Source organism: Natator depressus, chromosome 3 (assembly GCF_965152275.1).
Source record: "Natator depressus isolate rNatDep1 chromosome 3, rNatDep2.hap1, whole genome shotgun sequence".
NCBI lineage: Eukaryota > Metazoa > Chordata > Testudines > Cheloniidae > Natator > Natator depressus.
This window is the reverse complement of record NC_134236.1, coordinates 55,245,443-55,317,531: the sequence shown is the minus strand read 5'-3', so window position 1 is coordinate 55,317,531 and position 72,089 is coordinate 55,245,443.

Here is a 72,089-nt window from a genome sequence, read left to right as displayed (position 1 = left end):
TGGCCTGGAGCAGTAAAGTGTCCTACCATGGTGGATGGAATAAGGCTGCCCTCCCCAGAAACCTTTTGCAAAGGCTTTGGGAGTATATCCAGGAGAGCCGCGAATGCCAGGGCAAATTAATCGTTAAACATGTTTGCTTTTAAACCATGTATCGTATTTTAAAATGTACACTCACCAGAGGTCCCTTCTCCGCCTGGCGGGTCCGGGAGGCAGTCTTGGGTGGGTTTGGGGGGTACTGGCTCCAGGTCCAGGGTGAGAAACAGTTCCTGGCTGTCGGGAAAACCGGTTTCTCCGCTGGCTTGCTGTGAGCTATCTACAACCTCATCATCATCATCTTCCTCGTCCCCAAAACTTGCTTCCGTATTGCCTCCATCTCCATTGAAGGAGTCAAACAACATGGCTGGGGTAGTGGTGGCTGAACCTCCTAAAATGGCATGCAGCTCAACATAGAAGCAGCATGTTTTGGGCTCTGACCCGGAGTGGCTGTTTGCCTCTCTGCTTTTCTGGTAGGCTTGCCTCAGCTCCTTAAGTTTCATGTGGCACTGCTTCGAGTCCCTGTTATGGCCTCTGTCCTTCATGCCCTGGGAGATTTTGACAAATGTTTTGGCATTTTGAAAACTGGAACATAGTTCTCATAGCACGGATTCCTCTCCCCACAAAGCGATCAGATCCCATACCTCCCGTTGGGTCCATGCTGGAGCTCTTTTGCGATTCTGGGACTCCATTGTGGTCACCTCTGCTGATGAGCTCTGCATGGTCACCTGAAGCTTGCCACACTTGCCAAACAGGAAATTGAAATTCAAGAGTTCACGGGCCTTTTCCTGTCTAGCTGGCCAGTGCATCTGAGTTGAGAGTGCTGTCCAGAGCGGTCACAATGGAGCACTCTCGGATAGCTCCTGGAGGCTAATACCGTCTAATTGTGTCCACAATACCCCAAATTCGACCCAGCAAGGCCGATTTCAGTGCTAATCGCCTTGTCGGGGGTTGAGTAAAGAAATAGATTTTAAGAGCCCTTTAAGTCGAAAAAAAGGCTTCATCGTGTGGACGGGTGCAGGGTTAAATCGATTTAACGCTGCTAAATTCGACCTCAACTCCTAGTGTAGACCAGGGCTAAGAGTAATTTAGCTTAATCCACTTGAAAAATGGATTCAAACCCAACCTAAAATTCACACCCATATTCTGTGTTAATTTCCATGTATAGATAAACACTGAAACATAGCTTCCTGGGACTATACTATGGGCCTCAGCACTTCCCAGACTTTGTTGCAGCTCTTGTGCCGGGGCTTGTGAAGGGATCCTTGGAAATTAGCCTAATGGCTGTGAACTGCAATGCCTGCACTGGGAAAATCCTGCCAGGCATGAACCAGGGCTTTTAGTGTCACTTTATGCCACTCCGGCCTATTTATGTTGCAATCCCAGAATGGGATGAATATCTCACCCCAGATCTGTGCAAAACTGCACCTGTGACTGTATATGGAATCAATGCTTGTACACTGCCTAGCACAATGGGGTCCTGGTCCATGACTGGGGCTCCTCAGTGTTACTGAAATAATAATAAATATTAATAATAATAACAATAATACTTGCTAGTTAGCTGTCTAATCTGAACCTGCATGAGCATTTAATTAGCTTGCATCTGGAACTGCCATCTTGTTTGCACACTTGTAGATGCGTTTTTGTGTACATTGGGGACCATTTTCAAAAGTGTCTAAGTGATCAGAAACACAAGGCTCATTCACTTTCAATAGGAATTGTGTTCCAAAGTCATTAAGGTGCTACTTGTATACTTTTGCTTATGGCTCTGAAACCTCCATATTTTAAACTAATGTCCCAGTTCATTTTTTTTTCCAGAAGCACATAACTTTGCCTTAACTGAAGTCAATCTCACCATAGATTAAAACAACAACAACAACAACAAAAACAACAGGAGACATTTACATTACTTGTCCCTCAAATATACATAATATTGAATATCTTGATTTCTATATCAACACCTTTGAAACAACACATTTACAATATATAACTCAACACAAGTCACAGGAGCCCTGCCTCCCAACACAAGTCATTTTGAGTTGCACTGGGCCTAAGACTCCTTGTAGAGAGGAAGTTGCAGTTGCTTCCTATCACCATATCTTCCTTCGCTGACTGACTATTCTGCAAGGATTCTCTGCCAGAATAGAGGTCAGAGGAAGCCAGAATAAACCTGAAGAGAAATCTGGGCCCTTAATCTGTGAATTCATGCACCTGCACATAAGAACATAAGACCATAAGAATGGCCATACTGGGTCAGACCAAAGGTCCATCTAGCCTAGTATCCTGTCTTCTGGCAGTGGCCAATGCCAGGTGCCCCTGAGGGATTGAACAGAACAGGTAATCATCAAGTGATCCACCTACTGTCGCCCATTCTCAGCTTCTGACAAATAGAGGCTAGGGACACTATCCCTGCCCATCCTGGCTAATAGCCATTGATGGACCTATCCTCCATGAATTCATCTACTTCCTTTTTTGAACCCTGTTATAGTCTTGGCCTTCACAATATCTCTGGCAAAGAGTTCCACAGGTTGACTGTGCGTTGCGTGAAGCAATACTTCCTTTTGTTAGAGGTAAAATGATATTTTCTGTTTTATTATCTAGCCCTTTTTTAATGATGCCCAGCATTCTGTTCACTTTTTTGACTGCCACTGCACATTGAGTGGTTGTTTTCAGAGAAATATCCACAATCACTCCAAAATCTCTTTCTTGAGTGGAAACACATAATTTAGACCCCCATCATTTTATTATGTATAGTTGGGATTATGTTTTCCAATGTGCATTACTTTGCATTTATCAACATCTCCCTGAGCATTTCACAGTCACTATTACCATCCTGGTCAGGTGGTCGGTATATATCCCTACTGATATATTCTTATTATTAGAGTATGGAATTACTATCCATAGAGATTCTATGGTACAGTTTGGTTCATTTAAGATTTCACTTCATTTGATTCTATGCTTTCTTTCACTTATAGTGCCACTCCCCCACCAGCGTGACTTGTTCTGTCCTCCCGATATATTTTGTTCTTGGTATTACTGTGTCCCATTGATTATCCGCATTCCACCAAATTTCTGCGATGTCTATTATATCAATATCCTCATTTAATGTGAGGCATTATAGTTCACCCATTTTATTATTTAGACTTCTAGTACTGGTTTATAAGCACTTTAAAAACTTGTCACTTTTAGCTGCCTGCCATTACATGATGTAATTGAATGGGACTTTTTTTCATTTGACTGTTTCTCATCAGATCCTACCTGTATTTTATTATCTTCCCTTCCATCCTCTCCTCCTTACTAGGACACAGAGAATCTCCATTAAAAGATTCTTCCCGAGGAGATGTCTCTGTCCAAACCACATGCTCCTCTGCACCTGTCAGCTTTCCCCCAGCCCTTAGTTTAAAAACTGCTCAATGACCTTTTTAAGTGCAGCAGTCTGGTTCCATTTTGGTTTAGGTGGATCCCATCATTCCTGTATAGGCTCCCCCTTTCCCAAAAGTTTCCCCAGTTCCTAATAAATCTAAACCCCTCCTCCCTACACAATGGTCTCATCCACGCATTGAGACCCTTCAGTTCTGCCTGTCTCACTGGCCCTGTGCGTGGAACTGGAAGCATTTCAGAGAATGCTACCATGGAGGTCCTGGACTTCAATTTCTTACCTAGAAGCCTAAATTTGGCCTCCAGGGCCTCTCTCCTATCCTTCCCTATGTCATTGGTTCCTACATGTACGACGACCACCGGTTCTTCCCCAGCACTACACATAAGTCTATCTAGATGTCTTGAGGCATCCACAACCTTTGCACCAGGCAGGCAAGTCACCATGCCATTCTCTCGGTCATTGCAAACCCAGCTATCTATGTTTCTAATGATTGAATCGCCCCAAACTAATACCTGTCTCTTTCTAATAGCTGGAGTTTCCTCCCCCGGAGAGGTATCCTCAGTGCGAGAGGATACCACAACATCATCTAATAGGAGGTTTCCAACTATGGGATTGTTTCCCTCTGCTTCAGTTAGATGCTCACCTTCCCTGGGACTTTCATCCTGCTCAACAGCGCAAAGGCTGTCAGACCCAGGGTGGGACTGTTCTACTGTGTCCTGGAAAGTCTCATCCATGTGCTGCTCTGTGTCCCTCAGCTCCTCCAGTTCAGCCACTCTGGTCTCCAAAGCCTGAACATGGTCTCTGAGGGCCAGGAGCTCCTTGCACTGACTGCACACATACACCACCTGCCCATAAAGCAGGTAATCATACATGCTGCATTGGGTGCAATAACCTGGATAGTCCCCACTCTGTTATTGGACTTCTGCCTGCATTCTCTTTTTACTCCTGAAGCTTGTTCCTTTGTTGATGCTTTATTTTTATCAGGGAGTGTTTTGGGCTTTAAGTTTAAAGAATGTTAAGTTTATCTCCCCCCTCCCAGCCCTCCACCCCCCCACACTCCTCCCTGTAAACTCCTCCTTCACCTGGAGAACCCCCTCACAAAATTCCTCTGTTAGCCACTCCTGTTGCTAGCACCCCAGTACTCAATCAGTTTTGTAAGCTGAGCAAGGAAGAATTTTCTGGGCCACTCAAAACATATTGGCTATGCCACTGCCTTCTGCCTGTCTGATTCTAGGAACTGTTTCTTCACCATGTAACACTAATTCTCCAAGAATATGCAGCAGAATTTAAAGAAAAAAAAACTGCAGCAGGAAAAGCTATGTGTTTGGTATCAGTTAAAGAGACAAACAAATTGCCATAAGAACAAATAAGGTGAATAACACCTGAAGACTGGAAAAGCTAAAGTACCATTAGGCAGAATATATTACGGGAGGGTGAAATTCATAAAGTCATAGATTCTAAGGCCACAAAGGACCATTGTGATCATCTCTGGCTTCCAGTATAACACAGTCCATAGACAGTCCCCCCTTTTTAAGAGTCACACTTTCCCAAGATAGATTCCCCCGTCTTTTAACTATGACCTGCAGTCTTTGTTCCTGGATAGATATATTTGCGTTTGGCAGTTATTGGATTTGAGATCCAGTGAACTTATTCATGAACAATTTTTTTGGTTTAGCATCTTAATTTTATTGTGAAATAAACATGAGAGAAACAGGAAAAATAGAGATGTCTGTCAAAGGTCCCAGGGGTGTTCTTATTCTTTAATGGTAAATAAAAAGTCTCTAAAATTAACAGCTAACCACCACACCCAACTCTGGTCCTTCCGCCCTCCCAAATTAGAAATCCAATCTGCATGTTTTTCCTGACCATTAACTCCAAGAAATTCGAGGAATTCATAATGAACATATTGTACACGAATGAATGTATGTTTTAATAGGAGCATATTTAGATAACTAGTGAATTCATTGCTTCATTTGGTACTGTGTGGGAAATTCTGAATATTTATTTTTTCATTCTGTACTTCCCTTTTTTAGTTCATCGTAAGGAGAACCAGACACTGCTTTTGTATGGCATTCCAGACCAATCTGCTCATCGTTCTGACTTTTTTTTTTGCTTGACAGTTTCTCACCAATATTATTAAGAGTGTGTCTTTCTTGAAAGGATATGATAAAATACAAGAATTACCTTTTTATACCATTAGCCATAGGAGAAGTTTAAGGGGAAGGCAGTTTTCACCTGGTCTCCTTGTACTGAAATCATGAAAAGAACTACAGGTTGATTTCTGCTGTCTTAATGAGGAACATGCGGATCATTAAACTCCACTATCAATATAAAGGAAGTGAGAGTAGTCCTCTAAAGGCTAACATAAGGCCGAGGATAGAATGGTCCTAAGATAGAAACACTCAGGCAGCCAAGTCTAGAAATGGCTTATACTGGAGTTTGTTTAGTTTGAGTTACCTTACGTAATAAAGCCAAACGAATTTTAATACCAATTTTTAAAAAGGGCTCCAGAGGTGATCCCGGCAATTACAGGCTGGTAAACCTGACTTCAGTACCAGACAAACTGGTTGAAACTATAGTAAAGAACAAAATTGTCAGACACATAGATGAACATAATTTGTTGGGGAAGACTCAACATGTTTTTTGTAAAGGGAAATCATGTCTCAATAATCTACTAGAATTCTTTGAGGGGGTCAACAAGCATTTGGACAAGGGGGATCCAGTGGATATAGTGTACTCAGATTTTCAGAAAGCCTATGACATGGTCCCTCACCAGAGGCTCTTAAGCAAAGCAAGCTGTCATGGGATAAGAGGGAAGGTTCTCTAATGGCTTGGTAACTGGTTAAAAGATAGGAAACAAAGGGTGGGAATAAATGGTCAGTTTTCAGAATGGAGAGAGGTAAATAGTGGTGTCGCCCAGGGATCTGTACTGGGACCAGTCCTATTCAACATATTCATAAATGATCTGGAAAAAGGGGTAAACAGTGAGGTGGCAAAATTTGCAGATGATACAAAATTACTCATGATAGTTAAGTTCCAGGGAGACTGAAAAGAGCAACAAAAGGTTATCTCAAAACTAGGTGACTGGGCAACAAAATGGCAGATGAACTTCAATGACAACAAATGCAAAGTAATGCACATTGGACAGCATAAACCCAACTGTACATATAAAATGATGGGGTCTAAATTATCTGTTAACACTCAGAAGGAGATCTTGGAGTTATTGTGGATAGTTCTCTGAAAACATCTACTCAATGTGCAGTGGCAGTCAAAAAAGCGAACAGAATGTTGGGCATCATTAAGAAAGGAATAGATAATAAGACAGAAAATATCATATTATCTCTATATAAATCCATGGTATGCACACATCTTGAATAGTGAATGCAGATGTGGTTGCTCAAAAAAGATATATTGGAATTGGAAAAGATTCAGAAAAGGCAACAAAATGATTAGGGGTATGGAACTGCTTCCGTATGAGGAGAGAGTAATAAGACTGGGACTTTTCAGCTTGGAAAAGAGATGCCTAAGGGGGGATATGATTAAGGTCTATAAAATCATGACTGGTGTGGAGACAATAAATAAGGAAGTGTTATTTACTCCTTCTCATAACACAAAAACTAGGGGTCGCCTATTGAAATTAAGAGGCAGCAGGTTTAAAACAAACAAAAGAAAGTATTTCATCACAAAACTCACAGTCAACCTGGGAACTCTTTGCCAGAGGATGTTGTGAAGGCCAAGACTATACCAGGATTGAAAAAAAGAACCATAAATAAAACCACCGATAAATTCATGGTGGATAGGTCCATAAATGGCTATTAGCCAGGATGGGCAGTGGTGGTGTCCTCCAGAAGCTGGGAATGAGCGAGAGGGAATGGATCACTTGATGATTACCTGTTCTGTTCATCTCCTCAGGGGCACCTGTGTAATGATGCTGCCTTTGGTGGGACACAACTGCGAGTACCAATTCAGGACAAATTGCTTAGAGCAGGGCAGTCACAGCCCCAGACTGGTGGTTCTCCACCTCTAAGGGACACCAAACCAGCCAAACAGAGAGGACTTCGGTCTTACCCCACTGGCTAACCATGTCATACAAGCAATTCCCTTTGACACTCCAGTTTCCTAGTATCGCCACCAGTGCCACTCATTATGGGGACGAATGGTTATGAAAACAAATACCCCAGTAAAAGAAAAAACTTCTCCCGATCCCAAAGGACCAAGCCCCAGACCCAGGTCAATATATAAGTCAGATCTTACCCACAAATCATGCTGTTGCCAGTCCTTTAGAATCTAAAATCTAAAGGTTTATTCATAAAAAGAAAGAAATATAGATGAGAGCTAAAATTGGTTAAATTGAATCAATTACATACAGTAATGGCAAAGTTCTTGGTTCAAGCTTGTAGCAGTGATGGAATAAACTGCAGGTTCAAATCAAGTCTCTGGAGTACATCCACAGCTTGGATGGGTCATTCAGTCCTTTGTTCAGAGCTTCAGTTTGTAGCAAGGTTCCTCCAGAAGTAAGAAGCAGGATGTAAGACAAAATGGAGGGGTTTCCAGGGCCTTTTATATTCTATGACCTGTGGAAGGACACCCCTTTGTTCTTACTATGGAAAATCACAGCAGCAATATGGAGTTTGGAATCACATGGGCAAGTCACATGCATAGGTGCCGACTTCCCTGCTTTCCTCTGGGTGCTCAACCCCACCTTTACCCCCGCCCCACTTCACCCCTTCCATGTGGCCCCGCCCCTGCCCTGCTTCTTCTCATCCTTGCCCCAACCCCATTCCAACCCCTTCCCCAAAGTCCCCACCCCAACTCTTCCCACTCCCTGCCCCTATTCCAACCCCTTCCTCAAATCCCAATCCTGTACCTGCCTCTTCCCCACCTCCTCCCCTGAGCACGCCCCGTTCCCATTTCACCCTTCTTCCAGCACGCCACCAAACAGTTGTTTGGCTTGGCTGCCAGTGGGTGCAGAGAACCCACTAATTTTTCCACAGAGTCAGTCCCTATAGTCACATGTCCATGCATGACTCACTTTGCAGTGACTTTGTGAGCCATTGCTCACATGCTACCTTGAACATCCCAGGAAGACTTCTTATGTGGATTGGAGTCTTCCAATGTCCACTGTCAGTCAAGTTTCTTGATTGGGCACTTAATTTGCAAATTTCTTTCTCAAGAAGCTAACCAAATGCTTCACTAATGCTATTTAGAATCAAACACTTTGAGATACAAGTATATAGCCAATATTCATAACTTCAACTACAAAAATGGTACACACATACAAATAGCATATTCATAACCAGCAAATCATATCCTCTTCATAGACATCTCACACAACAACCTTTGTATAATATTTGATGCAAATATATAAGAGTGGTTGCAACAATGATTGATATGTTTATGCCAATAACATCACAACCTGGCATTGGCCACTGTCGGAAGACAGTATACTGGGATAGATGGACCTTACGTCTGACCCAGTATGGTCATTCTTATGTTCTTATGTAACCCTGGAACATGTTCAATTTAACTAGGCTTGATGGAAAATCAGAATATCTGTCCTATGGGAAATTCAGATTTTGGATGAAAAATCAAAATATCTAAACTTTTTCTGGAGCGAAATGATACAGAAAACATTTTTTTTGAAATTTTTGATCAAAAGAAAACTTTTTTACATTCCTAAATAAAAATGGTTAACTTTGGGCTGTCCAGCTGAATCAAAATATTTAATTTCAGATCAGTTAAACATTAAACTGCATTTTCTTTGGCTGCTGCAATGTTTCATGGGAGTTTTAGTGTGGCCGGGGAGCCCAGCCTACAGGGAAGAATGTGGGAAGGAGGCACCCAAAGTACATCTTATATGATTCACTGTGGTGTCTCAGACATAGAGAATACCACAGTGCATCATGGGAGATGAAGTCTGTCCATGGAGCCTGGCCCACAGGGGAGAATGGTGGCATGATACATTGGAACTCCAACTCCTACAAGTCACGGCGGCAGCTCAGACAGACACAGATTAATGTTTAACTCACTTGAAGCAAAACATTTTGATTCAGTTCAACAAACTGAAGTGATTCAATTCAGGTTGTCCTGACCCAAAACTAAATGTTTTGTTTAGATGTGTCCAATGGAAAACTGACAAATTTCAGCAATTTTTGCATGGAACATTTCAATTTTTTGTAAGCCACATTTTCTGTCTGAAACACTCTGACAGAAAGGTCTTGGCCATTTCTACTTTTAACCTTATAAAAAGTGTACTAAATCTTTTCTTGGAAGAGGAACCTTATAAAGAGTGTACTAAGTCTTTTGTGGGAAGAGGACCTCTAGTGGCACAGAGGGTCTGTGTTTCCCTTCAGTATTGCAAGAAGAGGATATTTCTGCAATGGTTCATATTAGCCAAGCTGGCCACTTTTTCTAAGTAGCAGCACTGTATTAGTAACTGAGCTACATATGTAACAAGACATCTCACAAAGATTCATGTAGCAAATCCAAATGTTTAAACTTGAATAAGATAATAAAGTCTTGAGACAATTTACACAAGAATTCTTTAACGTGCCCATATTTGTCTATGTTCACTTGAACAAAATACCAAACTTTCATATATAACCACCTAAAACAATGGAACAACTAATAATTTTAAAAAAGTAAATCAAATCAAACCCACCGGAATTTTCGCCAGAAACAGCAGATCTTCTTGATGATGGATTTTCATGTTCATCTTCTCTCATAACCAGTTACCCTAAACCCTCCACCCCAAATATTTACATTCCGAACCCCTTCATTCTATCTTATAAATTTGGAGGGGAAAAGAACTCAGCAACCAACATCCAGCATTGCCAAATCCAAACATTACAAAACCATGAGTCAAGCCCCTCTAAATCATGGGATTGGCTTAAAAATCATAAGATTTTTAAAAGGAAGAATATTTTTATTTGTCTTCTAGTTTGCAAGCCTTTGGGTTCACATTTTTGAGATTTTCTCTGCAACCATGAGGTATAGAAACTTTTTAAAAAAAATGAAAGCTGATATTCTCATGTATTCACATGACTCCAGGGGTTGGGGCTTTTAATAAAAACACCAACTATCACAAGACTCATGTTAAAGTCAAAAGTGTTGTGTGGCGAGGAGGTATGTCCCCTGCAGGCACAGAGGGAATGCCGCAGGCCGCCTGGTGAGAGGAGCCAAGAGGGCCATGCCCCACACGCTGGAAGCAGAGGGGTGGGACAGGAAGGGGAACTATAAAAGGCTGGCCCAGCTGCTCAGTTGAGAGGGAGCTGCTGGAGGTGATGGATGCTTCTTCCCCACTGCTGGAGGCGAGCACCAAGGAGAACCACTGTTGGCCCAGGGACAAGCAGAAGCTTCCAGGGAGCCCTGACACTCTCAACGCAGAAGAGCTGCTATTGCTACCCTTGGCAGTGTACCCGGAGGAGATTGAGGATGACTGCTGGATCCAGGTATACCCGAGGGGGAGAGAAGGAAGTAATCCAGGGGAACAAAGCAGTAGTCTGGTGGAGAGCAAACCTGAAACCAGGTCAGTGTGTTGTGGCGGATCCCCGCTGACCCAGTGGTGGACTACTCCACCACTGATAGGGCCCTGGGTCGGAACGTGGTGGAGTTGGGCAGGCCCGCATGCCCCCTGCCACCCCACCTCTTGAGTGGCAGTACTGCACCTCTGTAGGCCAGGAGGCCAGTGCTCCTCAGCTCCACTCCTTGCCTGAGCCCCGTAGACTGCATGCAGTGCCCCTCCCCCCCCCCCAAATCTGAGCCTCATAGACTGTATGGTGCCCATCCCCAAACCTAAGCCCCATAGACTGGACTGGGCTGCCTGAGTGTAGGCCAGAGCCCTAACTGTTGGCTGCCCCACCCAGCTTAAAGGCCAGGGAAATAGACTGCTACAGCTCTCCCTGATTGTAAGCCTGAGCCCAGACTGTGTACAGCCCTCCCTGCTTGAAGGACGGGTCCCCTTGTGAATTTCTAATTCCCCCACTCTTGTTCTGCTTTGAAAAGGCTTTATCAGGCCTAACTCACAAGGAGACATGGACCCCTTCAGACACAGACGCGGAGGGATGGCCCTGCCAGCCTACAAGCTGGCAACAGCAAAATCTGAAAAGTTCTCTTGACACTGGGAGAGCTTTATCTTGTTTTAAGAAATGTGGGGTAATGCACATTGTATGCCAGGTATCGGAAAACTCTGGCCCATGGCCCTCCAGGGTAAGCCCCCTGGCAGGCCAGGCCAGTTTGTTTACCTGCCACATCTGCAGGTTCGGCCGATCGCAGCTCCCACTGGCCATGGTTCACCGCCCCAGGCCAATGGGGGCTGCGGGAAGTGGCACTGGCCGAGGGATGTGCTTGCCACCGCTTCCCGCAGCCCCCATTGGCCTGGAGTGGCAAACTGCAGCCAGTGGGAGCTGTGATCGGCCGAACCTGTGGACGCAGCAGGTAAACAAACTGGCCTGGCCCGCCAGGGGGCTTACCCTGGCTGGCCGCATGCCAAAGGTTGCCGATCACCGTCGTATGGTATTGGTTCACTTACAATCTGTTTTGTTCAAAATCCAGGATGACTATGTTATTCTTCTATAAAAACTGATGCAAATAACTATCTGTACAATGTGAACAAAGAGGATTTTTCTCCAAGGGCTAATCAGGAAAGGGAGGGAGAGAATTGGATGAAATATGTGGAACAAATAATTCACTAAACCACTAAGCTAAAAAAAAAAATAATACAAAAGATCTTCAGTTCTCCCTTTTCAGTTTATTCTCAGAATCCAACCAGGCATAAATTTGTTCCTCTTGCTCAGTTTTCAAACATATCCATTTTATTTACCAGAGATTTATTCTCCTTAACCAAAGTAGTACAAAGCATGCCATGCCCAAAGGCAGTATTTTCTAAGCCAGTGATTCAGAATTCAACTCCCTGCAGTCTTTTAAAATCACTTCAACTTTATTATCTATCCCACAAAATAGCTCCTGGAAGCCAGCCAATCTCTTAGGCAGGAGATTTAGGGCCCAATCCTGCTCCCATTAATGTCAGTGGGAGTTTTGATATTGGTTTCAAATGAGAGGACCAGGTCCTTAATTCTGTGGTAATCATGGTTTTCAAGTCCTGCAAAATGGCTTTCCAGTGAGTGCTATGTATGCTGGTAGTTAGTGACTGAGAGGTAGCATGTGTATAATCATATGCTGCAGTTTTTGAAAGCTAACTTTTCAATATAACTTATTTGCTTGAGTACAGTGAGCTTTTTGCCATGACTTGGGCTAAGGAAATGTTACCTGACATAATAGGTTATCAATTCCGTCACCAGCTGAAGCCCGAAAATCCAAAAGTAGTACATTAAGAGTAACCAAAGTAACATGAGTCAGGGACAGAGCTAAAGTGGCTTTTATGCAAATATATGCCTATCTATTTTTAACCAACATAACAGTTGATAAATCAGATGAAAATAAACAAGTAAAAAGAATATTTTGGTATGAATTTTGCATTCAAATGCTACATTTTCAAACTGGCTTCTCTAAGTAGAACATGCAGCTATGCATGCCTTTGAATTCTACGTGCAATTTTTACACACAAATATTTCACATACAAAAAACCTGGATTCCCATTGGCAAACAGCCCTTTTATTTTGTTGTATTACATACAAGGGGTTTGAATGTGTTAATACTGCCTATTTGTACAATTCTGAGATTTTACATGAACAGAGTTCTGAGCAAATTACTTCTCATGCAGAATTGCAGGGGCATACTATGAGGTCATTCTAAAGCTCCTTTGAAAACTCACCCTAAAAGTGAATACTATTGTGGAATCAGCCATGGCACAGGCAGGCATGTGAAACTCAGACACGACAGTCAGTGCTCCTCAGTTGTGGTTAAAAACACCCAGGGTACTCCTAGTTTTGGGCCTCTATTTGAGCAGAAACTGCCCATCTGAAGCCAAATTTAGTGTTTCCTTTGTGCTATTGTGTTCTTTCTCTTGTTATTAAAACTCATTTTCAGAGACCTAATGACTGTTGCAGAGTGGGCTTTAAAATACAATTACAGTGAGAGCGGAGTAAATCTAGTTTCGGTTTACAGCCATTCGTGTAGTGTGTGGCTCTTTCAGTGCCAATGTAATTAAACTTGTGTCAAAGTTGACTTTGCCAATCCCTATTATCAGAGCTTTATAGTTACAGTCAAAATTGAAAACCACATAAAAGGTTCCACTCGATATGAATGGGAAATAGTCTTTTGGGGAAGCTGTGCTCCCAAAACACCGGGAGGGGGAGAGGGAGAGGAATTTGATCGTCAATATTTCATTATGCTGAAAAAGAGAATTTGGAATAAGGAAAAATCATTGAACACACCAGACAAGGGGTATGGAAGATGGTCTTGTGGCAAAGATACCAATTTGCAACCCAGAAGCTTGAGGTTCAGTTCCTGGATTAACCACAGATATCAAGGCTGACCTTTGGAAATTCACTTGCTCATACTCTGCCTCAGTCCCTATATGTGAATTGGGACTAATAATGTTTTCTTTGTTTGTCTGATCTATTTAGACTGTAAATGTTTCACAGCCTCTGTTTTACTGTGTGTTTGTATGGTGCTTAGCAAAATGGAATCCTCATTTATGCACTACTATAATACATAACATAAGAATGGCCCTATTGGGTCAGGCCAAAGGGTCCATCTAGCCCAGTATCCTGTCTTCCAACAGTGGCCAGTGCCAGGTGACCCAGAGGGAATGAACAGAACAGGTAACCATCAAGTGATCCATCCCCTGTCACTCATTCCCAGCTTCTGGCAAACAGAGGCTAGGGACACCATTCCTGCCCATCCTGGCTAATAGATATTGATGGACCGATCCTCCATGAATATATCTAGTTCTTTTTTGAACCCTGTTATGGTCTTGGCCTTCACAACATCCTCTGGCGAGGAGTTCCACAGGTTGACTATATGTTGTGTGAAGAAATACTTCCTTTTGTTTGTTTTAAATATGCTGCCTATGAATTTCTATTGATGACCCCTAGTTCTTGTCTTATGAGAAGTAGTAAACATCACTTCCTTGTCTACTTTCTCTACATCAGTCATGATTTTATGGACCTCAATCATATCCCTCCTTAGCTGTCTCTTTTCCAAGCTGAAAAGTCCTAGTCTTATTAATCTCTCCTCATACAGAAGCAGTTCCATACCACTAATAATTTTTGTTGCCCTTTCCTGACCTTTTCCAATTCCAATATATCTTTTTTGAGATGGGGTGACCACATCTGCACACAGTATTCAAGATGTGGGTGTACCATGCATTTATATAGAGGCAACATGATATTTTCTGCCCTACTATCTATCCCATTCTTAGTTATTCCCAGCACTCTGTTCGCTTTTTTGACTGCCGCTGCACGTTGAGTGGATGTTTTCAGAGAAGTATCCACAATGACCCCAAGATCTCTTTCTTGAGTGGTAACAGCTAATTTAGACCCCATCATTTTATATGTGTAGTTGGGATTATGCTTTCCAATGTGCATTACTTTGCATTTATCAACATTGAATTTCATCTGTCATTTTATTGCCCAGTCACCCAGTTTTGAGAGATCCTTTTGTAGCTCTTTTTAGTCTGCCTGGGACTTAACTATCGTGAGTAATTTTGTATCATCTACAAATTTTGCCACCTCACTGTTTACCCCTTTTTCCAGATCATTTATGAATATGTTGAATAGGACTGGTCCCAGTACAGATCCCTGGGCGACACCACTATTTACCTCTCTCCATTCTGAAAACTGACCATTTATTCCCACCCTTTGTTTCCTATCTTTTAACCAGTTACCAAGCCATTAGAGAACCTTCCCTCTTATCCCATGACAGCTTGCTTTGCTTAAGAGCCTTTGGTGAGGGACCATGTCATAGGCTTTCTGAAAATCTGAGTACACTATATCCACTGGATCCCCCTTGTCCACATGCTTGTTGACCGCCTCAAAGAATTCTAGTAGATTGGTGAGGCATGATTTCCCTTTACAAAAACCATGTTGCGTCTTCCCCAACAAATTATGTTCATCTATGTGTCTGACAATTTTGTTCTTTATTATAGTTTCAACCAGTTTGTCCGGTACTGAAGTCAGGCTTACTGGCCGGTAACTGCTGGGATCACATCTGAAGCCCTTTTTAAAAATTGGTGTCACATTAGCTATCCTCCAGTCATCTGGTACAGAAGCTGATTTTAAATGATAGGTTACAGACTAAAGTTAGTAGTTCTGCAATTTCACATTTGAGTTCCTTCAGAACTTTTGGGTGAATTCCATCTGGTCCTGGTGACTTATTGCTGTTTAATTTATCAGTTTGTTCAAAAACCTCCTCTAATGATACCTCAATCTGGGACAGTTCCTCAAATCTGTCACCTAAAAAGAATGGCACAGGTTTGGGAATCTCTCTTACATCCTCAGCCGTGAAGACCGATGCAAAGAATTCATTTAGTTTCTCCGCAATGGCCTTATTGTCCTTGAGTGCTCCTTTAACACCAGTGGTAGTTTAACAGGCTTCCTGCTTCTGATGTAGTTAAAAAAATAATTTGTTATTACTTTTTGAGTCTTTGGCTAACTGTTCCTCAAATTCTTTTTTGGCCTTCCTAATTGTATTTTTATACTTCATTTGCCCGTGTTTATGCTGTGTAAAAATACACATAACAATGAGACACTGAAGTCAGTGTAGTTATTCTGGTTTTAATGCAGTGTAAATGAAGCAGAGACTAGCCCTATGCTCTTTTCATTCTTTTTTTAGTGAGAAATTTTAAATTAGTACTCAATACATTTGCTACAGTATGTTTATTCAGTGTATTTAGTCAGGTTCAGAAATATTTTGGTTACAATTTATTTTAAGTGTCCTGTTATGAGGAATTCATATTGCATTCACTGCAAAAGCACTTATCTGACTGATATAATTTTGTATTCAAGTTGCTCCCACATGTCTCTTTTTAGATGTTCTGCTTTAATCAACCATTAATTAAGACTAGGTAGACACTATTTTTTTGATAATATACTATTTTGGGCTCCAGATATCATGGACCAAAATCATCCTTGGAGCCAACATGAGCCAGATGAATGACTCTGGTGGAGTTATAGCACAGATAAATTTGGCCTGCACTGTTATCATAATTTATATTACAGTAGCACTTAGAGACCAAACTGAGATTGGGGCCTGTCATGGGGTGTTCTACTCACTGCTGGAGTGTCTTCCTCTGGCTGCATCTAGGGATTAGCACTCATAGGGCCCCATTGTTCTGGGCTTCATCCAAACATACAGTAAAAGGCAATTCTTGCCCCCACCGAGTTTACAGAGTAAATAGGCAAAACAGACAAATTATGCAAGGGGAAAAGGAGGTGAAGTGACTTACCCAAGCTTTTCAGTTGGTTTGTAGTAAAGCCAAGAACAGAACCCAGCTCCTCCGAGCCTTAGTTCAGCATCTTAAACCATGGATGCTGCCGCTTTGATAGCTAGCCCCATGCACCTTAACTCTGACCTGTATATATAAATGCCTGAACTATACCATCACTGCAAGCCTTCATTTATACTTCAATGTTGTCTCTGTCTAGAAATGATAATTAACTACCTCTCCAGTGGCAGAGATTTTAAAATATAGTTGGTTTGGTTGATGAGATATAAACTCTCTTCAGACAGGGAAACAATATGCTATAGTCTGCATTCAAGAGAACATTAATATGCTGCTGGTGGGTAATTTGTGGCAGCCTGGTACAGCAGTAATTTACAGTCAGTCAATCAAGCATTTATTCCATCAATCAGCTGTGCATAGATAGCAAGATCATCTATAAACTGTATAGAAATAAAATTAATGAAATTTTAAAAATATTAAGAAAAGGCAATATTAATCATACCTTCTGCACTTAAGGTCAGATGCAAAGCATGCAGCTCCACCCCATCCTAGTTTCAACCAGACTCATGTCCCCTTCCAGAAAAGGTTAAACCACAGAGCTAGCCAATTCAGGCTGCCAGAGTCCAGCAAATCTAAGCCTCTCATCCCTGAATGAGGCCCTGGGCCAGCAATGCACTTTTCATAGATTTGTAGATTATAAAGCCAGAAGGGACCACAGTGATTATCAACTCTGATCTGCATAGCAAGCCATAGGACTTCACTGAATTAATTCTCATTTGAAATAGAGCATATGTTTTAGGGGAAAAAAAACCATGAAATTTTGATTTTAAAAAACTTGCCATTGATGGACAATCCATGTCCGTCCTTGGCAAAGTGTTCCAACTGTTAATTATCCTCACTATTAAAATATGATCCTTATTTCTAATGTGCATTTGTTCAGCTTCATTTTCCAGGGAACCCGGTCTCTTTAAGATGTCTCAATTTGAGCACCTAAAAATTTAGGCACCCCAAATCATTTTAATTACGTAAGCAATCACAGCTACATCGGGCTTAATATTTTCCTTATCGGCACACTGTTTGCGAATCAGAGGAGTATGCAATATGTAGACAGAAAGTCCTCACTGACATAAGAATTTTCAGGAACATTTGAAAAAAAAGATATTACAGATGGTTATTACATTTCCCTGTTGTGTTTGTTCCAATAACACGGCAGCATTGTGCTACTGCATGAGCACAGGAACATTGCCTCATTGGGAAATAAACTAGTTTACTTTCCCTCTCCAAGTAGAGTAAATCACAAGAAGTAAACTGCATACAGTGTGACAAGTAAATTAGATTTTTTTAAAAAAATGATTGAGTTTTAATAAACTGTCATTTGTAGCACAGGTAAGTAGACAGTTTAAAAAAATACTGTGGGCCAAAGCTAGTATAAAAGAGCACCCCTGGGCCGTGGGAAGACTGGCATGGCCGCACCCATGCTCCACCCCAGATCCCCTCCTTCAGTTCCTGGGTACTCTGCCCTGGCCAGGTTGGCTGGGTCTGGAGCTGGCCAGCCTGCCTTCTGCAGGGACTCGGGGCGGTTGGCGCTGGAGCCGTGCTACCTGCCCGGTGCTCAGACTGTGCTGCCAGGCCACCTGGCTTCCAGAAAATTTCTAAATAATATAGTTATGTGGTGAAACAATAAATAAATAGATTAAAAGGAGGTGAGGGGAAAAATGAGATGTTTTCATCTCAGATTTAGAATGAGAGTCTTTGGGTTAAGTTTAGAGGTGAGAGCAATGAGGGTGATGCCGTGGTGGGCATCTGCTATAGACCACCAGACCAGGAGGATGAGGTAGACTATGCTTTCTTCGGACAACAAACAGAAGTTTCCAGATAACCGTCCCTGGTTCTCACGGGGGACTTCAATCACCCTGACATCTGCTGGGAGAGCAATACAGCAGTGCACAGACAATTCAGGAAGTTTATGGAGAGTGTTGGGGAGAACTTCCTGGTGCAAATGCTGGAGGAATCAATTAGGGGCCATGCTCCCCTTAACCTGGAGCTCACAAACAGGGAAGAATTGGAAGTAGAAGTGGGTGGCAACCTGAGCAGCAGTGACCAAGAGATGGTCGAGGTCAGGATCCTGACAAAAGGAAGAAAGAAGGACAGCAGAATATGGACTCTGGTCTTCAGAAAAGCAGACTTAGACTCCCTCAGGGAACTGATGGGCAAGATCCCCTGGGAGGCTAATATGAGGTGGAAAGGAGTCCAGGAGAACTGGTTGTATTTTAAAGAAGTCTTATTGAGGGCGCAGGAACAAACCATCCCGATGTGCACACAGAATAGCATATATGGTGCAGTTGGCTGATGTGATTGCAGAGCCATTGGTCAATATCTTTGAAAACTCGTGGCAATCAGAGGAGGTCCCATACAATTGGAAAAAGGCAAATACAGTGCCCATCTTTAAAAAAGGGAAGAAGGAGAATCCAGGGAACTACAGACTAGTCAGCCTCACCTCAGTCCCTGGAAAAATCATGGAGCAGGTCCTGAAGGTACCTATTCTGAAGCACTTGGAGGCGGGAAAAGTGATCAGGAACAGTCAACATGGATTCACCAAAGGCAAGTCATACCTGACCAACCTGAGTGACTTCCATAATGAGATAACTGGCCTTGTGGATATGGGGAAAGCGGTGGACATGATATATCTTGACTATAGCAAAGCTTTTGGTATGGTCTCCCACAGTATTCTTTCCAGCAAGTTAAAAAAGTACGGATTGGATGAATGGACTATAAGGTGGATAGAAAGCTGGCTAGGTCATCGGGCTCAATGGGTAGTGGTCAATGGCTTGATGTCTGGTTGGCAGCTGGTATCAAGCTGAGTGCCCCGGGGGGTCTGTCCTGAGGCTGGTTTTGTTCAAAATCTTCATTAATGATCTGGATGATGGGATGGATTGCACCTTCAGCAAGTTTGCGGATGACACTAAGCTGGGGGGAGAGGTAGATAGGATCCAGAGTGTCATAGACATGTTGGAGGATTGGGCCAAAAGAAATCTGATGAGGTTCAACAAGGAGGAGTGCAGAGTCCTGAACTTAGGACGGAAGAATCCCATCCATTGCTAGAGGCTGGGAACCAACTGGCTAAGTGGCAGTTCTGCAGAAAAGGACCTGGGGATTATAGTGGATGAGAAGCTGGATATGAGTCAACAGTGTGCCTTTGTTGCCAAGAAGGCTAACAGCATGCTGAGCTGAATTAGTAGGAGCATTGCCAGCAGATCGAGGGAAGTGATTATTCCCCTCTATTTGGCACTGGTGAGGCCATGTCTGTAGTATTGTGTCCAGTTTTGGGTCTCCCACTACGGAAAGGATGTGGACAAATTGGAGAGCCCAGCGAAGGGCAACTAAAATGATTAGGGGGCTGGGGCACATGACTTACGAGGAGAGACTGAGGGAAGTAGACTTATTTAGTCTGCAGAAGAGAAGAGTGAGGTGGGATTTGATAGCAGCCTTCAACTACCTGAAGGGGGGTTCCAAAGAGGATGGAGCTAGGCTGTTCTCAGTGGTGGCAGATGACAGAACACGGAGCAATGGTCTCAAGTTGCAGTGGGGGAAGTCTTGGTTGGATATTAGGAAAAACTATATCACTAGGAGGGTGGTGAAGCATTGGAATAGGTTACATAGGGAGGTGGTAGAATCTACATCCTTAGAGATTTTTAAGGCCTGGCTTGACAAAGCCCTGGCTGGAATGATTTAGTTGGGGTTGGTCCTGCTTTGAGCAGGGTGTTGGAGTAGATGACCTCCTGAGGTCTCTTCCAACCCTAATCTTCTATGATTCTGTGATACATGAGATGAAATGGTGCAAAGAGGATATCCCATGGAGCTGTAAAGGGGGAAATTCTTGAATCAAAAGATGCAAAACTGTGTGAAGGGACAGAGAAGAAGCATGGTGGGGATTTCAATTGACTACAGCTTGACTGGGCTTTCAATGAGGCCTTCGAGAACAAGAACCAATTAACCGAAGGTCTAAATGTGCACAATTCCATTTACTTCAGTGGAGTTTTATGCTTCTTAGACCAGAATTTCTACCTAGGGTCTGATATAGTGCCTACCACTGTGGAATCTGAGTTGCAGTGGTTGGAAGGGATATGAGCAGTGTTAAAAGATAAATTATACTGTAGTAACTAGCATGACATTTTTAAAACTAGAGTATCTTCAATATTTGTCAGCTCCTTCAGAGGTCTGCATTTCAAATAGTTTCCATAGTAAATGGCAATGGTATTGAATAATATAAGTAGCATTGACAGGCAACTCTTTGTCCCACAGATAGCTTACTTAAGCAATGCACAGACATTTGTTCTGGTAAGATTTGTGGCCTGGGGAAAGTGTCATATTTATTACACACCATGACGTGTGTCACAGTAATGCACAAAACAACACTGTCAGATCAAGGTCAAAGCCTCTCAATGCCAACTATTAGAAAGCACTTTAAGCTGATGACATTCTCCCCTTTATTTGTTGACAAAGTTGCTTCATGCCATGCAGCTTAATTGAAGTGAAAACTATTAGTCATTGCACAGTGAATTAAAAAACACACCCACACTGAGGAAAATCAGCACAATCAGTGAAAAACAGTCAACTAGAGATGGATGATTGGAGACTCCTAGCTACCTGGAATTAGAAAAAGGGTAGCTCTGGTATACTACATATTACTCAAATTGACTGATATGCAATGCCTTTGGCATTTATTGCAATTAGCATTAAAGGAAAACAAAACATTTTAGAAACATAAGGAAAGAAAATACACAAACTAGAGAACAAAATTAAAGGATCAAATCTGTGTGCTGTAGAGAGATATATATACATGAGAGGAAATTTTCTCTCTCCCTTCATGTGTGTTTGCGTGCCAAAGTATGTTTTTAATTACATGTAAGGTATTGTAAAGCACTATTTAAAGTAATGAGCTAAGTGACTATATGAAAAGTAGATTAGTCACTATCACCAACAGCTCACATTCAGCTTTGGACAATATATTCTTCTCCTGTATACGCACAGGTGCACACACTATACATATAAACATATACTTTGCATCTATCCATAAACCTATAGAAAGGAGGTGCTGGGCATGAGATTTCATTTGCAGTATTTCTGTTTCTCATATCTGTGGGTTAGTCATCAACAACATCAAATATTACTGAGTTGCAATAATACAATTTTAAATAAACTGAAAAGTGATTCACAATTAGACATGTTTAAAAACAAATATCTGCCAGTGGTAAGAACTTAAACTATAGGGAGGGCTTTGAATAAATGTGCACATAGAGCCGCTGTAAAATCTTATTGTGATTCCCAATATCCAGTACAATAGATCTGCCTTATGACTAATTTGGAAATGTTCTAAGGATTCAGTAGTATTATCATTACATCATTGCCTGTCTTCTTAAATTAAACCATCATTGCTTGCTCTAAGTTTATACTAATTTAGCTTTCAAACTGAATACTTTGGCAAGCAAAGGCAAAGAATATTATTTTTCTTCTCTTGAGTCTCCAATGTGAAGGAGTTTGTAATATTAATGCCTTGTTGTTTTGGAATATTTTTCTTTTTAAAAAGCACCAAAGGCAAAAAGAAGGAACCTACAAATTTAATAGTATATCACCGTACAGAGGAATTTTACATATAACAGTTTTTTTTCTCTCTGAAGAGAAACTATGTTTTCCCAGCGGAAGAGATCTTTTTCCCTCACCTGACAAAAATACTTCCATATGCTTGATATTCCTTCATGCCCTAATCATTAGTTGGGAGATTGTGAGCATTCTCATTTGCATCTTTCCTCCCTGCTACAGTATTCTTGCCTGAGGAGCGTTGGGAACCTTGGTTAATAGTAATGAAATAATTTGGGACATAGGCCAGCAAACTAACTTCTGCTGCATGGGCAGTAATATTACTCCTCATTAAAGCTTGTGAAAGTTCATCTCACATTCAATTACCAATGCCTAAAAATTGTTTTCCAGGCAATCCATGCTTCTTAGACAAGAGGAGAAGGGGGCAGCAGGAGTGTGTGTGTGTGTGTGGGGGTGGAACGGAAATCTGTTTTCCCTCTTGTGTTTACTTTTTTGCCCTCTCTGCGCTAATAGTGCCTACCAGCTGGGAGACTGTGTAAGTGACTTATTGGTCAGAGAGATGTCATATCACTGCTTTGAGAAATGATGAATGATTCAGAGCTCCAGATCTAAGATGTAGCAGATATAAAGCATTAGTCCCTAAGGTATATTGAAGGCTGTATCTCTAAAAGCTTAGAAACAGCAGCACAGTTTAAAACACCGTTCTAAATTCCATATCAATAAAATCCCCGGATTATCTGAGGGCATAGCATTATGTCTTACTCTTAACCACTTTTGAATATGAAGCTAGTGGTGTTGTTTTTGTCTGATGATGGAGTGTGAGGGTGGGGAATTGAGGGAAAAGGTAGGAGTCAGACAGTATGTGTACTTATTATTTTGAGTACCTTTTCACACATCTCGATGTTTCACAATGACTATATCAGCAAGCTTTTTATAGTCAATAAAACAAACCTGGAACTTTAAATACAGTTCACACAACTAATTACTCATTAAAAGTGTAAAAAAATGGAGCGAGAAAAAGGAAAATATCAACAGAACTTTTCTTTGACATCCTGGCTGATTAGGACTGTGATCCTAACTCTGAGTCTTTGCATTGATTTCAGTGGGCTTTGGATCAGGCTCTTATTTTTTGTGGACTGTAACGTTTTAAATTTGATCTTTTTTGTAAATGTTTCTATCAGTGTTGTTTGAATGTATATTCTTCTGTGATTTATATCCACATTACAGCTTGTCATTTTACAGATTCTTTTAACACTGGGAAATGTCAGCCAGTGAGACACTAGGCTCCATCTGCAGGTGAAAAAATTAACACGTATAATGTACAACATAATTACTACACATATCCTGGTAATATTGCTCCTCCTTTTGTGTATAGCAGCTTTTTCATCTAGGATACAGTACCCTTAATCTACACTGCCATATTGAAAGGGCCCTGAAGTGAATGTGTATTAAAATTTGAAATTTTTCATCTAAATTCTGGACCATAATTGACTTTTCCATCATAACATGAAGTTTGATGTACTGTATTATGATAAAGCTTATTCCATGAACAGCAATGCCTTTAAATAGACATTTTGGGAACCAAGAAAGCTGTCTTTAAAACCTGAAATTATTATTATACACAACTTATTTTGCACATAATAGTACTCAGTGCTAGACTGAGCTATCTGCTTTGGAAGGCAGAACAATGGGGATAAATATGTCTTTTCTGCTTGAAGCAGGGCTACTAACAATGACTGGGGTACTGGAGGAGTTGGGGAGCTTCTTGTTACAGCTTGTGAGATAGGTCTGTACCCTAATGTGCTGTCAGAGAATCTGCCAACACCTCTTTCAGGAGGCTGGGGTGCCAGATATCCTCAAGGAGACAGTGTTAAGGCCTCTGCTTAAGACAAAATACTGTATCTTGATATGGACACTCTTGTTAACTGTTGACCTGTGCAGAACTTCACATCCTTGTTAAAGATCATGGAGAAGAGTGTTGCAAAGGAACTCTGGTGGTATCTGGAGTCCCAACTTAATATAAATTCACACCTGGGTATGGCACAGAAACTGCACTTCATCTATAGGTGCTAAATGAAGATTAGGCACTGTAGCTTCGGGTGGTGTAAATTAGCATAACTTCTTTGATTTCAATGGAGCTATGCCTGTTTACACTAACTGAGGATCTGGCCCCCATCATTAATTACTATTTTTGTTGACCATGAAGTATTGTGGACACATCTCCAGTGGATATGGAGTTGTTTTTGTTTGGGTCAGTTCCTTTCTTGAGAAGTCCCAATTCTACCCTGACAGCTCTCTAATGTAGGCTAGCATATAGTTTTACATACAAGACTATTCTGATGGATAGTAAGATGGGACAGGCTATGGTGTTTTCCTTATACTAATGGAACCCAGTTCTATATCTCCAGCTTGTCATAGGGTACCTGAGCATGGCCAGATAAGATATTACTTTCAGTAGCAAATTAATCCTGGTTTAACTAAAATGTTTTTAAAACGTTTTAATTTACAGATACTTTTTGCACTGATATAACGTATTTTGTTTTTTAAGTAAATATTCTCAAGGGTTTATTCAATAATTTGGTCTAACTGCTTTTGGTATTTTTAAAAAACAAAACATTAGATTGAGGACAATATGTGGAGGACAGAGTAATGACTTTCAAGAAACATTTTTGGGGGATTTTGAGTGCATAGGCTCAGTACACACACTCAGTGGCTGGATTGAAATGACAAACCATAATAGCTCCAAAGGAACTGTTACAATCTACCCAGTCAATGATCCATGAACTAAGAAGGATTTGCTCAATTTGGAGCCAATACTTTCAAACATGTTAAAAATAAACAAACAATCCTCCACCCATGCCCAGCTGATACACAGACTTTCACCTTCACTCAGAGGATGCATGTTTAGCTGTCTCTGCAGCCCTGCTTTGGATCCTGAAGAAAGATATAGGGAATAAAATATGAAGAAAGTTGTGGGCCAGGATTGTGTTAAATGTGACATTTATTTCCCCTACAAATCCCTTCTACCCCTCCTTAAAAGGAGGGTTGATCCAGTGGTTAAGGTATTAACCTGAGATTTTGAAACCCTGGGTTCAATTCCTAGCACAACCACAGACTTCCTCTGTGATGTTAGACTAACCATTTAATCTCTCCTATATATTAGCTCCCTGGTTGTAAACAGTACTAGTATTTCCCTACTGTGATGCTTCCTGGGAGTGCCCAAGGCTGTGAGGCACCTCAGTATCTGGTAAGACTAGGTGTATAGGTCCCCTCTCCGCTGCCTCCCCTTCCTCAGGGTTTACCTCTGGGAACTCAGACACATTCCCTCCTGCTACAGGTCACAAGATTAACAGCTTTGGGCAGTGATACTATGTCATTTCCCACCAACATTTAAAGTACCTCTTAAACCTTCCCACTTTAATGCAATATGGGCTAACGGCATCCTGGTTATAAATTGTCCCAGGGCAAGGAGTTTTACCTCTTCCCCTGGGAGCATATCAACCTCCTTAATCACATCTCTCCTGACTAGAGAAATCTGGACATCAGTGCCTCTTCACCTTGACACCCTGTACCATTTACCTTGGCCTTGTAAATAAACTCTTTGTCTACCTCCAGGAGGTCAGACCTGACAACCTTAACTAGAACCCCCTCTTATGTGTACTTAATTCCTTCTCCTTCTTCTCAGGAACATAGCAGGAACACCCTTTTATGTCAGGCTTTTGCCATTTTCTCTGGGACCTGCACTCTCTGAATAGTCTCACCTGTATGTATCAGTCGGCTGCCTCGTCTACAGTTGTGGAGGATTTTTCTCTCACTGCTGACTTCACTTCATCAGAGCAGACATCAAAGAACTGCTCCTGAGCAAGGAGATCTACCAATGTCATAAGTTTCTGCCCCTCTACTTTTTATCAATTTTCTTCAATAATGAGCCATTTTAAGAACATATTTCCTGTAACTTATCAAGTTTTTTGAGGTTCTAAACTTTAGGCAACATGCCTCTGGAATAATTTGAATCCTTTTTTACCACAGACCCTTTAAACCAATCATATAATATAGCATCATTTACATGCATATGATTAAATGCTTGTAAGCTTTACCAGACAGTTTGGGGAACAAGACAGTCATTCTCTGGTCATCAGCGATTTTGTGTACCCTGCGTATCCTTCTGAAGGTGGTCAAATATTTTTTGATGCAATCTGTTTCTCTGTAACTTGTGCTCAGTTTATCCAAGTGTACAATCCCTGGGGAGAAGTACCAGCAAAAGCTTCAGTCTTTGTATTTCAAGGGTTTTTTTTAGCTTGGACTCCCTTTCCTTCTCGTTCTGGGAGTGTCCTCTCCCTTTCTTGGGCTTCTGCTTCAAGTTTTAGCTACTCTGATTCCAGCTTGTTTTCCTGGACCAGCATCTCCCTTTCCTGGGGCCTCTCCTTTTCTGCTACTTCCAGATTTTGGACTGCTATTCTGGCCAGTTCTAATTGCATTGCTATGTTCCTGGGACCCATGCCATGCATGTTTCCAATGCGTGCGCCCTCTGGAGACTTTTGGTGGATCACTCAGATCTCCCTTACACTTATCTGCCATGAGCAAATCTCATCTTCTCTATATTTTTTTCCCCTGCAACGTTCAAGCCACATTCAACAAACAGTTTTTTCCAACTGCTGCTTGGTATGGTTAGCATATGTCTCTGGCTTACTCATCTTGTCCTTTCCTTTGCTCTAGCTCCCTTACCTGACATAAACAAATAGAAAATAACGAACAATAATCTTTTTCTTTAACTGTTTCCAACCTTCTCACTTTAAATCTCTGAGTATCTGTGTTATCTGATAGATAATTGCCTGAAGCATGACCCTTGGCTAATCAGGAAAGGGGGTAGATTCTGCAAACTACACCACTATGACATTTCCTGGAGGTACTCAGGTTTGTGATGCACCTCACTACCAGCTGCGCTTAGAGTAAGGAAGCCTTGTGCAGGAATCAGCTCCTCAACTCTGCTGGCCATGGGCAACACAAGCACTCCCCTCTAGGCCTGTGCCAGCCTTGTTCTCTTTCTACAGGTTAGCGACTAGCACACACCAACCTTTGGTCTGTCCAGCGCCTTGTCCACTGGACACTCACAGTATTCACAGATTCGCTGCTCCCGAAGGAACAGGACACACCAGCTTACCAGTTATTCCCCAGATCACCACTCTGTTTAATACACAGCACTTCAGTAAGTTTATAGCGAAAACAAGTAAAAGTTTATTTAATAAAGTGTAGCAATTGGACTGATAGCAAGTAGAATTATTGGACACAAATGGTTACATGTAAAATAAAATCATAACACATTCTAGAGCCTAGATTTAATTTACAAGATACTCTCATGTCTAATAAAGTATTACTCATTCAGCGCTTTCTAGCCAGGCAGGCTGTGATCCCTTTTTCATGAGGCAAGACATGCTGTCAACTTGTTTCCTAAGTGAAGGATACTGTGTCTTTCCTTGCTTTACCTGATATACCAGACTAATCCTTTGATCTTAGTAATAAACAGGACACCTCCTTGATAACTGTTTTTTCATGTAGGCTTTCTCTCTTGTAGATTTTGCAATCTGATGCCTGGTATTTGGCTCGGTATGCAATAAGCATCCATTGTAAGACCTATAGTGCACAATACACATGCCGAGACAGGAAAATAGGTGTCCATTAACTTCTGTCTGAAAAGAACATATCTGTGGAGTGAATTGCTGATGACGTGGCTTACCCCTCATACCTTAAGAGCACAATTTTCAGTATAGGTACATAACTCCTTAAATATTATCCTACTTACATTTTAGAGTTATTATGATGACCAGGTTCCTGAGTCACACCAACCACACAGGTGTGTTGTGGGAATAAAATCCACAAGTGATTGTGAGGTGCCCAGTTGCTAGAGTGAAGACGGTCAGATAAGTAGACTGAATTTAGTTTTAAAAAAAATATCCATGGAAAATCTTCAGGAAGATAAATGCAGTTGACACGGCATACATTTTACTGAGGAACAACCTCCATTTGAAGGGGTATTCCAGGAGCAGAGAGATACATGAAATCCTGATGAGTTCCAGTGGAGCTAGTGCTGACATAGAAACACAGATTTGCTGGGTGAATCCTCCAAGAACTGCCATGCCTCGGGGGGGAACCCTCCTTCAACAAGAGGGCATACACTGTCCTTCCCATTAGAAGCATTCAGAAGAAGTATTAACTGGAAAAGTCCATCAGGGGAACGTGCAGATTTGTCCTCCCACATTAACGCACTATAGGTTTTTTTTCACCATGGGAGGAAGTGATCTAGGCCACATTTCTAAAAGATGCCTGTGTGTGGATCTGAAGCCCAGATTCTGTGCCATAGTAGTCCTTACAAGCTAGTCTAGTCTACTAGGAAAATACAACTTAAAAAAATTACTGTGTGCCAACCTGATGGCAGGCCAAAGCTCTGATTAGGTCATTGTGATCTACAACTTATATAATGCATCTTCTAAATAAACTAAGCATGAGAAGTGCTAGCAGTTATCATTTCAGCGCTGTTAGGTTTTGCAATTTCATACAGAAATTGAAAATGAATAATGTTGTAGTAATTTTATATTACCAGCCCACATCCTGTATGAGTCAAGGGTTTTTCTCCCTAAAGACTCTGAAACCTAACAATGTGCAGTGAATTTCACAATGTGCAGTGAATTTCATTTTTTTGAGGTGTGTCCCCTATGGGTGTTCCACTTTAGATGTGCATGCATCCCATGCAATCAGAGATTTTCATTATCAGGGTCTGTTTGGCTCACACATGTGCTGTTAATTTCCTTATGCCCCATAGTGAGGCTATACCAGGCTGTGCAGGAGAAGTGCCCTCATTTCCTCCTCCATTGCCGAGTCTCAGAAGGAAACTCCAAAGCAGAGGGGAAGAAGAGCAAGTAGTGGAGCAGCCAGGGGGAATACATCTTGAACTACTATTACTGTCCAGGGTGAGTAACTTTTCCTTCTTCAAGTAGTGTCCCTATGACTGCAGGCAACTCCTGAGCAGTATCCTTATAAGGAAGAGGGAGCTTTGGAATCAAGCCCAATACAGAGGAAAGAACTGCATTGCCAGTTGCCAGATGTGATCTACTGACATTGATTAGGATGTAGCTCCTGGAGAAGGTACATAGCAGCTCTGCAGATCTCAGATACTGGGACATTTTTAAGTAGAGCCATAGGTACAAACTATGACCTTGTAGAATGAGTTGGAGGAGGTAGAAGGACGTAGAATGCTGGCAGCACTGTAACAAGCAATAATACAACCAGAAATCCATTTCTGATAATCTTTGGGTAGAGATAGCAGAATCTTCAGGTCTGTCTGCAAAAGAAACAAACAGTTCAGGAGATTTTCAAAATGATGTAGAACTATTTAGGTAAAAGGCTAATGTCAGATTGGAATTATGTGGTTTTGGACAGAAAACTGGTCGGTAAATGATCTGATTCAGATAAAACTCAGAAATCACTTTAGAAGGAAACATGGGGTCTGGCTGTAAGAAAACCTTGTCCTTGCAGAATATTGTGAAAGGAAGGTTTGCTATTAATGCCCCAATTTCTCTGACTCTGAGGGCTCATGTAACAGCCATTAAGAAATTTGTCTTCATAGACAATAAGAAGCAGGTTGCCATTGGTTCAAAAGGAGGTTTCATGAGATTTTTAAGAACTAAATTAAGGTTCCAAACAGGGGTGGGGGCTTGTATCAGCAGGAAAAGATTTCCCAGACCTCTCATGAACCCTACAGTTGCAGGGTGACCAAAGAGAAAGAACCCCTCACTTGTGGAATGAAAAGCAGTTAATGTGGCCAAACAGAACTTGAGAGAACTAATTGACAATCCCGTTTTCTTTAGTTATAGCAGGTACTCCTGAGCAAACAGATGTGAGGCAGATTTGTGAACAACTTTCTGGCATTTGCATCAGTGACTAAATTTTCTCCACTTTTGAAAGTAAGTATTTCTGGTAGAACCTTTCTGAGTATTTAGGAATATCTGCTGTACCTCTGCTGACTCTACCTCAGTGTACCATCGAGGAGCCACACCTAGAGGTGGAGACTAGTCAGATTGGGGTGCAGCTGTTGACTGGTGTCCTGGGAAAGGAACTGAGGAGCGGTTGGAAGATTTATTGCTGGACAAAGATCTAGGTAATGAAACCACACCTACCTTGATCAAGTTGGGACTATTAGGTTAACTCTGGCCTTGTCCTGTTCTCTACTCTCAGGATCAGAGGTGTTGAAGGCTGAAAACAGTCTCTTAGTCCAAGGGAGGAGGAAGGCATCCCCCCAGGAATTGGGACTACACACTGCATTGAACAGAATAGAAGGCATTTTTTGTTTTAGCTGTGGTGAAGAGTGTTAGGGGGCTTATTCCTTCACCCACTTACTTCCCTGGTCCTTCTCGCATGAACAGAGAGCAACAATACCCGAAGTCCAAAGGTGCAAACAATTCGATGTTTGTTGGGGTGAACTTCCAGCAAGCATGATTCCAGTTTCCTTCCTTAGTGTCCCCCTTCCCAGCTCTGACACCACAGAGCCTTACCTGTGTCCCTGTTCCCATTCCTGCCCTTAGCCAAACATGATTCCAATTTCCCCACCCCCATTCCCTGTTCCCATTTCCCCCCCAACACACACACACTTCCTGATTGACTGCAGACTATATAGTAAAACTTGAGTTCTGCTTAGCTATATCATAACCAATCATTTTCCTGAAATTTAACTAACGAATCCTAACATATTCTAACATGATTATTGTAACCAATTATATCCCACCACCTTAATTAGTTTACACCCAGCAAAATTAATTATACAGCAGACAGGATCAATCACAGAACCAGACAGAGATTATACAGACAAACAATAGCAAAGTGGGAACTATAATGACAAAACGATACAGAAGTGAGGATTTCACATCCCAGCTATTGATAAGTGAGTTCTTGCCAGACAGGAGGCTATCAAACTAAGTTTCCTTTTACATTTTCTAGGCACTTCCCTTTCTCTGGAGGCAATAGGCATTATCAGGACAGGATTGTATTCCTAACAGCCCAATAGCACCTTATTTCAATGTGACTGATGTAAGCAGTGTCAGGATGAGCTCCACCCTGACATCTGGTGGTGAGGTGTGGCAAGTTGTGGAAAAAAAAAAAAAACTTCAGGGGCTGATCTCATTTGCATAGGCACACCCACGCCGCCTAGACTGAGGCCATAGCTGCCCAAATGGTCACTTCGGCTGCTGTGGGATCCCCAGTGTCTCTGTTATTGGGGCAGGAAGAATAAATTGTTATTACCCTGATTATGGGAACTGTGCTTGGAACTGTACTTGGCCTTTTGCTATGATGGAGGGACTCACCATCAACTAAGTAGCACTCGCTAGGCAAGGGTCATGGGTTCCAAAACTGTGTGAATTGAGAGAGATTTGAGACAGGTATTAGTACCTGGTGGTGTGGACCCCTTTGTGAGGGCCTGAAGCACCAATTGTACCTCTGTCTCTCTCCACTGTGGAATGTCAGAGCTAATTTTGGGTCTATTAAGAGTCCTGCTACAGGTACTATGCTGCATTCACTTTGGCCTTAAGGTGCACCAGCACTAAGGCCCCCACTACTATGAGCTGAAATCACTGAGAGCTGAAATCACTGAGCACTGTGTCAAGTAGTGGGGAGCCGGAAGATCTAGAGTGCAGCGGTGTGTTTGTGAGACGGCGAGCTGAGCAGAACTGTTCGTGAGATGGCGAGCTGTGCGGAGTGGAGCTGGTCGTGGTGGAGCGGAGCTGTCTGTGAGACAGTGGTGTGTTCATGAGATGGCGAGCTGTGCAGAGCGGAGCCATTCATGAGACAGCCAGCTGAGCAGAGCTGTTCTTGAGACAGCGAGTGGTACAGAGCAGAGCCGGTCGTGGTGGAGTGGAGCCGTTCGTGAGACAGCGGTGTGTTCGTGAGACGGCGAGCTGAGCAGAGCTGTTTGTGAGACGGCGAGTGGTGCAGAGCGGAGCCGGTCGTGGTGGAGCAGAGCCCTGTGGGGCAGTCAGCTTCAGGACACGTAAGGTGCCCCTTGCCCCTTTTCCCCACACACAGGCACATTTTAGCCAGACTGGGGAGTAACACTATGCAGATGAACTTTTGAACTCTGGGGCTGGACTTTTTGGACTTTGGGTGATTTGTGGATTGCTGGACTCAAGAGACGTTTGGGTGCTGGGACTCAAGAACCCGAGGGAAAGGGGCATGCCCCAATTTGCTTGGGGTGGTTTTTTTGCTCATGGGTTGTGTTATGAATCCTGTTGGTGGTGTTTCCCCAACATAATGCCACATTGTTTCTCTCTGTTATTAAAAGGCTTTTTGCTACACTCAGACTATGTGCTTGCGAGAGGGGAAGTATTGCCTCTTGGAGGTGCCCAGCGGGGGTGGTATATATTTGTCCCAGGTCACTGGGTGGGGGCTCGAGCCGGTTTGCATTGTGTTATTGGAATGGATCCCCTAGATATTGAACCCGGCCCTTGTTGCTGCCAACTCTGATGGGCAGAAGGGTTACATTTTTGGGGGCTCGTCCGGGATGCCTGGGTCAGTACCCCTCGCAAGCACCTGTTGAGTGATCCACTACATTGGAAAACAATTTATATTTTTTTTGTTTGTGCTTATATTTTGAGGAAATTACTGTTGTATAATGGCTAATTTGTCAGGTTTGTTGGGCCCTGGCTCAGCAGCTTCTAGCTCAGAGGCTGCAGCCTTGGCTGATGATTGGACAAAAGCTCTGGGGCAAACATTGGAAAAGGTTGTGCTGTCCCATGCTGCGTCAAACTCTTGTCGTAAGTTAAGATTATTTGCTGGGGAGGAGGAGTTTGAACCCTGGTTAGAGCATACCACTGAAATGCTGCAAGAGTGGGCCGTACCAGATGCAGAAAAGCGAAGATGCCTCATAGAGAGCCTTGGCGGCCCAGCATTAGATGTGATTCGCACCCTGAAGCTCACTGACCCTGGGGTCAGTGTGAAGGACTGCCTAGAGGCCCTTGAACACAACTTTGGGAGCGTAGAGGACCCTGAAGACAGCTACTGTAAGTTCCTTAATTCCCGACAACAAAAGGGCGAGAAGGCTTCAGCCTACATACAGAGACTGGAGAGACTGCTTCAGAGAGCTGTCATGAGGCGAGCAGTGACTGCTGAGCAGATGGATCAGACCAGACTGGCTCAAATTGTAAGAGGAACTCAGTATCAGAACCCGATTCTACTTCATCTCCAGCTAAGAGAACGACGGGAACATCCCCCAAGTTACTCCCAGCTGATAAAAGAGGTCAGAGAGGAGGAAGAAAGGCAGGCTGCCAGTGAATTTTGGGAAGCCCAAACATCGGATCCAGCCAGCACAACACCACTGCAAGCGGCCAGTGTACTGATGGTGAGCACCAGAGAGGAACTTGCCCAACAAATGCAGGTCCTGACGGAACGGATAGCTGAGCTGCAAAGTAGCATTGACCAAGTTAAGACTTCCAGGAATAAGAAGCCTCAAACGGTGGCAATTGAGAAGCCCGCACTTAGAGCCACCATCCAACCCAGGCGAAGGGGGAAATGTCAATTCTTCTGCTACCAATGTGGTCAGGATGGACACAGTGCTGCCAAGTGCTGTAATGAAGAAAACCCCTCCTTAGTGTATGGAAAGCTGAGGATCAGTTGGGAGAGATCCGGTAGCTGCCAGAGGGTCTGGGGACGGGGACCCCCCAGGTCTGCAGGATTTGAAGATTCCCCCAGAAAAGACTGTCCAGCTGGGATCCCCACAGGACTGATAGGGCCTCGAGCAGAGGTCACGGTGAGGATTGAAGGGGTGGAGTGTAAAGCAGTGCTTGACACTGGATCTCAAGTGACTATTATATTTCAGTCATTCTACCAGCAGATGCTTAGGCACCTGCCTATACAGCCACTGACTGGCCTTGGCCTGTGTGGCCTCAGCATGGATGAATACCCCTACCAAGGGTATGTCATAGTGCACCTGGAATTCCCAGAGGAGGTTGCTGGGGTAAGAGAAGAGGTAGACACAGCTGCCCTAATATGCCCTGACCCTAAAGGGACCTCTGATATGTCTGTGCTGATAGGGACCAACTCCAGTCTCTTCAAGGTACTCGCGGATTACTGCAGAAGGCGGGCTGGGGACCAGTACCTGAATACCCTGATGATCCATACGCTTTGTGCTGAAGCCTATAGGAAAATTGAGAGCGCTAAAAGGGAGACATCTGAGCTACCGCTTGGGGCACTGAAGTACGCGGGCATGACCCCCTTAGTAGTGCCTGCAAGGACGGAGCAAGAAGTGCTTGTCATGAGTACCTGTCTGAAAGGCAGTAAACGGACGTTAGCAATGATAGAGCAGCCGATGGGAGGAGAGCTCCCTGAAGGAGTGCTGGTCCCCAGTGGAGTCATAACTCTACCCGTTGAAGCCCAGGAAAGGGTGACTATACTGATTGCTAATGAAACGAGTCGTGATGTTGTTGTGAAGCAAGGACAAAAGATAGCAGACCTCTTTGAGCCTGAGTCGATTGTAAAACCCCAGTGTGAAACTCAAGTTCCCACAATAGACCCAGCAAAGTTTGACTTTGGAGATTCACCAGTGTCCGAGGACTGGAAAGATCGCCTGAGGAAGAAACTTTGTGAAAGATCCAAGGTGTTCTCACTGCATGAGTGGGATGTGGGATGTGCAAAAGGAGTAGAGCACAATATCAGACTCCATGACTCTCGACCTTTCAGGGAGAGATCTAGGAAGATTGCTCTCTCTGAGATGGAAGATGTGCGACATCATCTTCAGGAGCTGGCTGCGAATGGCATCATTACAGAGTCCCGCAGCCCATACGCCTCACCCATTGTGGTAGTCCGTAAAAAGAATGGGAAAATTCGGATGTGTATTGACTACCGCACCCTAAACAGCCGTACTGTGGTCGACCAGTACACTATGCCTCGAGTGCAAGATGCCTTAGACTGTTTGTTGGGAAGCCAGTGGTTCTCTGTGTTGGATCTTCGAAGTGGATACTACCAGATCCCTCTGGGAGAAGAAGATAAGGAGAAGACAGCCTTCATCTGCCCATTAGGGTTTTATCAGTTCGAACGCATGCCCCAAGGGATTTCTGGAGCACCTGCCACCTTTCAACGTCTCATGGAGAAAGTTGTGGGAGACATGAATTTACTGCAAGTGTTAGTTTATTTGGATGACCTGATTGTGTTTGGAAGAACCTTAGAGGAGCATGAAGAAAGACTTCTTAAAGTGCTTGATAGGTTGGAGGATTATGGTCTGAAGCTTTCAATTGACAAATGCCAGTTCTGCAGAACCTCAGTGAAGTATGTGGGTCACATCGTGTCCCAAGAGGGTGTGAGTACTGATCCTGATAAAATAGAAGCACTCACTACATGGCCACGTCCAAGTAACTACAGAGAACTCAAGACCTTTCTCGGATTTAGTGGCTACTACCGCAGATTTGTGAAAAACTATGCTACGATTGTAAAGCCTCTGAACAATCTCACCAGGGGACATCAGTCCAGCAAGAACAAATCTAAGTCCAAGAATAAGGGGAGGTCTCCAAAGCCCCCTGTGCAGAGACACTATGGCCCATTTGAACCATTTGGGCCACGGTGGGATGAGAGATGTGAAAGGGCTTTTCGAGAAATCATTACTTGCCTAACTCATGCTCCAGTCCTAGTTTTTGCTGACCCAAGCAAACCCTTTATCCTGCATACTGATGCCAGTTTGGAGGGTCTGGGAGCAGTCCTGTACCAGGAAGTGGAAGGCAAACGTAAACCTGTAGCCTTTGCCAGCCGAGGATTGTCTGATAGTGAAACTCGCTATCCCACCCACAAGCTGGAATTTTTGGCCCTGAAATGGGCCATCACTGAGAAATTTCGAGACTACTTGTATGGTGCTCAGTTCCAGGTGTGGACAGACAACAATCCACTGACTTATGTGTTAACAAGTGCTAAGCTGGATGCTACAGGGCAGAGATGGGTGGCCGCCTTGGCTAGCTATGAGTTCAGCATTCAGTACCGATCAGGGAGAAGCAATGTAGATGCAGATGCATTGTCCAGGCGTCCGCAGGCTCCAGAAGTTGCTGTGATACCCACAGATGGAGTGAGAGCTATTTGCAGTGTGAGTCGCCGAGAGCCAGAGGCCCGTGAGAGCCTTCAGGTATGTGTTGCAGAAGCTTTGGGCCTGCCCCCTGAATGCATGCCTTCTGCTTCAGTGAACTATATTGCATTGGACCAGTCTCCTTTGCCCATGCTCAATGCAGCTGACTGGCAAGAAGCCCAGCGGCAAGATATTGACATTCGTGATACACTACTTGCCAAAAGGGAGGGGCGAAGCCCAGCTGCGGTTGTCCCACCTAACCCGGAGGGTAAACTACTATTGAGAGAATGGACCAAACTAAAACTGATTCAGGGAGTGCTACACCGAATGACCACTGACCCTTTACAAAAACAACGAGCACAACTAGTGCTGCCAAAAAAGTACAGAGCCCTGGCCATGAGGGCTCTGCATGATGACTTTGGGCATTTAGGGATGGAGAGGACCCTGGAACTTATTCGTAGTAGGTTCTATTGGCCCCGAATGGCTGAAGATGTTCGCAGGAAATGTGAGACTTGTGCTCGATGTGTTCAAAGGAAAACTCTGCCCACGAGGGCTGCATATCTCAAGAACATCACCAGCAACAAACCTTTGGAATTGGTATGCATTGATTTCTTGTCTGTAGAGGTAGACAAGAGGAAGGTTGGGAACAATCTAGTAGTGACTGACCATTTTACACGGTATGCACAGGCATATCCCACACGTGATCAGAGGGCCACCACCGTCGCTCGAGTATTGTGGGACAAATATTTCTCAGTCTATGGATTCCCGGCTCGGATACACTCTGATCAGGGGCGGGATTTTGAGAGTCACCTTCTGAAGGAGGTGCTGAAGATAGCAGGAATCAAAAAGTCTAGGACAACGCCTTATCACCCCCAAGGTGATCCTCAGCCAGAGAGGTTCAACCGAACCCTATTAGATATGTTGGGAACTTTGCGACCAGAGCAGAAGGCAACCTGGAGCCAGCATGTCGCATTTCTGGTGCATGCCTACAATGCCACCAAGAACGATGCTACGGGAGTCACCCCATATCTCTTGATGTTTGGACGAGAACCAAGATTACCCATAGACTTGTGCTTTGGTATATCAGAGGATGGAGATAGCTATGAAACTCACCAGCAATATGTATCCCGACTAAGGGAAAAGCTGCGGGATGCTTATCGCTTAGCTACCGCTGCGGCTCGGAAGAACGCAGACCGCAACAAACATCGATATGATGCTAGAGTGCGTTCGCAGGAGCTCCAGCCGGGGGACAGAGTCCTGCTGCGAAATTTGGGTATTGCTGGCAAACACAAGATAGCTGACAGATGGAAGGCAATACCTTACCTGGTGATGGAAAAGCTGGGAGATCTGCCGGTCTACAAGATCAAACCTGAAGACGGCCCAGGGCAAATAAAGACGGTGCATAGAAACCTTTTGCTCCCTGTGGGGGAATTGGTAAGCATCCCTTATGAGACGGGCCACAACAGGGCAGCCGGGCAGAACAGAGGTGCTAGACCAAAGCCGCCATCCAACACAGACAGCGGGCCCCCTGCAGCTAACTTACCCCTATTCTGCACATCTGAGAGTGAGTCTGAGGAGGAAGACACAACCCTGGTGTATCCTGGGATGGAGACAAGATTTCAGACTCGATCAGCTGAACTAAACGAGAGTTTTCCCTCTTCCGCCCTAAACCCCATGGCGGAATTATTTAGGCCCCTTTCTGACACCCCGGTGCCGCTGATGAGACCCCCCTGTGATGAGACACACAGGTTATTGGACAATGGAGACACACAGGTAGAGGATGCCCTGGGCACCTTGGACCCTCCAGCGTTAGAACTAGGAGTGCAGGGGCCTACGCCAGTAGCCGAGGGACCCTCCAGGGAAGCCTCTCCATCCGTCACTCAAGAGGATGTTCCCCCTACCTCGGCAACAGAGAGTCTCAATAGACGAGACAGGGTGATAAGACCAGTGAAACGGTTAACTTATGATGCACCTGGGGTGACTAGTGAGGAGCCAATACATTTAGCACACAGGCTTGTGGAAGCTAAAGTGGGCTTCCTGAGGCCCTTTGGAGGAAACCAATGAGTTGGTATAAAGGGCGTGTGATTTGTCGGGACGACAAATTCTCGGCTGGGGGGAGGATGTAAGCAGTGTCAGGATGAGCTCCACCCTGACATCTGGTGGTGAGGTGTGGCAAGTTGTGGAAAAAAAAAAAAACTTCAGGGGCTGATCTCATTTGCATAGGCACACCCACGCCGCCTAGACTGAGGCCATAGCTGCCCAAATGGTCACTTCGGCTGCTGTGGGATCCCCAGTGTCTCTGTTATTGGGGCAGGAAGAATAAATTGTTATTACCCTGATTATGGGAACTGTGCTTGGAACTGTACTTGGCCTTTTGCTATGATGGAGGGACTCACCATCAACTAAGTAGCACTCGCTAGGCAAGGGTCATGGGTTCCAAAACTGTGTGAATTGAGAGAGACTTGAGACAGGTATTAGTACCTGGTGGTGTGGGCCCCTTTGTGAGGGCCTGAAGCACCAATTGTACCTCTGTCTCTCTCCACTGTGGAATGTCAGAGCTAATTTTGGGTCTATTAAGAGTCCTGCTACAGGTACTATGCTGCATTCACTTTGGCCTTAAGGTGCACCAGCACTAAGGCCCCCACTACTATGAGCTGAAATCACTGAGAGCTGAAATCACTGAGCACTGTGTCAAGTAGTGGGGAGCCGGAAGATCTAGAGTGCAGCGGTGTGTTTGTGAGACGGCGAGCTGAGCAGAACTGTTCGTGAGACGGCGAGCTGTGCGGAGTGGAGCCGGTCGTGGTGGAGCGGAGCTGTCTGTGAGACAGTGGTGTGTTCATGAGATGGCGAGCTGTGCAGAGCGGAGCCATTCATGAGACAGCCAGCTGAGCAGAGCTGTTCTTGAGACAGCGAGTGGTACAGAGCAGAGCCGGTCGTGGTGGAGTGGAGCCGTTCGTGAGACAGCGGTGTGTTCGTGAGACGGCGAGCTGAGCAGAGCTGTTTGTGAGACGGCGAGCGGTGCAGAGCGGAGCCGGTCGTGGTGGAGCAGAGCCCTGTGGGGCAGTCAGCTTCAGGACACGTAAGGTGCCCCTTGCCCCTTTTCCCCACACACAGGCACATTTTAGCCAGACTGGGGAGTAACACTATGCAGATGAACTTTTGAACTCTGGGGCTGGACTTTTTGGACTTTGGGTGATTTGTGGATTGCTGGACTCAAGAGACGTTTGGGTGCTGGGACTCAAGAACCCGAGGGAAAGGGGCATGCCCCAATTTGCTTGGGGTGGTTTTTTTGCTCATGGGTTGTGTTATGAATCCTGTTGGTGGTGTTTCCCCAACATAATGCCACATTGTTTCTCTCTGTTATTAAAAGGCTTTTTGCTACACTCAGACTATGTGCTTGCGAGAGGGGAAGTATTGCCTCTTGGAGGTGCCCAGCGGGGGTGGTATATATTTGTCCCAGGTCACTGGGTGGGGGCTCGAGCCGGTTTGCATTGTGTTATTGGAATGGATCCCCTAGATATTGAACCCGGCCCTTGTTGCTGCCAACTCTGATGGGCAGAAGGGTTACACTAGTTTGGAATGTGAGGATGTGACCGGTTGCTTCCCAGCTTATGGCTGCCTCTGCTGTTTAGCCAAAGGCCTTAGCCTAAGAACAGGGCCTCAGACTGTCACAATAAGAGAAGGACATTACACCAGCAGACAGTGATTTTGATTCTTTCTTTTATACCTCTATAACTAGCCAAGTGATAAGAATACACCTAAATTCTTAGAGTATAGACCTTTACAGACAGGCCTGATTATCTTTATCCTAACAAAGAGGTCCATTTCTGGAAATCCCCACATTTGAAATATGCCAACAAGAATCTGGGAGTCCAACTCACTTGTAATCTTGGGAAAACCAACTGCTGAGAACATTGGCTATGACATTTTGCCTGGTCAGATACATTGCTAAAATTCTTCTGTGTTTTTATGCATCATTTCCATAACCTTACTGCTTTGGTGCAGAGGGAAGGCCACATTGTCTGTCATGACTCTGATAGACCTGTGTTTGATGAGAGGCAGAAAATGAAGGCAGACATTTCTGACTGCTTTAAGTTCCAACAGGTTGATATGGAGGTGGTTTCTTGGGGTGGCCATCTGCCCTATACCATCAGAGCATTAAGGTACACTGCCTATCCTAGCAGAGATGCATCCAAAGTTAAGGTTACTGTTGGCATTGGTTGGAGGAAGGGAACTCCCACACCTACATTGCAATGATCCTTCTGCCAGCCTAGTGAGAGTTTCAATGCAGATGACCTTACATCTATTTGTCTAGGCTGTGTCTGTTTGGTGAATAAACTGATCTGAGGCATCCCTGGAAACAGTGAAGGAGTAATCTCACATAATCTGTCACAAAAGTGCAAGCTTCCATGTGACCCAGAAGTTGAAGAAAGTTTCTTACTGAAGTCTGGGGGCTTATTTAAACAGTTCTGACAAGGTTTGACTGTGTTATGAATCTGTCCATCAGAAGGAAAGCCCTGGATGCCCCTATACATTGTATGCTCTATATAGGAGGCAGTATGGATTTTCCCATGTTCAACTGAAGACCCAAGGCCAAGAGTAGAAACAGTACCCTCCATGTAGCAGCCAACAGCTCTTGATATGACCAACTCTTGAGCAATCAGTTGTCAAGGTGTGGGGATACTATGATTGCCTGATGACACAGATAAGCAGCCATTGCCAACAGAACCTTTGAGAACACTCTCGGAGCTGAAGATAGTCCAAATGGGAGTACCCAGTACTGTAAATGATCCTGCCCCATGACAAAACACAGGAATCTTCTGTGGGATGGGAGTATTGGTACGTGGAAGTGAGTCTTGAAGGTCAAGGGCTGAAAACCAAATCCCTGAATTTAGACAAGTAATTATAGCTGTCAGAGTCATCATCTTGAACTTTTGGGACCTCACAAATTTATTGAAGAGTCTTAAATCTAAGATGTTTTCCTTTGGCTTGAGGAAGTACTTTGAATAGAAACCCCCTCCCTTGTAGTGATTGGGGAATGGCTCTATCATTCCAATACAAAGAAGATAATTTATTTCCCATCTTAGTAAGAGCTCATGAGAGGGATCCCTGAAGAGGACTGAGGAAGAGGGATGACAAGGAAGGAGGGAGGTAAAATGGATGGTGTAGCCTAATGGTATTAATTCCAGCACCCCCCTTGTCCAAATGCTCCTATGTTTGCTGGAAATGGAACAGTCAGACTTCAAGTGGAGGCGGGCAAATAGTTGCAGCTGAGAGGCTAAAGAAAGGGAATGATCTGAACCCTTCACTATCCCATCAAAACTGGCGCTTCAGAGATGAAGCGTGCTATGAACTTGTGTTGTGTGAGTTAGAAAATCTTTCTCTTGAACTGGAGGTTTCCTAGAGGTTCCTCTGGTCTCTTTCCCGGAGGTTCCTCTGGACTCTTAAACCAGGAAATTACACTGGGTGGGATCTTTGGGACATTTGAAATCTACTGAATATTCTTTTTTTCACAGGAATGTAAATTCCCAATGAATGTCATGTTGCCCTGGAATCAGGCCTACCAACCGCAATTCCAGGCCCCAGGGCAGAACAGTCAATGGGCTCCTGCTGGTGCCCAGCGAGCTGCCACTATGTTGCTGGGTGCGCTCGTCCAGCATGGCCAGCGCTTCCGCATGCCCACCAAGGTGGCTTCGCTGCCACTTGTACCACCCCGCGTGTGCCTAGGAGCATAGGCTCAGACTTCCAGATTTCCCAGGGGTGCTTGACACCTGCTCTGTCCTAGGCCCCTTCCCCCAATACCCAACCCTCACCCCACCTTTTCCCACCCCTGTTCCCACTGTTTCCCGAGGGCGCCCCATAGAAAACTGGTGCCTCCCCATACTGGAGGGGGCATGATCTAAAGGCCAGGGCCAGTGTCTCCCCCCCCTCCCCCCCGCATAGCCCAGCCCAGGGCCACCACGCTTTCCCCACCCCATGTTACCTGCAAAGGGGGGGGAGGCTTTGTCCTCCTGCTGTGCCTGCTATCTTCCCCTGCCCCCCATCCCTCCACCCAGCATGTTCTGCTGCTCTCCCTGGCAGGCAGGAGCCCAGGCAGGGAGCAGGAGGGAGCTGCCTTTAACGCCGGCCCCTCCCGGTCGCTGCTCTGCAGCCCTGCCCGACACCTGCCTAGGAGAGCCTGGCTGGGGCGGGCGGCTTCTGCTGCTTGGTTGCCAGGGACCCTGGCACCTGAGCTCAGGCAGGGAGCGGAAGTCACCTTCCCAGCCAGGCTGTCTCAGGCAGTTGCTGTGCAGGGCTGCAGAGCAGCATCTCAGTGGCTGGAAGGGGCTGGTCCCATCCCTTCCATTCCCAGCATCTGGGCCATGCGTCACCCAGACCTGCCCCCACCTCACCACTTCTCCCCCCACCCCCGCACGTCCCCCTCCCTCCAGTGCCTCCAAACAGCTAATGGCAGCTGGTGGGAGGCACAGGGGAAGGAATGGGGCTTAGTTGATTGGCAGGGCCTGCCGCTGCCAGGAGGCACTTGAGAGGGAGGAGGGGCCCACCGGTGGGTGCTCAGCACCCAGTTGGTGTCTATGCCTAGGAGCCCTGTGGCCCACCTGCGATTTAAAAGTGCCCGAGGCTCCTAGTCACTGTTACTGCGGCAGCGGTGGTGGCCGAGGGCCTCAGGCCCTTCTCAATCACCCAGGCCCCTGGGCAATTGCACCTTTTGCACCCTTTCTGAGGGGGTGTTGCACAGAAGTTGAAGGGGTGCTACATACCACTGGAGATTAGTATACGGGGGGGTTTACTTGACCTGGCTTTGAAGTGGGGTGAAGGAAGTGCTCCATCATTAAGAGTTGTAGTTTGTTTTCCCAGTTCTTTCATGCCCTTAATTTCAGGGCTAAACAGAATTTACACTTCTGTGAGAGATGCGACTCCCCTACTCAGTGAATACATTAAGACCGTGCATCACTGACCGGGATGGCCTCTCTATACATGAGGCAGCATTTAAACTCTGGTGAACCGAGCATGCCCCTCTCAGAGAGGACCTCTTGGGAGGAAATAAAACAATCTTCCAAATGAGCAACTAACTAATAACTAAGCTAGACCATAGTTATCAAGTAGCCAAGGCATGCATGAGGACACACTAAGCCCCATCTCAGGCTGAGGCAGTTGAGAAGCAACTAAGGGCAGTTCGCCCATGCGGCCTGATACAGCCTTAGTGTGGGGCATGAGGATATTAACAGTGCATTCATGGGACACTGCTAATGACCATCTCTCATGGCAGGTGCATGGGTTGCATGCACATCTGAAGTAGAGCATCCATGGGGATACTATTTGAAGAAGAACACGTGTTTTAGAGAGTTTTTATTTGGACTACATTTCATGTCTTACACATGTAAGGTCGGATGCCATAGTTAGCACTGGCAACATTGACTGACTACTGGAATCTTTCCATTGACTTCACTGTGTGTTGTTTCAAGTCCCAGAGGTCTAATTATTGAGGGCAAAGAGAGAGATACAAATAACATAGATGAGTTTTAAATATAGAAAAACTATCATAAATAGAAGTGTCTGATATCTCAGGATCTTCCACTGATAGGAGTCTATCTATACTGTGTGAAAAGCAAGGAATCGCCTCTTGCCAATGTTAAAAAGATCACTCTATCTTGCAGGTTTGTGAGATAATAAAACTTAACCCTTTCGCTAGTGCAGGATTGAATATTGACTGCCTTGAGACTCAGACAGGTGTGAGTTTCCAGATAAATTCCATCTTCTGGAGGAAAGAAGGAAACACTTGTGGGGCAGGTTGACACCAGTCAGCAGTCTGAAACCACTGAGAGGTTGGATCCTTAATCCATTTAGGATCCCTTGACAAGGGGTGGGGCTAGCTGAGGGAGAACAGGAGTTTCAAAAGTCATATCCTAAGTGATCAGAGGAGTAGCAAAGAAGGGAGTTCTGTGAGAGAGTTTAGAGACCGAGCACAAGAGACAAATACACCTAACAAACATATTCCAAACTTAGGCCAATAACCCCCACCTCCCCTGCCAACTCCGCCCCGCCCCCCAAAAAAACCCAAAAAACCCCCAAAACAAAGCAACCAACGATCCAGCAGCAGAGTGGAGGCTATTCAGCTTATTGCACTGAATGCAGCATACCATGTGGGCAGGTGGCATATGTGTGCATTCAGTGCAAACAACTCATGGCCCTACAGGCTCTTGAGACCAGAGTAGCTGAACTGGATGAGCTGAAAGAGACAGAGAGGTACATGAATGAGACTTTCAGGGACATAGGAGAGTGGTTGAACCTCCGGTCGGACACCTCTGTGCTGTTGAGGAGGATTAAAGTCTCAGAGAAGAAGACCATCAAGCTGGAGCAGAGGTAAATGATCACAGGGGTGTGACCCTCCTTCCAGACGATGTCATGGTATCCTCTCACACTAAGGATACCTCTCTGGGGGAGGGGACCCAGTTATTAGGAAGAAACAGGTAATAGTAAATGGGGGAGTAAATTATTAGAAATATAGATATCTGGATTTGTGATGACTGGGAGAACTGCATGGTGAATTACCTCCTGGGTGTGGAGGCTGCAGACCTCTTGTGACATAAAACAAAAGATTGCTGACATATAAAATTAAGAAAGCTTGAAGAGGAGTCCTTAACCTAAAGGCTGGGGGAAAGCTGACAGGTGTGGAGGAGCACACAGTTCAGACAGAGACAAACCTTAGGGGAAGTTTTATTGAAGCAGTGTAGTAGTTCTGTGGCCTCATCAGGCTCCGAGAGAGGCCATGCCACTTCACTACATTGTGCTTATAAATTCAATGATCAACAGGGGAATTAGCAGTCTAAGGGCTCCAGCCCTCTGGACAGTGAAGAGTGATATGCAATCTAAGGGCTATGGCCCTCTAGGCAGAGCAGAGCAATATGCAGCCTAAGGGCTCTGGTCCTCTGGGCAGAGCAGAACGATACACAGTCTAAGGGCTCTGGCTCCCTAGATGGGGAAGAGCAATCAATATTTCTTTGCCTGGTCTCCTAGCTCAGGCAGACAGCAGCAAACACAAGCCTCTTGGTCTATGGTAGATAGGGAGCAACCCCAGGGGTGGGATCAGCAACAGGGAGACAGTGGGACCCAGGTTCACCCTACTCCATTGGGTCCCAGCCCAGGGCCCTAACAGTGGCAGAGGGTTCCTCCATTGAGTTTGGTGAGGGGGGGTCCCACCAAAATAGTCTGACCTAGACTGTGACAACACTACCAGATTACTGTCTGATTTCCCTGGGCTACTTCTTACTACCCCTTTTAAGTGTACCTCCATCTCCTAGGGTTCCTTGGTTGTTTCCGTATTTGTCCGTTACTTTGGGGTATGCTCATTTATTAGGGTTACTCTTCTGGGAGGGGAGGGTGTTCTGTAATTCTGTCAATGTATTGCTTGTGTCACTTGTGTTCTCATACGGAGCTCCACTTCTCCTGTTTGCAAGTTCCCTCCCACTGGAGCTATCCTGCAGGACCTAGGTTCTCCAGGGCTGGGTTCTTCCAGCGCCAGAATCAGACACACACACACACACACACATTAACAGAACACATCTGAGAGGACTGGGTTAATCAGCGCTCCCAAACTGACCCCTTGTATGTCCCTGGACTCGGTGGGCTGGGTTGAGCGGCATTACCAATCTGTCATCCTCATAGGCCCTTGGATTCGTGGGGGGAAGGATAGCTCAGTGGTTTGAGCATTGGCCTGCTAAACCCAGGGTTGTGAGTTCAATCCTTGAGGGGGCCATTTAGGGATCTGGGCCAAAAATTGGGGATTGGTCTTGCTTTGAGCAGGGGGTTGGACTAGATGACTTCTTGAGGTCCCTTCCAAACCTGATATTCTATGATTCAGCAGGCTGGGTCAAGCAGCACTTCCAAGCTGTCACCCTCATATGTCCCAGGTTCAGCACATCCCTATCCTCACTTTCACGTTACAATTGTTCTGGTAGTAACCCACTTGAGGAGCAAACCCCAAAGGACTTTTGGGTGCTGCAGGGATCTTTAGCTTAGGTACAAAGAGTGTTGCTGCAGAGCGAATAAGGAAGCCAAAAAACACCCACCGGGGGGGAGAGAGAGAGAAGCAACCAGCTTAACCATGAAAGTTATTTATTGCCATGTGATAACCATAGGGGAACCAAACAAATAACACAGTTATAATATTAAATCTAACTTAACTTTGATTATAAAGGTCAGGTTTAGAAAACTATAACTGATCACACAAGTCATGGTCAGAAGGCTATACACAGAGAGAGAGAGAGAGAGAGAGAGAGCTGGTTCTCACCACCCCATAAAGCTTGAATCGATCAGGGTTCCTAGGTGGTGGTGGTAGCTGAGGGTCCGGAGTGCTGGAGACAGGCAGAGCTCCCAGCACGATCAGTCAGGAGAAGATGAAGTCCTAACAGAACTGATGCAGATGTTGGATCCAGGCACCAGAACGCTTACTTGAGCATGGGTAGGGGTTTTTGTAGGGAAAGAGCAATAGTTCAAGGGAGAACACAGATTTGTTTGTGGGTAAACTGATGGCTTAAGAGAGTATACCAAAGATGTTTTGTTCAGGCTAGACAATAGGAGCTGCTCATTCCTGGCTATGGGTGATATTCCTTGGAGGGAGCTCACAATGCAATTAGGCAGCTTCAGTATTTTGAATACCAACAAGGGATTTATTACTAGAATGGGTCTGATAACTACTGAGCTGGGTATGTGCAAGGGTGGGTTTATTAACATCTGGAGCAGAGATCCCCTATCATGCAGTGCTTCCCTGCTTCTCTGGTCCCACCGTTCAGTGTGCTTCTTGCCTTGGGACCTCTGTTCTCCATTCTGTATGCTCATGGAGATGCCTCCCTGTAGCATCTTCAATGCAAATGAGGCTAGGGGAGTTTCCTTAATCCTGTCATCCTTGTCTGGAGGGCTTTAGGTGTGTCTCCCACTGTCTTTTCATTGTTTTTTGTAAGTCTTTCTTCTGATTGGTTTTCGTTCAAGCAGGGGCGTGGGGGGAGGTCTTTCATGAGTCAGACAGGCTGGATGCTGCACCCCGGTTCCCCAAGAACACAGAGCTGATAGGTAGGGTGGGGGGTAAAACATGGTCTTTCCCGGGTACATGGCCAGTGGCAGTCCCAGCAACTCCTCCAAGGACTCATCAGTCGGCAGTACAAGCAACTCCTCTTGGTCCTAGGTGCTCTAGAGCTCTGTCTCGGGCAGAGGGCTTGGCAGCAGGAGATACACGTCTGCTTCTTTCCCTGGCTCTCTCACAACTGAGTTATAGGGCCTGCCTTTTCAGATTCCTGTCCCACCCCTGCTTCTGGTGGGAGGGGCAGGACTGGTGTAGTCTCTCCCCATCAGGTTCAGAGGGAGGCTACATCGTCTCACTACAAGGGGATACTTGATATCCTAGTAAAAAGGAGAGGATTGAAGTTGATAAAGTACAGGTAGGAACTGAAGAGAAAGAGTCCCATTCTATTACATCATATGAAGACAGACAACTAAATATTGTCAAATTTTATAAATGCTAGTATACAAATGCGAGAAGTCTAACTATTAGGATGGGTGAACTTGAGTGCCTGGTATTATATTAGGATATTGATATAACAGGCATCACAGAAACTTGATGGAATGATGAAAATCAATGTAACATGATGATAGCAAGGTACAGTATATAGGGAAGGTAGAGTAGGTTACAGTGGTGGGGAAGTGGAACTATATGTGAAAGAAACTGTAGAGTCACATAAAGTAAAAATCTTAAATTAATCAAACTGTACCACAGAATCTGTGGATAGAAATTCCATCCTTGAATAAAAAAAGAGTATAGCAAAAGGAATATACTATTGACCACCTGAAGAGGATGGTCATGATGATTGTGAAATGCTAAGTGAGATTAGAGAGATTACAAAATCAGAAAACACAATAATAATGGGGGATTTTAACTATCCACATATTGACTGAGTACATATCACCTAAGGGTGGGATGCAGAGATAAAATCTCTATATACCATTAATTACTATGAAGCAGCTAGTCTTGGAACCCATAAGAGAAGAGGTAATTCTTGATTTAGTCCTCAGTAGAGCCCAGGATCTGGTCCAAGAAATGAATATAGCTGAACCGCTCATTAATAGAGATGATAATGTAACTAAATTTAATATTCTGGTGGGGAGAGGGGGGGATACCAAAGAAACCCACCACAGTGGGTACAGTTCAAAAAGCAGACCTATACAAAAATGAGGGTGCTAGTTAAATGGAAAGTAAAAGGAACAGTCATAAAAGTGAAATACCTGAAATCTGTATGGAAACTCTTTAAAAACACCCATAATATAAACTCAAACAAAATGTGCACCCCAATTAAAAAAAACAGTAAGAGGACAAAAAAAAAAGCTTCCATGACTAAAAAAACAGAGGAAAAGAAGAGATTAGAGGTAAAAAGGCATCCTTTAAAAGTTGGAAATCAAATCCTATCGAGGAAAATAGAAAGGAGCATAACCCTTGGCAAGTCAAATGTAAAAGTATAATTAGGCAGGCCAAAAAACAATTTGAAGAGTAACTAGCAAAAGACACAAAAACTAACACATTTTTTAATAAGTACATCAGAAGCAGGAAGCCTGCAAAACACTCAGTGGGGCCACTCAGAACTAAATCAAGAATTGCCTCTACCTTTGGGAATCCAAGACTACCTGCTCCAAGAAGCAATCATTAATAGCACCGAGAGATTTTATCTCTTCATGCCATCCTGAGGTGACATGAACCCAGTCAATATGGGGATAGTTGAAATCCGCCATTATTACTGTGTTTTCTTTTTTTAAAAAAGCCTTTCTAATATCACTGACCATTTCATAGTCACTATCACCATCTTGGTTAGGCAGTGGGGAGTGTATTCCTGCTGCTATACTCCTATTATTCAATATTATTGAATTTCTATCCATAGAGTCTAAGATACAGAAGCTAAATGAATTATTTGCGTTGGTCTTCCTGGCAGAGGATGTCAAGGAGATTCCCACAATTGATTGATTCTTTTTAGGTGACAAATCTGAGGAACTGTCCCAGACTGAAGTATCAATAGAGGAGGTTTTGGAACAAATTGACAAACTAAACAGTAATAAGTCACCAGGAACAGATGGTGTTCCAGCTAGATCATTATACAGTCTCCCCTTTTGGGGTATCAAAGTCTCTCTGGACCAGCTGTCCAGATAGCACCTCCTACAGTCCTGCACCACTTCCCAGTGGCTGATAGGGGGAGCCAGGCCCTCCCGCTACACTGGGTTCCAGCCCAGGGACCCTATAACTAGCAGCCAAGGTCTACACAGTCCCTGCTTGCTGCTGTTTCCTTGGGCTTATTCCTACCATGCCTTCTCAGACTTTCCTTCCCTTCAACTCCTCTGGTGTTGACACTTCGTCCAGGGCTAGGATCCCAGGGCTTATTCTCCCCCATAGGTTTCCGCCTTCCCACCTCTCTGTGTCCAGAGAGTGGCTCCAGACTCTCTCCCTGCAGTGCCCTACTGCCCTCAACAGCCTAGCTGTATACAAGCTGTGCCTTTCCCTGTCCACCTAGGGTTCATCTTCAATTTGCCTTATCAATCAAGCCTGAGTCTCCCCCAGGTATGGTCTATAAAGTTAATTGTACACTTCTGAGCCACCTTAATGCCTTCAGGGCTGGTATGGGGTGAACAACCATCACACTGTAGTAAGGAATAGAACTATCAGACACCTAGATTAACATGCTATGCTGGGGAAGAGTCAACAAGGCTTTTGTAAAGGGAAATCATGCCTCACCATTCTATTAGAATTCTTTGTGGGAGTCAACATGCATGTGGACAAGGGTGATCCAATTGATGTAGTGTCCTTGGACTTTCAGAAAGCCTTTAACAATATCCCACACCAAAGGCTCTTGAGCAAAATAAGCAGTAACGGGATAAGAGGGAAAGTCCTTTCATGGATCAGTAAGTAGTTAAAAGATAGGAAACAAAGGGTAGGAATAAATGATCAGGTTTTCCAATGGAGAGAGGATCAGTTCTGGGACCTGTGCTGTTCAGCATATTCATAAATGATCTGCAAAAACAGGGTAAACAATGAAATCATATTTGTAGATGATCCAAAATTACTCAAGATAGTTAATTCCCAAACTGCCTATGAAGAGTTACAAAGGGATATCACTAAACAGGGTATGCGCAACAAAATGGCAAATGAAATTTAATGTTGCTAAGTGTAAAGAAATGCACAATGGAAAACATATTCCCAACTATACATACAAAATGAGGGGGTTTAAATTAGCTGTTACCACTCTAGAAAAAGATCTTGGAGTCATCGTAGATAGTTGTCAGAAAATATCCACTTGACATGCAGCTGCAGTCAAAAATGGCAACAGAATGTTAGGAAGTATCAGGAAAGGGATAGATAATAATTCAAATATACCATAATGCCACTTCATAAATCATTGGTATGCCTTGAATACTATATGCAGTTCTGGTTGCCCCATTTCAAAAAAGATATATTAGAATTAGAAAAGGTCCAGAGAAGGGCAACAAAAATTATTAGGGTTATGGAACAACTTCAGTATGAGGGGAGATTAAAAAGACTGGGACTGTTCATCTTAGAAAAGAGATTAGTAAGGAGGGATATGATAGATGTCTATAAAATCATGAATGGTGTGAAGAAAGTGAACCAAGGGGCAACCAATGAAATTAATAGATGGCTCGTTTACAACTAACATAGGAAGTACTTCTTCACATAATACACAATGAATCTGTGGACCTCATTGTCAGGATATTTTCTGAAGGCCAAAAGTATACCTGGGGTCAAAGAAGAATTAGATAAATTCCTGGAGGATAGTTCCATCAATGGTTATTAGCCAAGATGGCGAGGGATGCAACCTCATGCTATCAGTATAACCCTAAACCTCTGACTGTCAGAAGCTGGGATTGGATGACAGGGGATGGGTCACATGCTAATTGCCATGATCTGTTCATTATCTGGCACTGGCTTATGTCAGAAGGCAGGAAATCGGGCCGGATGAACCATCGGTCTGACCAAATATGACCATTCTTATGTGGTTTGGAATGCTGGAAATAAGTCCCAAGGATAATGAACTAGTAGGCAGTTGAAAGTGTGTGATAAGTAAGGCTGTGAGTCTGGAGGTCACAGAAGTCACGGATTACGTGACTTTCCAGGATATCTGTGACTTCTGCAGTGGCTGGGGCAGCTGACCCCAGGGGCGCCCTAGCAGCTGGGGCGGCCCAGGGCCAGCCGCACTGGCTGCTGCTCGGGCAGTCCTGGGCAGCTGGTCCTGGGTGCTGCCCCGGAGCAGCAGTGATATGGCCCCGGGCCACCCCCCACTCTCCCAGCAGCAGCAGCAGCAGGGCCCCAAGCCATCCTCCCACAGCAGCGGTGGAATGCCGGAGCACCCATCGCTCCCCTCCCGCCCTGGCAGCAGCACCATCTGTCGGAGTGCCCCCCCCACCCCCGATCACCTACAGCACCCTGTAACCCCCCAGAGCACCTAATATTTAGTCAGGAGTATTTATAGTACAAGTCATGGACAGGTCATGGGCTGTGAATTTTTGTTTATTGCCTGTGACCTGTCCATGACTTTTACCAAAAATACCTGGGACTAAATCATAACCTTAATGATAAGTTGCAAAATCATGTAGTAATATTTTATCTATAGTTCTAAAGTCTGTCACATGGTTCTGCAATTCAGTACATGGATATCACTGCCACATCAATGTACCATCTACACTAGAGTGTGCCATACAGGCAGGGGGGAAAAAAATCTAAAATAATCAGTAGTACCACAAATAAAATGACTTCTATGATATTTGCCCCCAAATTCACTGGGTAATACAATAGGCAGATGTTAGAAGACAATTGATTGGCTGGATCTTGATAATCTTACGAACATGAGTGGTCCCATTGAAGTGAATAGGGGATCAGCTAGAGATATCATATTGTATTACTATATCATACAATAAAATGTATGATTGAAAAAGAGAACATTTCAACAAGAAAACTTTAAACTCGATAAAGTTCATAAAACTGGAAGTTAATGTATATACAGGATATTAGTTAATGCTTGAGACAAACTAAAAGCACTTGTGACTGAACATACAGACATGGCTTATATGGACTAAACAAGGATATTATTGTAAGTGCAGAAAGAAAGTTAAAGCTCTTATATGACTGATTACAGAACACAAAAAGTACAAAAATCAAAAATTAGTTTTGACAAATATGAACCTGGCATATAAAAATAACCATTAAAATATTACAAAAAATATAGACACTTGATGCAAAGGATAGTCTCAGTAACACCCCAGGATTCCTCAATAATATTAATTTACTTATAGAAAGATTTCAAAATCTGGCAGGTGCAGTCAAACCCATTATAAAAGAAGAGATGTGAGAAGCCATAAGTCTTCTTCCATCTCATAAGCTGCCTGCTGTTTACCAGAATTTCACAATAAAATAAACACTTACTCTTCCTTGGACAGGGTGACGCTTTCAGTGAAGTACTTGACCTATAAGAACTTCCATCAACTATGATGCTGACTTTTATATCCATAATACATAAAAAGGGGAAAGATAAGATCAATGAGGGCTCTTTTAGCCCTAAGTCTTTGCTTAATTCATATATAAAAGTCTTGGCAAAATTATAGCAATAAGGCTGGAAAACATTTCCCCAAGTTTATGCCCAAAGCCCATGTAGGATTTATAAAAAATAAATAGCTATGTGGCAGACAATACAATAGCACTGAATACTTTTCACTCTTCCTAAATGAAGAAAACCCCATTAATAACACTTGCTGTGGATTCTAGAAGAGCCTATTATTCACTAAAATGATTATTATGTATTCCCTAAATCCACTCCTATGCAGAAAGATAGCATAATACCTTAAAGACGAATAGATTTATTTGGGCATAAGCTTTTGTGGGTAAAAAATAGCTTACCCATGAAAGCTTATGCAGAGATAAATCTGTTAGTCTTTAAAGTGTCACCGGACTCCTTGTTGTTTTTGTGGATATAGACTAACACGGCTACTGCTCTGATACTTGACAGCATAATACCTGTGTGACATTCAATCCCACTTAAGACCTTAAAAGAGAATTTTCACATGAAATCACACCTGCTCCAGGCCCAAATTCGGCAAAAATACTACACTGGTGTCAGGTTTAAATGGGAATTAAATTGGTGTATGCTCTCTCTATACCGGGGTGAATTTCTTCTGTAGAGAATATTTGTTTTAATACTTAGCCTACTGGAATAGAATCTGCCTATTGCAATACTTAACTTTACTTTTCTTCCAGAAAATGACCTAAGCATGCTATAAAATATATTTGGTCAAGCAACCATGCAATACTTGTTATGGAAATGCTGAAACAAACTGAAGAAAACTGGAGGATTTCCCCTTCTGAATTTCTTATTGTTTGATACCTAAAACCTCAATTATGAACCTGATCCAAAGACTATTAAAAACAGTTGGAGCCAGATCCTCAGCTGGTGTAAATTGCCACAGCTTCATTGGCTTCAATTGAGCCTAAACAATTTACTTAAGTTGTGGAGCTGTCTTTGGGAGTCTTTCCATTGACTGATTTCAGTGGGTTTTAGATTAGGCCCTAGCAAAGTAGTATAATTTCCCTTTGCAGCAATACTGGAATCCCAATCCAGAGGGTCCTCAGCATGCAGAGCTCCTTATTGTCTTCAAATTGAGTTGTAAGAGCTGAGCACTCAAAGCATTGAGCGCTATCATGATCACATTTGGTTGGCTCCTTGTGAGGTACATTCCATTTACTCATCTCATCAGCTCAAGGGCACCAATTAGGTAGGGCAGAGGGGGGCTGCCCCCCCATCCCAAGTTTCAGACAGGAGGTGTGCTCCCAGATGGAGCTCTTAACTGCTTATCATTAGTGTGGAATGTGAGTTCTGCAGAGTGGGGCAGGGAGTCAGTGTTTTGTTTCCAAACAGAGGCAGGGTGATTAAAATAAGAAAAGGCTGATAATTAAATTAAGGATCTGGATGTCTTTAGATGAACCTGTAAAACAGGAAACCTCTGCAGGGTGGGGTTGAAGAGCAAAGCAGGGGACTTAGAAGAAATACAGCCGAGCCTTCTGACCCATCCTTACATTCTGAAAAGAGGAAGATGTGAGGGGCATAAGTGAAAAGAAGGGGCCAAAACCCAGGGAAGGGATAGTAGTGGTATAGAGAAGTTCCCACTCTACTTCTGGTACTTATATGGCCCCATCCAGGGCCTTCATTAGGATTTATGGGGCCCTATGCAGTATTATTAAACTGGTGCCCCTATGCCTGACAGCAGCCCAGACTCGCATGTGTATTTCAGATAAGTGGGGTCTTTTGAAGGATTTATTTAAAAATCTATATGCCTGAAGATCCAAGCATATAAGGCTAAAGATGAATACTCAGAATGTGCATCTAAAAATCTGTGCAAGGATTTTTTAGAGATGTGATTTTATAATCTTCAGCAGCACACTCATGAAATATTTTTAAAGCAAATTTTAAACTAAGGCCCTGTAGACTAACATGTTCTGTGTAGATATTACAGTGATGCACAATTGTTTTTGTCAGTAAATTCAGAAACTGACTGTATGAACCTGGGGGTTGGCAAATGCCTGTTAAATGGCTTCATTACCACTTGAATGGCTCTTTAACAGTTTCAGTGTTGTGCTAATAGGTTTGGCAAACTGGAAGACTTTTTCACTTTTAAGTTACTAGATACCCCTCCAGAGGAAGACTCACCAGGCTGCAACGGCCAGCTGTGGTGGGAGCCTGCAGAAAGGGTCAGAACAGGGATAGGAAGAAGTGGGAGGGTAGACACTAAGACCCAGAAAGAAAAAGAGGACTTGTGGCACCTTAGAGACTAACCAATTTATTTGAGCATAAGCTTTCGTGAGCTACAGCTCACTTCATCGGATGCACACTGTGGAAAATACAGAAGATGTTTTTATACACACAGGTTTCAGAGTAACAGCCGTGTTAGTCTGTATTCGCAAAAAGAAAAGGAGTACTCGTGGCACCTTAGAGACTAACCAATTTAACCACAAGTCCTCCTTTTCTTTATACACACAGACCATGAAAAAATGGGTATTTATCACTACAGAAGGTATTCTCTCCCCCCACCCCACTCTCCTGCTGGTAATAGCTTATCTAAAGTGATCACTCTCCTTACAATGTGTATGATAATCAGAAGTCACCTACTACAGGACAGGCCTAACAAAGAAAATAACAGTTTCTATTACTATTTCAGTTACTATTTTCCACAGTATGCATCCGATGAAGTGAGCTGTAGCTCATGAAAGCTCATGCTCAAATAAATTGGTTAGTCGCTAAGGTGCCACAAGTACTCCTTTTCTTTTTGCGAATACAGACTAACATGGCTGTTACTCTGAAACTAAGACCCAGAGTTACCCCAAATTTTCAGGTGTCTTATGCAGCTGCGTATGCTGCGTATGCCTAAGGATGGCCCTGGCCCCATCACTGTAGTTTCTGAGCACCTCACATCACAGCCCCTTGGTGCAGTAGAGCAGTGCTGTTATCCCCAGTGTACTAATGGGGCACTGAGGCACACAGAGAATAACAGTCAGATTTTCAAAGGTATTTAGGCACCTAGTGTGATTTTCAAAAGGACCTAGAACAGGGGAGGGCAAACTACGGCCCACAGGCTGGATCCAGCCCGTCACAGCTTTCAATCCGGAAGCGGGATTGCCAGTCCCATGGTGCAGTGGGGCTAAGGCAGGCTCCTTGCCTGTCCTGGCCCTGCGCTGCTCCCAGAAATGGCCAGCACCACGTCCCTGTGGCCCCTGATGGAAGGGGGGCAGAGGGCTCCGTGAGCTGCCCTCGCCTGCTGGCACCGCCCCCCACAGCTCTCATTGGCTGGGAACAGCAAACTGCGGCCAATGGGAGCTTCGGGATTGGTACCCGCAGGGGAGGGCAGCATGTGGCGGAGCCACCTGCCCTACCCCACCTCCAGGAGCTACTGATGCTGACCACTTCTGGGAGCAGTGTTGGGCCAGGGCAGGAAGGGAGCCTGTCATAGCCTCACTGCGCACAGCTGCCACCCCAGAGCCAATCGAGGTAAGCGGCGCCAGGCCAGAACCCACACCCTGAACCCCTCCTGAACCCTGTACCCCATGCCCCAACCCCGAGCCCCCTGCCACACTGTGCACCCCTCTTGCACCCCAATCCACTGCCCTGAGCCCCTTCCTGCACACTGCACCCCCTCCCAAACCTCACACTCCCTGCCGTACCCCAACCCTCTGCTGCAGCCCTACATTCATGGCCCTGCATACAATTTTCCCACCCAGATGTGGCCCTTGGGCCAAAACATTTGCTAGAAAGTGTTTCCCTTGCCTAGAAAGTTAGGAGCTTTATAAACCCCACTAGATGCCTAGCCACGTCTTTGAGTGCCAAACTCTGTCCCTAAGGCACTGACCTGAGGTCATACAGGAAGTCCATGGGGACTGGGGGGCGGGAAGGGGGAGAATAGAACCCAAGTCTTTCAGGACTAGCTCCCTATCCACTGGACCAGCCTTTCTCTCTGCTGCATGCTGCAAAAAAGAGGCCTCTGATGGATGGGAGCAAAATCAAGAAGGCTAGTTCTCTGAGACTCCAGCACATGGTCTGAGATGATTGGGAACAATGTCATGTATCAGTGTCAGTATCAAAAGTAGCACAAAGGTCAGGAAAGATGAAGAAAGAGAGACAATGAGAATCAGATGAGAGAAGAGCACTTAACCGCCAATGGGTTGCAGGTTCTGCCCCAGGCTGAGTTGTACAGCAATGCCTGCTATGCAATTTTAGATTTTAACTGAAAACCATTTTGTTTTGTCATTTTTTGGTCTGAGTCTGAGAAAAGGAAGGAATGAGAAAGTGTCGTATGCGTATCAGATGTGATTATACATCAAACTCTTAGGGTTTCAGCTGTATTGAGGCCATTTCCAGAACAAAGAACAGAAATTGCAACCACAGAGTCCATAAATCAACCATTTTTGTCATGATCTGTGTTATTCACTGGGCAAGATCTGTGTGCTCAGCACTGTTCAGAATATGCCAGAAAATGTAGTCCCTGAGCCAATGCATATAAGATGTATAACTCTGGATAAGATGGCTCAGATATTTAAGTATGAAGTGTATAGTTATTGACCACACATGTTATCACATGTTCACTGTGATGTTTATTTATATCTATGAGTGGAGGCACTGATGGAAATAGAAGTTGTACTTGATTAAGGACTAGAAGATTTGACTCTTCAACTTTCTTTCAAGAGGAAGAGCTGCCCAGAGCTCCTGTGCCTGTTTATTTTCCTTTCCTGCCTGCAATGGCCCTGATATATCTCAGAAGTCTCAATTTTTTCCTCAACTTTAAATGTTGAATTTTCTTAGTGTTTGATTTAAAATATTCTCCTGTGAAAACTGCAACTCAATCACGTACTGTTGTGTTAAGAGCCTTCTGGAAAGTAAATAACCTTTAAACGGAAGTGCAGTGTTGCCAACTGTCATGATTTTGTCATGAGTCTCATGATAATTATTGTTTTCCTTAAAGCTCGAGCTCCTGGAGTCAAGTGGTACGTGATGATTTCAGCCTTCATTCTTTAAGAAAAATGAAGTGTCTAGCCCTTGTGGCTGTGGAGAAAGCTTCAAAATGTGACCCCAGTGCACCTTAAAGGCTCAAAAAGTAGAATGTAAATAAAAAGAACACCAGATCTATTATTTTTACATAATCTCATTATTTTAAAGCCAATCTCATGATTTTTGGTGAGCCTGATTCTTAATTTTTGAACATTTGGGGTTGGCAATAATATGAAAGTGACTTGAAAGTGTCAGTTTCACTCCTGTTTAAAGTCATTTTCTAGTCTATTATTTGTAGTGGGGTAACACCCCTAGAGCCCCAGGCAGGTGAAGTATAAACTCATGGGGGTCTTGCCCTATTAGGATGTTTCCAAATGTTAAACAATCTATTCCAAGCTTGATGAATTGCAAAAAAGTGATAGAAAGTAATCTAGGTTTTTCTAGAATTGTTTCAATTGTTGTATTCAAGAGTCAGTAACAAAGTAAAAATATACATAATGTTTTAAAACCTAACCAGTGTTCCTTAAGTGAATTGATACAAGATGTCAGAACAAGGATTAGAGCTGAGTGGATCTAATATTTATTTTTCTTTCTTTATATAGGAATTAGACATTATTATCTGACAGGAGCACTGTATTTAAGTTATTATCTGCAAAAAAACAAGAATGTTTTCAGGTGCCCAAGTAGCCTCTGGAATCACCGTTAAAGTTGCCCCCTCCCCCGCATCTGAAATGGCGCCCCTGCATTAGATAGGTGGTAATATCTTATATACACTTCAGTAAATATGTGGAAAGGTGTTATAAGGCTTTCTTAATTATCCCTCTCCATTTTCCCCCTTTGACCCCCTGTACAGAGCACATATATTCCACATATATACTTAATTCACATGAAGGTTTTCATTACAAAGTAGGATGACCAGAGGTCCTGATTTTATAGGATCAGTCCCAATTTTTGGGTCTTTCTCTTATACAGGCTCCTATTATCCCTCACCCCCTGTCCCGATTTTTCACCTTTGCTATTTGGTCACCCTATTTCAAAGCACGTGGTCATTGTGTGTGCAGAACTCAATTTTGCCATGCAACTGATTGAGAAGTCTTGTCTTTCGAACCTAATTGTAAAACTAAAATAATCATGATTTACCCTTTCACCATTATCTGAATCTTAGAAAAGTTATTCCAGTAAATGAAGATTCTCCTTTTCCCTTTAACAAGATATTAGCAAATTCTTTAAACACTGAAACTGAAATTCACGGGGGGTGCAGAGAATCTGGGAAAGGCCTCACTTAAGATCTGCAAAGGGGTTGTTCTGGTCATGTGTTTGCAGGTACAGGAAGCATGCAGGGAGGGAATCTCTGCACTACTTGTGTAGCTGGGAGAGGGTCTCTTCACTTCACTTCCTATATGCCAAAGAAGAGGGGTCTATACCAGCTCTGAATAAACTGGTGTATAAGAGAGGCTTGCAGGAAGGTGAGCTGGATCTGATTATTATTTATATTGTGCCATAGGTGGCACTTTACAGACCACTGAATGGGCCAAATTCTATCCCAAGAAGTTTACCATCCAATCTAGGTATTTATTTATTTAGATTTAAAATAATAAAGATGCTTATCCAAGGCTGTAGGTGCCCTAACATAATTAATTACACAGTAAATACAATTAAGTATCAGCAGCTCAAACTCAGCCAGATGGTTACTTATCCCATTCACTATCTAGGAAGCATATACTTAGCCTTTTCCAAAGCCCCTACAAATCAGTGTATTTTGCAGTATGCCTGGACAATCACAACATTTGGGCTAGTTTGGAATAAACGTAGCATGGGGTGCAAGTTTCAGAGTCTTAGTGTCAGGAATTCATCTGGCTTCAGCGTAGTCACCTGACAACCGCATGTGCTCAGCTGGGGCCAATAAGTTCTCACTAAGTGACTCTTCTCCCTGATTGGACAGAACAGCCAGGAGATCATTTAAACCTTGTTGCAATAGCAACACAATGGCTGCTCGATACATTCCATGCCCATAGCAGTGCCAGACCTGCTTCTTGTATTGGTCCTTGATCCAAACTGTGCTTGTTCCCTCTTCAGCACCAGTCTCTACCAAACCTCCTGACTATTGGTTCTAACTGCTGGCTTGTCTTCTGACCATGACTTGGGTTGTGCTGTGATTCCTGCTTCCTTGTTCTGACCTTGGGTTTGTCTCCAAATCATGGCTCCATTTTCTCCCTCCAACTCTGCTCTGACCACCGAGTCAGACTCCCATTCCAAACGCTAGGTTGCACTGCCTACTGGCATGTGACACTTAGAGCTGTCTTAGAGAATAATGAGGATTGGTTTGTATGCCTCTGCTGACTGTGGATATACAGTATGGCATGAGGAGAGACAAAATCCCTCAGGTATAACACAGCATGAGAATAATGGTTTTGCCTCAGCACTGGGGGCTGGACTTGATGATTTCTCAAGTTTCCTTCCAGCCCAACATTTCTATGATTCTAGCATAAACAAGGATGAGAATGGGAGTAAAAGTGCTAGACTAGTGAAAGATCATCAGGTGCACATATTGTTATGCATGAATCTTGACAGATTTTCAAGTAAAAATATATTCAAAGATAGGGAATGTGTCCAGAGTGAAAACAGAGTTAGATACAGAGCTACAACATCTATGCTAAATTATGGCTGCACTTCATTTCCTACATAGAAATTATACAAAATGTGCTCAAACCCAGATTCTTTAGGCAATTTGTTCTCTTTGATTATCTCATCTCTGATGTAAAACCACTATAATATTACCCTATAATCACTTCTATAACTTAACCCGTTGACTTTTTTAGAAACTGTTTGTATAATTCCCACCTTTTCCTATTTCAGTCAATAAAGAATTTCTGTATGCGTATTATATAAAGTGTGTGTATTTACATATACACAACATACTGAAATAAGTTTTAAGAAAGATAAAAATCAATGATATTTCAGTTATAAGGCTGAGCACAGCTTTGAAAATCCTCATAAGCACTCAACAGATGTTGTGAGTTTTAAAGAAAACCCTGTAAACATTATAACAGCATGAAGTGCAGTCTGTTCTTCAGTTTTGAAAGTAAGTTAGTCCTTGGAATTTTAACAGGTTTCAGAGTAGCAGCCGTGTTAGTCTGTATTCACAAAAAGAAAAGGAGGACTTGTGGCACCTTAGAGACTAACAAATTTATTTGAGCATAAGCTTTCGTGAGCTACAGCTCACTTCATCGGATGTTTCTTCTTGGAATTTTAATGAGTTTTTCATTCTGAGTTTCTTCTTGTTTCAGATAGATTTATGGATTACAAACCACAGAGATTATAATTTAGAATTTTCATTTTAATACACTTTCAATAATGACAGAATGCCACCACCGGAAAGCTTTAAAAGGATAAAATGTATGCAATGAGTATTCTAGTATTAGGCACAGAGTCAACAAAGGTCAATATAATAAGGAAAGTGCTTTTCTTGTTCAAAAACATTAGCAGAACCACGCCAAAGCAGAAGACAGTGATCAAAGGTTAATGGACAATCCTTTTTCTGTAATTCTTAGTTATAGATTCCATATAGAAAAGGAGTACTTGTGGCACCTTAGAGACTAACCAATTTATTTGAGCATAAGCTTTCGTGAGTTACAGCTCACTTCATCGGGTGCATATGAGCTTATGCTCAAATAAATTGGTTAGTCTCTAAGGTGCCACAAGTACTCCTTTTCTTTTTGTGAATACAGACTAACTCAGATTCCATATAGTTACACATCATATTGTATGACAATGACAATAAATTTGGGGCACCAATAAAGGAATTTGTTCTAGTTACATGTCCAAGAGAGATTTAAAGTTTGAAAAGCACGATATATTAGAAGGTAACCATAAAAATACACTGAACTCCAGCCCTGTAAATGCTCGTAAGTAAAATATCTGTTCTAATTGTATGTATTGTATTGTCAGGTATAAAAGGATCAGTATGTTTTTATTTATCTTCCTGGAAGTAACTTCTCCGCGTTAGCCAATCAACATAGCTTCGCTATCATGCTAGAGCATATATCACATTAGGAGGTGAAACTCTGTAGGAATCAGGTCATTCAAGAAGGCAGCAGCCTTTGGTTTGAAAACAGGTCAGGTAGTAAATTGTAATGAAGCTAAAAGACTTTATAGGCAAAGAGAACTTATGTCCCAGTTTTATTGGGACAGCCCGTTTTTCATAAGGCATCCCAGTGTCCTGAAAAACTCTGCTGGGACACCTGAAATGTCCTGACTTATATTTTCACCAATCTAAACATTTGGCTCTTTTTCATAACTACAAATATTTGTCCAAGATGTATTGCTGCATCACCACAACATTTTTTGCACCTCTGCTTCAGTCTCATCACATAGCGAGTGTATGTTTCATGCCAACCATTGTTTAAAGCCAAAAAGTATTTCACTAGGAGGGTGGTGAAGCACTGGAATGGGTTGCCTAGGGAAGGGGTGGAATCTCCATTCTTAGAGGTTTTTAAGGCCCGGTTTGACAAAGCCCTGGCTGGGATGATTTAGTTGGGGTTGGTCCTGCTTTGAGTCTCCCACATCCAGAACTGTGGCCTAATCACCAGGGTGCAGAATTTGAGAGTCTCTCTGTCTCTCCTCCTTCCTGATCAAAACTTTCGATATGTCTCTGGAAATGTTCTGTCTTCAACAAAATTTCATTTAGTCTCAAATGTTCTGGCCAGATCTATTTAGAGATAAGCAAATGTTTCCTGAATTTTGTCCCATGTAGCGATCTCCCTGCCTCTCTGTCCACATGTAGAGGGGGTTATACAGTAGAGAAGAAGAGGATAATATTTATTTTTACAAGTTTTGAATGGCTTTATTCATCTGTATTAAGTTGACTTCTTTTAACGATATAATGGGCTCCCCACCCCCACCCCACAAATGGGCAGTAGAATGGCAAGCAGAACAGTTTAGTCCTGAAATCATTCATCTTTTTTCCTTGCTGTACTGTTTTCTTGTGTTCTTTACTTATACTCTGGATTTTCTTTGTAGCGTTCAGTGGTAAAGTAGAACCTTTCAAATGAAGAAAGATCAGTCTTGCCCTTTCATGGAAAATCAATATCCTTGTGGTTTCTTCGTCAGCTTACTTAGACTTTGTCAAATGTAGAATATGCCCCAGAAAACCCTTCTGGTGTTCATCAATTACTGTTTTACTGCAAGCACAATAAAGAACTAAAATATGCTTTTTACTTGACAAATGAAAAAAGAAAACTTGGGTACTTTATTATAGTGCACTTAGGATGTGAATGCTTGAGGGGTTTTATCAGTGTGGCTGGTATTTTATTTTCAGAGCATCACAGGAGAGCACAAAGCCAATGTCCATTTGGAGACAAGCAAAAAAAGCAGATAGATTTCTGCACTATGCAAAATTATTTCTAGCACAAATATGAATATATTCAGCTGTTAATTAGTTTAAAACACTACTTTGTTGGCAAATGATTTATTTTCCATTCTAAATAAAAACATTCTGCCAGTGAAACCTAAGATTTGAATAATGGCTTTGCCCCTGTTAGCTTCCACAAGTTAGGCTAGCTTCATCAGAAACAAATATTTGGATTCTAAGTGGAAAATTGTTCTCTAACCCTGCTCCATCGCAGGCCAGGGGACATGAAAGTGCTTTTTTATTTTTTAAACAGTGACCATCTACATTGTTTACCCAAACTACTACATTCTGGACAGCACCATAGGGTAATGAAAAGCTGTTCTGTGATTACAAAATGAAAACATTCATGACCTTGTGTATTAAGTGTATAACCAGATTGCTCTTGACCGGTATGTGGAGATATTTTTATTGCATATTAAGAAAAAGATTAATGGTGTTTAAATGTTATTGCTCTCTGATTCATGAAGACTGGGATTGTTCAGTTTAAGGACGAGACGGATAAAATAGGGCATGATAGAGGTGTACAAAATAATAAATGTTGTAGAGAAGGTAAATTGGATACTTGTATTTATGCTCTCGTAATGCAGGAGCAAAGGGGAATGAAACAAAAAGGTAACAAATTTTAAAATGATAAGAGGAAATACATTTTTGTCAACAAAATACTAATTAATCTTTGGGACTCATTGCATCATTTACACCAGGCATTTAAGAAGAGTTAAACATTCATACAGCTAATGAAAATATTCATAGTTAGATTAGATTGGATAAAAGAAAACAATTAGGAATATAAACCCTCATGCTTCAGGTTGTTAGTCAAACACTAAGGCCTCGTCTACACTACAAAATTAGGTCAATTTTATAGAAGTCAATTTTTTTAAACCGAATTTATACAGTTGATTACGTATGTCCACACTAAGCACATTAAGTCGGCGGCGTGCGTCCTCACTACCGTGGCTAGCATCGACTTACAGAGCGGTGCACTGTGGGTAGCTGTTCCACAGTTTCCGCAGTCTCTGCTGCCCATTGGAATTCTGGGTTAAGCTCCCAATGCCTGATGGGGCAAAAACATTGTTGCGGGTGGTTTTGGGTACATGTCGTCAGGCCCCCCATCTTTCCATGAAAACGACGGCAGACAATCATTTTGTGCCCTTTTTCCTGGGTTACCCATGCAGACGCCATATCACAGCAAGAATGGAGCCCACTCAGCTCACCGTCACCGGATGTCTCCTGGGTGCTGCTGGCAGACGCGGTACTGCATGCTACACGGCAGCAGCTCCTTGCCTTCGCACGTCTCCTGGGTGCTCCTGGCAGACCGCAGTGAGGTCGATCAGAGGCACCTGGACAGACCTGGCTATCCTCCTCTGAATGGGAACCAGGTCATTCTCTTCTTTAAGTTTTGTCTCATGGCGATTCAGTCCTGCCTGGAATATCATGTGAGCTGGAGGCTTCTGCCTCAGGCTGCTCTCCCAGCCAGCAGCACTGCATGGTCGCACCTACCCCAGCCTACCCCTTGCTCTCATGACTCACGAAGCCTGGACAGTAGTAAGGAGCAGTTCAACTATAGGCTGAACAAGTGCAGAATGGTGGTAGAATGTTCTTTTGGGCATTTAAAAGTTCGCTGGCACTGTTTGCTGACTAGGTCAGACCTCAGCGCAACCAACATTCCTGTTGTTATTGCTGCTTGCTGTGTGCTCCATAATATCTGTGAGAGTAAGGGGGAGACGTTTATGGTGGGGTGGGAAGTTGAGGCAAATCGCCCTGGTGTCTGGCATCCAATTTTGAGCAGCCTGACACCAGGGCGATTAGAAGAACACAGCAAGGTGCGCTGTGCATCAGAGAGGCTTTGAAAACCAGTTTCATGACTGGCCAGGCTTCAGTGTGACAGTTGTGTGTGTTTCTCCTTGATGCAAACCCACCCCCTTTGTTGATTTTAATTCCCTGTAACCCATCCACCCTCCCCCCTTTGAAATAAAGTAACTATTGTTTTGAAACCATGCATTTTTTCTTTATTATTATTTTTTTTTTTAAAAAAAGAGATAACGGACAAGGTAGCCTGGGTGGGGTCGGGGAGGAGGGAAGGACAAGGAAGTGCAGCCCCACTAAAAATCAAACTGTTTGAATGACAGCCTTCTGTTGCTTGGGCCATCCTCTGGAGTGGAGTGGCTGGGTGCCCAGAGCCTCTCCCCCCCCCCCCCACGTTCTTGGACGTCTGGCCGAGGAGGCTATGGACCATGGGGAGGAGGGTACGCGGTTATACAGTGGAAGAAGTGGGGGGTCTGTGCTCTTGTTGGCTTTCCTGCAGCTCCAACAGATGCTTCATCATGTCCGTTTGCTCCCCCATTAGCCTCAGCATCGCGTCCTGCCTCCACTCTTCATGCTCACTTAATTCTTTCCTGGCCTCTGCCACTGAATGGCTCCATGCATTAAGCTGTGCCCTATCAGTGCGGAAGGACTGCATGATCTTGGAAAACATGTCATCGCCTCCTAATCTGTGATAACCTCAGGGACGGAGATGATAGGGGCAGCATAGAAACATTCTTCGCTTTACGATTCTGGGGGTACTACATGGTCACCTGTGCTGCTGAGTGCTGCTGAGTTCACCACGCTGACCAAACAGGAAATGAAATTCAGAAGTTCATGGGGATTTTCCTGTGTACCTGGCTAGTGAATCGGAGTTCAAAGTGCTGTCCAGAGCGGTCACAATGGAGCACTCTGGGATAGTTCCTGGAGGCCAATACTGTCGATTTGCATCTGCACTACCTGAAATTCAACCCAGCAAGGTCAATTTTAGCGCTACTCCCCTCATCAGGGAGGAGTACAGAAGTCGATTTTAAGAGCCCTTTAGGACAATGGAATGGTGTTTGTTGTGTGGACACGGTCATTTTTAAATCTTCCTAATGTGGCTAAATTCGACCTAACCCCGTAGTGTAGACCAGGCCTATACTGCAACCAGGGGTGTAACTGAAGAACATTACATAGGAGAGCTAGCTTTGATCTTGCTAGCTTGAAAATTTTTGAAAAGCTGTTTAGGTTTTTTTAAAAATAGGCATTTTCTCTGGTAGTTTGAGTGTGATGAGAATCTATATGAATGATACATATAACATGGAAACTGTAACAAACGTGTCTTATTTTCTTTTTGCACCAAGGATGACACCAGAACACATTAGATAAAAAAGACTTTTCAAAATTCCTGTGAAAATCACCATTTTACAGGTGAAATATGTGTTAGGCAAGGAAGCCTTCATGGGACATCAAAAACATCTGCTCTTTGTTACAGTGATGTAAATCCATAGTAACTTCATATATATCAGTGGAGTTATTTCAGATATACACGGGGGTACTATGCTCACCTGTGTGCAGGCTGGGATTATTCCTAAGAAACACACATTCATAAACTAGAGGAAATTGAAAGAAATATGTCCAATCTGTTAAAAGGTGTGATTTATGCAAAGAGACTAAGGAACATAATTAGTAATTTTTGACTAAAGCAAATACTTTCCATGAAAATTTTTGCTTGCTCAACAAACCTATTTTAAAAGTTGATGGGAAATTTTCCATCAGCCCAAATGCTTAACTTTGACTAAATGGGACTTAAGCACGTGCTAAAGTGCTTTGTTCAATCGGAGTGTAAGTAGTTTGGTCAGCCTAACTGGGCACGCTTATGTGTTTTTTTTTTTTCAGCTAACATAGAACTAAGGCATGTCTGGAATCAGAAGTGAGAAATAGCAACAGGAACATGCTGATCTATTTTTACCAGCTTCTTGTTCATAGAAACCATAGTGAACCATTTGAGTTCAATACTGTTCAAATGTTTTAATTTCAGCTTAGTCATTGTGAGCTACAGGAGGTGGAAAGTGGCTGATGACTCATAACTCTGATACTTTTGAGTCACAAGAGAAAATAAATCAAAACCCCAGGTTTTTCTCATCCAATCTGCTCATTGAGGGCACCTTTCAGCTACCCTAAACCTGGGCCTTCCATATGAGTGATAATATATCCCTCTGTAAATAACTGAGAGCTAATAGACACAGAATAGGGGAAGAATTAGTTTATGTTGTTAAGATGGCACAAGATGAAATAGCTATCTGCAACTAGACAAAGAAAAAATAGCTTAAATACCATTTCTTCAAGGTGATCCATATTGGCTGCTCAGGGAGCGAGTAGTGGCTGTACCAGTATCAGCAGCAGCCTCATGTGTCCCATTTCCCACACCAGAGATATATATTGGTCTGAGATCTTTATTCATCCAAAATCAAAACAACACACCATGGATTTAACAGGCCCCAAAGGATGCTACTGGGCAGTGATATGCAAAAGAAGACTGGGAATGAATAACTCATGATATTTTTGAAAAAGGAAAAGTGGCAAATTTTAACCTTATGAATTGATTTAAATTTTTAAGGTTGACATCACAATGAACAGGGCCTGATTTTTTTTTTTTTAAAGATAAAGCTAAAATCAGTCTCACAGACAGTTGAGAAAATCAAGGAGTTCTTTGGGCCTCAAAGGCCGTCTTTGCCCAGACACCATCCCTAAAGGAGTTGCAACACACTGAAGTCCTGACATTCAGAAGTGCTGAACATCCATAGCTTCCATTAAAGTTAATAGGAATTATAGGTGCTCAGTACCTCTGAAAATCAGGACAGAAAACAGATGCAATGGTAATAGGAGCCATGTTAGAGGTTAGGCAGATAGATAAAATGAACTAGATGACTAAGAAGTATCCCTGCATCTAGCCTGACCCTTTCATTTCCAACTGCTGGGGGTCAAAAATGTGTTATTTTGGCTATTGGACAAATGCAGCATCAGAAGCATGCATGGGAAAAGACAGAGGGACAGGGAATTGGCTCTTTTACCTATTTTCCCCTCCTTAATTCCAATTATCTTTACAAAGGGTGATTTGGGGATGGGCCAGCAAAATGAGGCTGCAGTCCTGATGGCGAGCCTTTCCACACTGCAATAAAATAGCTATATTAAAATAGCTGTGATGCTGGCAGACCAGGTGCCAGTTCATGCCAAAGCCCCATGTGTCACTGAATACTTACAGATGCACAGCTTGAACCCAGGCCAATTCACTTGTGTCTCAGTATAGACCAAAGTGCTTGTTAATATATAAAAGGAAAGAGTTTCTGGTGTTAAACATCATGAAAACTAATGGGATGTTACATGCATTGTTTTAAATTACCTGTATCCTGTTATAATGTAGTAGCAAACATTTACATTGTATATACCTCGGTAACTAAATAACCCATCAAAGAAGGAAGAAGCCTTGTGGAATGCAAATGAGGAACTTTAACAGAAAAGTGCTGATTTCAAAGCATGTGGTCACTGTGTGGGTTGATCAAAGACCAAAGACTCTAAATTCATTCCTCACCCGCTGTCCTCAAAGGAAGAGCCCACATGGACAGCGACCCTAACAGCTTGTTTTCTGTGTGAAAAAGCTATATGTGTGGCTTCAGGGAAAGATCTTCCATCTCTGGACTGTTTGGACTCTTATAGGGGAGGGTAACAGAGTCAAAGCGGAGATCCCCATAGACAATCTGGGAATGCCAAAAAGACTTTTGGGAAAGTGGTAGTTGATTATATCACCGCCACCATTTGGAATTACAAACTGGTGACTCACATGTACATATATTTTACCCTCTTTAAACCTCTCAGTAACTCTCATTTCTTTTCTTAGCTAATAACCATTTAGTTAGTTTACTATAGAATTGGTTACCAGAATTCTTTTTGGTGTCAGATCTCAGATACCAACTGATATCCAGGGTAAGTGACTGGTGTCTTGGGACTGGGAGCAATCTGAATTTAGCATGATTTTTGCAGTAAGTGACATTTTATCGCAAAGTCCAGTTTGTCTGGATGGCAAGATGGACTGGAGAGTCTAAAGGAACTGTCTGTGACTCCCTGGTAAGACTAGTATAGCAATCCAGGAGTTCACATTTATTACTGGCTTGGTGAAATCTAATTATAGAACACATCACCAGTTTGGGGTGTCTGCCCTGTTTTCTCACAGTCTGCTCTGAGGTAGGCACTCCACTCCAGACATCATGACAATAGGAACATTAATAAATGGACATTCAGTCTGCACTTGATGGTTAACTTTGGCCTCTTGCCCACTGAATAATGTGCTGGTTTGGAGGGAGTGCGTTACAAACGATATTTACAATTGGCACTGTGCATCTAATTAAATGGGTAGGTCTCCATTTGGTCCAATAATTATAACATTATATTCTTAAAATATTATAATCATATACAGAAGCTGCTCAGATTGAGTAACAATACATTCATAGCAATTTTGGTAGGATTTTCATATGATCATTTATTCTTGTAAATTATTTTTGCTGGTAAAATTGTGGTAGTGGGGGGGGGCATAATATTTCATAACCTTGTAGGATTGTAATTCAGCAGTATCTTTTGCCTACAAATTTGGCCTGAAATTGAAAAGCAGGGAATTTATGAGAACATCCTTCTAGTGACCTGCAGGACATAGCTATGGAGCATTGCTTCAATGTTTCTCTTGTCTTCTCTTTTGAGAAATTTTACCAGCTCATTCAGTCTTTGCAGGCAATTTACTTAAGCTGAGGTTGGCTGACAGCTTCAAAGTCTTCTCAGACTGCTACTGTGGCAGTATCTCCTTCGCTTTTATAATGCTGTACAGTTGATCAAATATATTTCATGTCCATCAGATACCTGATGGAAGTACCTGAAAAATGATAGCATATGACACAGAGGTAACAAATAACTGAATTCCCTATCAGAAAAGAGTAATCAAACTGGTTTAAAATTATGATGAAGCACATTAAGCTGATCCTGCACTTTCAGAAATATTGATGAATGTTGTAACTTTGTTTCTGGAATAACTCAAGCATGAGGTACTGTAGAACAAAGAATTCTAGTGAGTAGAATCCTACTGTTTCAAGGTAATGTTCCAGAAAGTTTGTCTTTCTTAACTCAGATTTTGGTGTGGCTGAGATAAAATTGCTGAAGAGTTTATGACAATCACAATTTTGCCTTTATTTGTAAGTATCCAGTCAGCTTACAGCAGAGCCAGATTTATTATTGTATGCTGCCAGCTTCCTTTGCAATTGAGGTAAAAGATCTTTGATAAAGCTGAGGGGTAGATTATTTCAATTAAAAACATATTTTAATTGTATGATTTATTGTAAAGATTAAAGTGCATTTTTTTTCCATTTTGACACTTGCTGTTGAAAAATATTAAAACCAGCAAGACAAAATGCCTTCTAAAATATGTGTCAGTCTAGATAGTGCACGTTTTCAGAATATTAATTTCTTTAAAATGAGAATTATAGATAACAGCATTGAGGGTCCAATCTCAGGCCAAGACATGTTGATGATGGAGAGGCTGCAATGGGTGCAACATGCTCCCCTGCATCAAACTGTGGAAATTAAAGCTGATTCCAAGGAAGAAGAAGCTAATAGTAGTAATGTAAAATTGATGCTGCTTTCCCAGGCAGAATTAGAGTGCTATCTAGTGTGGCAGAAAGCAAGGAGAAGGACCAGAGGTGCAGTAATAATTTTTCATTAATGGTATGTACACATTTTAATCACCCCATTAAGTTAAATATTTTAAGATCCTTTACCTCATTTTTTGTAGAGAATATTGAGGGAGGCATTTTTTGAATGAAGAGATGGTGTTGGCTTGGAGAACAGTATATGAGGGTATTCCATGCACTACAGGCAGTGCGGAAAAAGGCATAGAGATTAGAGTGGGTGGGAAAAAAAGAGGGGGGCTTTGAGACTGGCTTTACAGGCAAAGTGGACTGAGGGGAATGCAATAAGACATGGCAGAGATGTAGCCTGAGGCAAACTGGAGGAGTATTTGGAATGAGAGAACAAGAAGTTTGAGTTTGATAAAAAGGGCAATGGGAAGTCAGAGAAGGGATTAAACGATGTGGGAGAGCAAGAAATGGCAGAAAGTATGCATTCCCTTATGTTATCAAAACTTGCTTCCCAGTTTTTGGTATACTACTAGCTTCAGAGCTAGTAAAACCTTGATCACAACCTATTGTAGGTCTTGGATTTTAGCTAGCTATTTGAAACATATGCTGAAATGTTCTTCGGGATTCAAAAATCCATTTATGATTACCTTTTCTTTGGCACACTTCTTAATTACCTATAACTTGCTCTGTTGTTGAATCATACATACTTTTCACCCATTAACAGTTTAACATTTCCTAACATTTCAGCCTTGTACTTTAGTGCTCTGATATATTTTAAAAAGATACAATTTTTACATTCCACCTCTGATGTTTCAGTTTCTTCATGAAGAGTACACCCTTTTGTCTTTAGTTTTCAGAATACTTCCTCCGGTGCCCCTTCCAATTATGGTCTTGCCAAAAATAATCCTGAATGCCTTGGATCCTTAGTAAACTGCTTGACCATAGGCTGCTATATCAATGTTTCCATTTGTATACTGCAGTTGTCACTATTGCTAAAGGCATGGGCATCACAGACTGTGGTTACAATTCTGAAATTTTGTGCCAGTTTGATTTGATGGAAGCACCGCCTTATGTTCAATTTTCTGAATATCTAATATCCCAGGGTGTGCTTAAATAGCAGGGGCCAAAATTGGGTCCAAATAATCAGCAGAGTTACCCTGTTGTTCTGCTATCTGACTTGAACACATGTTTATCACAGGGAATATA